This window comes from Leptonychotes weddellii, chromosome 12 (genome assembly GCF_054177405.1).
Source record: "Leptonychotes weddellii isolate Sample4059 chromosome 12, ASM5417740v2, whole genome shotgun sequence".
NCBI classification, from domain to species: Eukaryota; Metazoa; Chordata; class Mammalia; order Carnivora; family Phocidae; genus Leptonychotes; species Leptonychotes weddellii.
Window position 1 is genome coordinate 5890232 of NC_138380.1, and position 61589 is coordinate 5951820.

Below are 61589 nucleotides of genomic sequence, written 5' to 3' on the forward strand. Positions count from 1 at the left end.
GTTTTGGGGAGAGGAAGCAAGAGCCATTTCCTGCCTTCAGCAAAGACCCTCCTCGGAGGGCCTCCCCCACCGGTTGCCCAATAGTGACACTCACCTCCGCCCCTCGCCCCTCGGCTGGCTCCTATTTCACCAACTCCTGCAGTGACAGCCGGAGGGCCCAGGAGATGACGTTCCCGGCTCCCCACCCCGGTCTTCCACTCTCCACCCTCTCCCCAGAGAATCGATTGATTCCTGACGTCCCCAGGCAAGGGCACTGGGGGGTGGGGAGCACTGGTGGGCTGGGCCTGGTTCAGAGACCCGCCAGGTGAGGGTAGGGGTGCAGCTGATTTTTGGAGCTGACCAGAGCGAGCCTGCGGAAGTGGCTTCAGGGCCTTGGCCTTGGCCTTCAAAGATCTCTTGGCTTTCTGAAACCCATCTTCCCTCATTCCGCTTACCTGTACCTGGGGACATCACCTTTGGAGCTCCTGGGGATGGCTGATGGGGAGAGGTTGGGCAGAGCCAAGGCCCAGGGGGCAGCTGTCGGGAGAAGAATGTGAACAAGGATGTGTTTTCTCCTTAGGGCGTGTGGCCTGGTTCCCAGGAGGAGCTACCCTGGGTTGCCATGAGAGAGACCTTTGAGGCCCTCAGCTCTCTGGGTGAGCCAGCAGCACTCAAGGAACGTGGGTGGGCGGGAGGCAGGATTCAGCAGCACCCTAGGCCTGCCGCTTCCCTACCTGCTGTCTTCAGGAGATGGCAACCCTGAGACCCCAGAGGCGCCCCTCCCCCCTCCCCCCCCTGCCGGGTCCTGTAGGGCAGCCTCAGCTCCATCAGGGTCTATTTCCATGCCTGGCCCTGTGGAGGATGTGCCGGATTGCATGCGCACATGTGGACTCCCAGAGCACCCGGATGTTTAAATCTAGTCTATCTTTTCCTTCACCTGCCCTTGACTTAGTGCAAAGGGGCTGAGGTGGATACCTGGCCAGGCTGCTGGGGAGCCTGGCTCTCCCCTGTCATGCTGGCTAGAGACCCTTCCTTCCTGAGCCAAGTTGGAAAAAGTCCCTTAGCTGTTTTGGGGAAGGGGAAGAGCCCCTCCCTTTGATCACCTGTATTAGACGCTTTACTTGGTCCCATCCTTCCGCCTATAACAGGATTCTCTGTGGGACAGCCGGAGATGGCCCCCCAAAGTGAGCCTGGGGAAGGGTCCCATAATAACCAGGAGCGGATGTCCCCTTCCAGGGAAGACAGCATGCTGGGCACGTGCTCTGGTAAGTCGGTGGGGCCCATGAGCAGTGGCTCGGGGTGGGATCTACCTCTTCCTTCCTCATCAAGTATTTGGTGAGCACCTATTAAGTGCCAGGGTGCTATCCTCCATATTTGGAATACCTCAGTGACCAAACAGACAAAGATCCCTGCCTTCCAAGAGCTTAATCTTAGTGAGGGCAGAAAGTCAGCAAACAACAAATATAAAAACAAATGTACTTATAAACTGTGTCAGGAGGGGATATGTGCTATAGGGAGGGCCAGGGATAAGGCAGGGTGAGGAGGCCTGCATGATTAAATCGTGTGACAGTGAGAGTAGGCCCCACTGGGAGGGTAAGATTTGAGCAAGATTTGGAAGAGGTGAGGAAGGTGGCCAAGGAGCTCCCATGTCTGGCTTCTTGACATTCTGATCTTGCGCAATGATATGCCTGGAACTTGGGTCCCTCTGGTGGCTGGGAGGTGTGCAGCCCCCTCCTAGGAGTCTCATGCAAGTCCCAGGGCAGGGACCTTTCCTTGCTTCCACTACCTCCCACACATATTCCAGAAGCTCCTCGTGGCTCTTGCAACCCCACAGCCTTAGCTTGCAGCTGCTCCTGCTTGAAGGAGCCTGAGGCTGCCCAGGGGCAGCTGGGAATTCAGTCCCTGCAGGTATGATGTGGGACACAATCCTGCCAGTGGGGCTGGGACTGGGGTTGCAAAAGCCCCTGCTTGATGGCGCCAGTGGGGACCTCTGTCCGTCTAGGATGTCTTTGGAGTCCTTGAGGTAGCCTGTTCTCTGCCAGGGCACGAGGCTCCCAGACCAGAGGAAGGCGCCCACACTGAAGAAGCTCAAGCCCCCTGCAGAGGAGGCCAGGCGTGCGTGCCACAGAAGGCCGAGCCCGTGGGCTCCTGCCCAGGTAAGTCCGCCCATCTCTCCAGCCCACCGGGGGCCCAGGCAGAGGGGACAGGGGCCTTGTCAACGCCCGGCTGCTATCTGATGAGGCAGCCCCTTCAGGCACTTCCAACCTAAGATGAATCAGTCCCTGGCACCTTTCTGAGGTAGAGCTTCAGCCCCCAGAGGGAACTCCACATCACAGATGACAGGACTCAGAGAGGCTGGTCACCCAGAGAAACCCACCCTCACCTCAACGTCCTCTAGAAGTCTGAATTTCTCCCCCTACCGCCCCTGTCTATGTGTGTACTTGTTGACCACGTGAGTTACCCTTCCCATGAAGGCCTACCTTTTCACTGCCTCCCCCCTCAGACAAGCTCCCTCCCCCAAATCTCCACTGGCCTCGGTGGTCCCCAAAGTCTCCAAATCTGCGGTACTGGACTCATCTCCCCCACACCCAGGTTGATCCAACAGTTGATTTCTCTCTCCACAATGGTGCCATCACTCCCTTGCACTCCCACCACACTGAGCACCTTCTGCCTGACTGATGTCGCTTATTCCAGGGGCTTATTTAGGGCCTGCTAGGTCCAGGCTGCGTTAGGTAGAAGGGAACGACGAGGTTGCCCCTAGGCTGACACAGACCGGGTTTGAATCCTTCCTCCCCATTTCCTAGCCCAGTGACTTTAGATAGGCTCCTTCACCTCCAGGAGCTTGTTTGTTCACCTGTGAGCAAGGAGAAGAGTCACTTCATGGTTCCCGGGAAGCTTTGTGACAGTGGATGGACCATGTGTCACCTGTGGTTGGCACTCAATAAATGGTGGCAATCCTCGTTTGTATTAGACACATACAGAAATGGAACACAAGACATCTGCCTTTCAGGAGCTAAAATCTAGCTGAGATGACACTAAGATGAACTAGAATAAGGAATTAAAAGAACAAATAACAACAAAGCCACATTGCACGGCAGCATAACGATGTTAACAGTAAGTGCTCTAGGTAGGTAAGAGAGCCTCATGCATTGGATTTGTCAAAGATTTTGGTGATCTGTGCTACATTTTGAGGGAGGTGTAGACATCAGCTCTGATGGTGGGGTGGAGGATGAGAAAACATTCTAGGCTGAGAAGAGACTTTAATACAGAAACGTCAACGTGTGGTTGGGGTTAGAGCAGACCAGCTTGGCTGCGGAGGAGCATTTATGCCTGGACATAGTAAGACAGTTGGACTAGGTTGTCATGAACCTCAGATGCAGCTCGAACTTACTTTATCCTGTAAATAATAGGGAGCTGTTGATGGTTCTTGAGTAGAAGAGTGGCATAATGAAAACGAAAGCAGTGTCACAATAGGATAAATAGTTGTTTGGAACTGATGGATCAGTGAAAGAAACTGGGAGTAAATCTAACTGTGGCAGCCTGTGTGCGCATGTCCAATAGTGCTCAGGCTATTACAGACTTCCAGAGCCAGACAGGACTCAGCTCATCTGGTTCAGTGGTTCTTAAACAAGAATGACTTTGGGAGCTTTAAAGAAAGAGAACAGATTCATGCACCCTGCTCCCATAGATGCATTTGGTAAAAGTCTCCAGGAGATTATGATGTGGCACCATGTTTAGGAATCATGAACTAACACAACCCTCATACCCAAGCAAACTAACACAGTGAGCTCAGAGCGGTAACAGAGGTAAGTTAACCAAGGTCACACTACTGGCTAGTGGCAGAGGAGAACCCAAGTACACGCTCCCAGTCTGGGCCCTGAGCTCCTTTCTCTTGGCTGGACCACTGCAGTGCCCAAGAGAGGCCAAGGGCCAGTGGGACCCACCTCAAACCTGCTCCCCCAGAGGGTGCTCCCCGCTTCTCCAGAGGTTGGCACTGTTCACTGGTTCCCCAATTCCTGTAAACTCCATCCTCCTCTTCCTAAACTGGGATTTCCCACCTGGCTCCAGAGGCAAGAATGAAGGGAGTTAGGGGCAGGGGGAGCCTTGGAGAGGCAACTCCGTGACCACTAGAAGGGAGTTAGAGCTGCTCAGCTGATGGGAGACTGTGGTTCCAGAAGGGGCTGGAAGCTCTGGGGCAGCTAACTACGTGAGCAGATGAACCCAGAGTGAAGCCTGAGGACTGAACTTTGAGCAGCGTTTATATTCAGGCGGCACAAAAGTCCCCCGTGCCTTCTGCAGAGGCAGGGAAAACACTCATCAGCCCGGCGGGAGCCTAGGAGAAGGCCCCCACCCAGGAGGAACTGGGGGCTCTCACCAGCTTCCTGGGCTGCAAGGAACCCAGGAGGAGGACTGAACGGTGACCTTCGGATTTGGTCATTCCCGGGAAACTTCCAGTAGAATGGAGAGAACAAGAGCCAGACTGCGGGGCTCCAGAAGCGGTGCTCCTATTGGCCAATAAACGTGGCCTAAGTAAAAGTGGGGCTTAATTGGCTCGCCTGCTTTTGACTTTTCAGGGGATGAGTGGATGATACGGAAGGTGAAGGTGGAGGAGGAGGATCAGGAGGCGGAAGAGGAGGGCGAATGGCCCCAGCATCTACCATTACTCCCCGGCCCTTTTCCCGCGCCGGACCTGGGGCCTCTGGCCGCCGCGTACAAGCTGGAGCCCGGGGCCCCGGGGGCACTGGACGGCCTCGCGCTGGCCGGCTGGGCCCCGAGCTCGGAGAAGCCCTACGGCTGCGGCGAGTGCGAGCGGCGGTTCCGGGACCAGCTGACTTTGCGGCTGCACCAGAGGCTGCACCGCGGCGAGGGCCCCTGCGCCTGCCCGGACTGCGGCCGCAGCTTCGCGCAGCGCGCGCACATGCTGCTGCACCTGCGCAGCCACCTGGGCGAGCGGCCGTTCCCCTGCTCCGAGTGTGACAAGCGCTTCAGCAAGAAGGCGCACCTGACCCGCCACCTGCGCACGCACACCGGCGAGCGGCCCTACCCGTGCGCCGAGTGCGGCAAGCGCTTCAGCCAGAAGATACACCTGGGCTCGCACCAGAAGACGCACACGGGCGAGCGGCCCTTCCCCTGCACCGAGTGCGAGAAGCGCTTTCGCAAAAAGACGCACCTGATCCGCCACCAGCGCATCCACACCGGCGAGAGGCCCTACCAGTGCGCGCAGTGCTCACGCAGCTTCACGCACAAGCAGCACTTGGTGCGGCACCAAAGGGTGCACGAGGCGGCCGGCCGCGCCCCATCCTCTCCCGACGCGCCCGCTTCGCCGGGGTCCCCCGCCCCGTCCCCCACCCCGTCCCCTCCCGGGCCCAAGCCTTTCTCCTGCTCCGACTGCGGCCTGAGCTTCGGCTGGAAGAAGAACCTCGCCACGCACCAGCGTCTGCACCGCGGCGAGGGGCGCCCCTTTGGGTGCGACGAGTGCGCGCTGGGCACCACGGTGGAGCCCGCCGCTGCCGAGCCCTTGGCCTGCGCGCCCGGAGACAGCCCGGCGACCCAGGGCGCTGCCGCCGGCGAGCGGGCCTCCTGCGCGGACTGCGGCCGCGGCTTGGCCCACGGGCAGCACCTGGCGCGACACCGGCGGGCGCACCCGGGCGAGCGGCCCTTCGCCTGCGCGCAGTGTGGCCGCCGCTTCGGCTCGAGGCCCAATCTGGTCGCCCACTCCAGAGCCCACAGCGGCGCCAGGCCTTTCGCCTGCGCGCAGTGCGGCCGCCGCTTCAGCCGCAAGTCGCACCTGGGCCGCCACCAGGCGGTGCACACGGGCAGTCGGCCCCACGCCTGCGCCGTCTGCGCCCGCAGCTTCAGCTCCAAAACCAACCTGGTGCGCCACCAGGCCATCCACACGGGCTCCCGCCCCTTCTCCTGCCCGCAGTGCGGCAAGAGCTTCAGCCGCAAGACCCACCTGGTGCGGCATCAGCGCATCCACGGCGAAGCCGCCCACGCCGCCCACCCCGCCCCCGACGCCGACCTCTCGGCCCCAGCCTGGCCCACTCCCACAGAGGTGGCAGCGCCCCCCCTCTTCTTCTGAGCCCTCTTCTCTCCAGGCCCCTTCCTTGGCTCGCTGGTTGTAGAGACCCAGGCTGGGGATCTTCTGGGCGTTGAGCACGAGGGCCTGCGCCCCGATGGCTGTTCTTCCCTCTTGATCTTGCTGGAGAGAAAAGTCCGGAAAGGATAACCAGCTTTGACATTCTGTGACAAAGACAATGCTAAGAGTGAACCCTTGCTGGGAACAGTTCAGACGTGAGTCTGGGAAAGAATCTCACCAAGAGACCCCGTCAGAACGTTTGTTTCTTGGACCCTCCCAGCCCCACCCCCCACCCCCCACCCCCAAGGCCTGACTGGGTCAGGAGCCTTTCCAGGGGGAATGAAAGAATGGTTATGTGTGTACTTAAAGTGTCATTAAAATTAAAATCTGAAGGTTCTGGGGGCTGTTACATGAGCACAGAGGGGGGAACACCTGACTCTTCTCATCCACTACCCCACCTGAGTCCTCCCCCAAAGGACCATCCCTTCCTATCCTGGGCGAGCTAAATTTAGCCAGGCGTTGGTAATGGGCTCTACCAAATGAAAATATAATAGAGCTAATTGCTAAGCCACTGTCTTGCTCCCTGCTTCTAGCTCAGACATTTGATGGAATAAACATGAACATGCATTTCTCATAGCAGGTATTGAGGCTGAAACTGTAGGGAATACAGAGAGGGGCAGGGCGCCCTTTGGCCATTCCCATGGAGATGACGTGCAACACCGTGGGTTCTGGAACTCTCCCGAGGAGATCTCGGAACAGCAGCCCCACCTGCCTCCCTGCCTGGCAGCATGAGGAAGGACATGAACAGCAGGTGAAGGTTGCTTTCCCAACACCATTTCCCCTAAGTTCTGTCTTTATGATGGATGTTTGATCCAGACGTCTCTGTAGCTGCGTGTGCCCAGCCGGCTGGCTGGCTGGCTGGCTGGCTGGCTGCCTGGCAGTGAAGGGGAGGGGAGGATGCTGGGGAACATGCTGGACTTGGAGAAGGCTCAGGACTGACCTCTCCTGTGCCTCTCATAGGACTTGGAGCAGAGCATTCATTTTCTTGCAACTCAGCTATCTCATTACCATAGATTGTTGGTTGATGAGGGCTGAGACCGTTTCCAACTCTAGCATTACCATCACCAAAAATAACCCTAGCCAATATTTATTGGGTGCCTACTGCCTGCCAAGCACTACACTGGGCACTGAGAAAGGATAGTAAGTGAGACAGACAGACTTGCAAGAAATGTCAGAAGTCCTCGGCTAGGGCGAGCCCGGAGGGCTTTGGGGGGGTGTGGTGAGGACATCCCAAATCTAGGAAAGGTCAAGGGAGGTTTGCAGGATGAGGACATCTCTACCGTGAGGCTTGAAGAATAAGCATGAGGAGCCAGGTGAAGGGGGAGACTGGAGAAGACGGTGCATGCAGAGGTCCAAAGTCCAGCACCGCTGGCTCATAGAGTGAGCATTGAATGAGAGGCCTGAGTAGCCCGAGAAAGAGGACGACGATGCGCAGACCGGGAAAGCCTTCAGCACAGACCAGGGAGCTCAGACTTTATCCAGAGGCAGTGGAAAGCCATGGAAGGGTTTGGGCAGGGCAGGAATAGAATGATGTTGACACGGATGCATTTTAGAAAGATGACTGGCTGCTTGCAGAGGATGGGTTGGCTGGAGGGGGCGAGGCGGGACACCTGTCCATGAGCAGTCCAGGTGACAGGTGGTGGGGACTGTGGACCGTGGCGGTGCCAGAGGAGATGGAGAGAAGTAAAAGACCGAAGAGACACTTACCAGGCACGGGATGAGTTGGTCAGTGTGGAGAGGGAGAAGGAGGTTGGCGATGTGGGTGTGATTTCTGCTTGACGACTGACTACCCGACAGCAGCATTCCCCTGAGACGGAAAACACAGGAGGAGGAGCAGTATTGCCCTGGGGGAGCAGTCTTGGATCTGCTGAGCGGGTGGCAACAATGCATGCCCAGCAGGAAGCAGGCCATGTGGGTGCAGAGCTCTGGAGGGGGGTCTGGGCCAGAGAGAGGTCTGAGGCCCATCGACATGTTTGTCAAGCTATGGGGCAGTGGATGATCTGAGAGAAGCGAGTGCAGAGTGAGCAAAGAGGGGGCCTGAGACAGAACCCTCGGGACACTCCTGTTCAGGGGATGGCGTGCAGAGAAGTCTGGAAAGATTGGGGGCGTGCGGTGCCAGAGAGTGGAAAGGGAAACCCGGAGATGCACAGCGGGGCTGAAGAAAGGCAATGTTTCTGGATAGAGGAGGAAGTCCGCAGCTGAAGGGTGTCGAGAGACCACGTAATAAGAACTTCTGAATCAGGGCGCCTGGGTGGCTCAGTTGGTTAAGCGACTGCCTTCGGCTCAGGTCATGATCCTGGAGTCCCTGGATCGAGTCCCGCATCGGGCTCCCTCCTCGGCAGGGAGTCTGCTTCTCCCTCTGACCCTCCTCCCTCTCATGCTCTCTGTCTCTCATTCTCTCTGTCTCAAATAAATAAATAAAATCTTAAAAAAAAAAAGAACTTCTGAATCCTCTGGATTGTGCAGCAAGGAGATCATTGGCAGCCTTGCTGAGACCTGCTTCCGGGGCAGTGGGGACAGAATTCAGGTTGCAACGGTGAATCACAAATGCATAGTCCCCTAGAAGGTAGAAGAAAATGAGACCAAGGTGCCGGTGGATGACTGAGGTGGCTCAGGAGGCCCCTTTGACCGTGAGGCAAAGGAAGGAGGATGCGTGGGTCTGAATGCAGGGAGTTTAACTTTTGTGGCCAAGAATGAGTAGGTGATTCCAGGTGACTGTGGCCCTGAGGCCATAAGTAGGAGCCACTGAGTTTGGCCCTAGCAGCATTTTCAATACTTGGAAATTTCATTTGAAACTCTGGAATTCCAGCTTTTCTTGGGAAAAGTTGAAAGACGCAGCGACTAGTGGCTGGAGCTGAGAGGAAGTTGGCCTCTTCAGACATAGGGGAGGAGGCGCAGTGTGGTGGCCCTGGGCCGGCCCTTCGGCTGTGCTCTCTGGAGTTGCCTCCCAGGCCTCCCAGGCACTGTACTTGTGATTCCGCTAAAAAAAGTAATCTCGCAGACTCTGAAAATCAAACACATGAAAGCAACATTTATGTTGGTTATACCAATGTTTATATTTCTCTAAACATTCTGGAATTCTTGGGTAAGAACAACTTTTAGGGGCGCCTGGGTGGCTTAGTCGGTTCAAGTATCTGACTCTTGATTTCAGCTCAGGTCATGATCTCAGGGTCCTGAGATTGAGCCCCCCGATGGGCTCCATGCTGGGTGTGGAGCCTGCTTAAGATTCTTTTGCTCCTGGGGCGCGTGGGTGGCTCAGTTGAGCATCTGACTCTTGGTTTTGGCTCAGGTCATGATCTCAGGGGTCGTGAGATCCTCCTCTACACTCAGCAGGGAGTCTGCTTGGGATTCTCCTCCCTCTCCTCCCTCTCTTCCCTCTCCTTCTGCCCCACCCCCCGCCCTGTTCATGCAAGCATGCATGCTCTCTCTCTTTCTCAAGTAAATAAATAAATCTTTAAAAAAAACCTACAAGATTCTCTCGCTCCCTCTTCTTCTGCCCCTCCCCCCACGCTCGCACTCTCTCTTAAAAAAAAAAAAAAAAGAACAGCTTTCAGATCCTGCAGCATATTTGGGGAGACCTACCATGTGCCAGACATTTACAGGACTTCCCATTCTCTTGAATCTTCTTGACAAGGTGTATCTTTGAATCCTTGGAGTTTGTTGGCAAATAGTCAAGGCATTGAGTGTCGAGCCTGGTGGTCATCAAAACAGAAGATGATGCTAAAAAATGCAATGTGTCTGCAAGGGAAGACTGGGATCCCTGAGGGCTGCTTCCAGGGAGGAGTGCAGAGTGGAACAGTGGTGGTCTCACGGACAATATATACCCCCCACGCCGCCCTCCGTGGGAGCCAGCCCAGGTATGACCATCTTGGGAAAGCATCAACATTTTTATCTTAGAACCACATCCCAGCATGTGAAAATGCTCTGAGAAGTAAAGCACAAATGTACTATTTCTATATAGAAGACAAACCGTTTTATTAACTCATTAAAATTTATTTATTTCTCCCCGATCGTGTTCCAAACAAAGATTGACGGTAGCCACTGGGTGGCGAGTACCCGGTCTTCCCCCCCCCCGTCTGTACCAGGCACAGAGAAACATGGAGGTGTTTAACCACACCACATGGCCGTCAGGAGCTTACGTTGGACGTGAGAGATGAATGTCAAGGAAATGCCACATAAGCATTTCTGTGGCTCTAAAGACCAGAGAGATCAGAGCAGGAGATGAGGGCCTGAACACAGAGCTGGGCAGATGGGGTCCGGCTCCCAGGCAAGGAGGGAGGGAGAGGACAGCTCCATCCCCACCTTCTCCCCACAAACCTCTCTCCCGCGCCCCTCGAAGCCCCCATGGGGTCCTCCGATCCTGCTCTCTCACAGCCGGTGACCCTCCCCCTTCTCGCCTAACTGTTTGAGATTCCCAAACTTTTCTTTTAACGTGGTAAAATCTACATTACATGAAATTGACCATTTTAACCATTTTGAAGTATACACTTCACTGGCACTAAGTACATTCACAATGTTATGTAAACATCACTGCTATGTTTCCAGGACCTTTTCATCCCAAACAGAAACTCCGTCTCATTGTGTTTTATGTGATGGCACATGTCAATAAGGTAGCCCTTGGGGTCAGGGAGAAGGCAATACAGGCCTGCGGTGTTAGTGGGGGGTTGGGGGGGCTGCCCTACCTACTGTCCTGGTAGCTGGGAGAAGGAGCTTCACATCCCTGTAGCTGCCAACAGGTTAGAAAACTCTCCTCCACCCCACAGATCTGAGTTCTTGCATGTGAGGGAGATGGGGTCCAAATTCACTTACCACCGAAGGGGTGGATATCCAGCAGGGTTCCCTGAATTGTAATAGTTCACAGTTATGACAAACACCGTAGAGGCCTGAACCCCACCAGGCGTCCACCTAGCCTTTCCTCGTGGCCTAGACTTTATTAGAGTCCTCTGGCCTCTCTGTATCCCAGCTCCACTCCATCTCAAATGGATGGGCTGGGGACCACTATCTTATCGCTATCATTTTCCAGGATTTCTGGTGGCCATCACCACTCAGGTGATCTGTACACATAAGAGCAAGGGACTTAGTCCTGATTGACAAACTCGTCCCCCTCCTCTAGGTCTTTTCCTGGGCTCCCACCTTCCTCCTATCCCAATCTCCTAACCTCCAGCTGATCTAACTGGGAGATCTTAGATGGAATGCAGCCCCAGAGCCATTCTGGTGATGACCATCGTGCTGGAGGAGGCAGAGGACGAAGAACCGTGTTGGCCTCCCGCATCCGAGCACAGGGGTGAACAGAAGACGGTGCTTCTTACCTGCCTGGGACTTCAGGACCATCCCCAGCGGCTCCACCACTACTTCTAGCATGAACACCAATGAGCAGGGGCACCCAGCGCCCCCACGCACTCCATTCCTATGCTCTTGCTGCTTTTCATCTTGAGCAGGAGGGGAGAGGGTCAGTGAAGGAGCCAGCCCGGTGCGCTGCCGATAAACACATGGCCAGGGTACTTTGTATCGGAAGATATTCAGATGCTCAGACTGTTCCTGTTGTCCTTCAAGGTGACACCATGCTTGGGAAATTAAGTTAGTGATAAAGAGCGTGTTTGGCAGCAGTGAAATGAGCAAAATGTAGTGGGTAAATGTATGAGATACTAAATCCAGGCTTCAGTGAAGTCTGCCTAGTCCATGTTAGTAAGACAAAGAAACTTCCGTGCAGCCTGACCTCCCATTTCTTCCCCCTCTCCATCAGTAGGGCTGGACAAGGAGACCCGCTGGTCAGTGGGACCTGCCGGACATCCCTATGAATCTCAACTCAGAAAGACTCCATACGTCCCCCAGGCTTGGTCAACTCAGCAGGCAGGGACACTCTGGCGTTTGAATCCTCCACCCATTAAGATTGGCTGAGCTTTGGGCGCCTGGGTGGCTCAGTTGGTTAAGCGACTGCCTTCGGCTCAGGTCATGATCCTGGAGTCCCTGGATCGAGTCCCGCATCGGGCTCCCTGCTCGGCAGGGAGTCTGCTTCTCCCTCTGACCCTCCTCCCTCTCATGCTCTCTGTCTCTCATTCTCTCTCTCACAAATAAAAAAAAAAAAAAATTGGCTGAGCTTTAATGTCTACCCAGCCTTGTGCAAACACTGAAGAGAATTCAATGAAAGATCTTGCCCTCGTGGCATTTAGAGTCCAGAGAGAAGCCGCGGGTTGCTCTGGGACCCAGCATTCCGGCTGCTCCAGGAGACCCTGAAGAAATAAAAGCCAAAGTCCGGACTCACAAACCTAAGCCTTAGGGAGAGAAGGCTTGAGCTTCACGAAACACCCAGCCTCTCACATATGGTGGTATGGCCCAGCGATGGGCACAGGAGGGGTCCAGACAAGGGGAGGGCGCGGGCCAGAGCAGTCAGGGCCGGCTTGGTAAGTAGGAGGGTCCTCAGTGAGTCTTGAAGGATGCCAGGACCGGAGCGGACAGAGAGGAGGTGGGAGAATCCAGAACAATCCAAGATGGCGGGTAATTAAGTGCTGAGCTGTGCAGTCAGGCACGGTGCCCCCGGAGGTCAGGTATTTTGGGGTTGTCTAGCTCAGCATCAGTGCACAGCAAACCCACCTCCCCGGTTCCTCTGCTGGTGGGACATCGGATAATCGGCACTCCTTTCTTCCACAGCACTTCACAGAGCTGCCTGCCGCACCACACCTCCCTGTGTCGGCCGCTCTGAGGCAGCTACTGAGGGACGGGGCAGGTGGTAGGAGAGGGGTTTGCCATTATCACCACCAGTAATAATAGTAGCTAATATTTGACCTAATACTTGCTGTGTGCCAGGCCCCAACCTGAGTTCTTCGTGTGTGTGTGTGTGTATAAACGCAGCCCAATCTTCGCAATAACTACCAATATTATTATCCCCACTTTATAGATGAGGAAACTGAGGCACAGAGCAATTAAGTCATTGGAACGAGGTCATTCATCCATTCATTCAACAAACATGAATGGGGTACCTGCTATGTGCCTGGAACTGTGAGATGCTGGGAATAACAGTCATAAACTAAAATATCTTGAACACTTACTTTGCGCTAAGTACTCCACAGATCAAGGGTTTTGCAGGGGCTGCTCTCTTTTCCTCACTACCGCCCTATGAGTGGGCATCATTGTCCTTGGTTTAGTTTTTCTGGGGAGGTAAAAGAGGCTCAGAGAGTTTAAGTCACCTGTCCACAATCACACAGCAGTACATGATGAAAGCAATGCAGTGGTTTGGTTCTAGAGCCTGTCCTTTAAAAAAAAAAGATTGTTTTGAGTTGTAGTAAAATACACATAGCCTGAACACGTACCATCTTAACCCTTTTTAAGGGTATGGTTCAGTGGCACTCAGTGTGTTCACATCGTTGAGCGACTGTCACGACCATCCACCTCCTGAACTCTTCTCATCTTGTGTGATGGTTCATGTTATGCGCCAACTTGGCTGGGCCATGGTGCCCATCTATTAGGCCAAATATTATTCTGGATGTTTCTCGGAGGGTGTTTTGGGATGAGATTAACATTTCAATAGGTGGACTTTGAGTAAAGTTGCTTGTCCTTCATAATGTGGGTGGGCTTCACCCAACCAGCTTCAGACATGAGTAGAACCAAGACTGACCTTCTCTGGGTAACAAGCCTTCAGCCCGCAGAGGCCTTCAGCCATGATCTGCGGCACAGGCTCTTCCTTGGGTCTCCAGCCTGCTGGCTTCCCCTGCAGAGTCTGACTGGCCAGTCTCCATAATCACGTAAGCCAATTCCTTATAACAAATCTTTCTCTCTCTCTCTAAACACATCCTATGAGTTCTGTTTCTCTACAGAACTCTGACTGATACATCTTGCAAAACTGAAATCCTGTACCTATTAAACAACAGCTCCCAGTCACTCTTCACCCCCTAGTCCCTGGCAACCACCACGCTACTGTCTGTCTCTATGAATTTGACCACTCTAAGTCCCTCAGAGAAGTAGACTCACACAATATTAGTTTTTTGTGACTGGCTTATTTCATAACTCAGCGTAATGTTCTTGAGGTTCATTCATGTTGTCTCATGTGGCAGCATTTTCTTCCTTCTTTGAGGCTGAATAATATTCCATTGTAGGTACACATCACATTTTGTTTATCAATTCATCCATCAAGGGATGCTTGGGTTGCTTCTACGTCTTGGCTATTGTGAATAATACCACTAACATAGATGTGCAAATATCTCTTTGTGTCCTTGTTTTCAATTCTTTTGGGTATACACCCAGGAGTGGAATTGCTAAACCATGGGGCAGTTCTATTTTTAATTTTTTGAGGAACCACCACATGGCTTTCCACAGCAGCTGCCCCATTTTGCATCCCCCTCAACAGGGCACAACAGTTCTAATTTCTTCACATCTTAGCCAACACTTGGCTGTTTTCTGGTCTTTGATAGTAGCCATTCTAATGAGTGTAAGTTGATCTCTCATTGTGGTTTTGATTTGCATTTTCCTAGAGCCTCTACTTTTGTACACCAGACTCTGTTATTTCCTTTCAGAGAGGATGCTCACCCTCCTGGTCTTCAAGGAGCTCAAGTGGGTGGACCCAGTGGGTCAATGTATAAGGGAAGTTATGTGAACGGTCCTGGGACGAAGGGTAGGAAGCAATGAATTAGACCTGGAGGGTCGGGAGGTCCTCTCTGAGGAGGTGAGGTAACTTGCTGAGACCATGTCCCTTGGACTAGGCTCTCGGCCATGTGGTCACATTATCCCACTGCATTAGTGCATGTCTGTCTCCTGGAAGAGAAAAGGGCTCCTGCCCCAGTGGCCCAAGACAGGAAGCCACATTTCCGGGTGGCACAGACCTGAGAAAAAACACGAAGCTGCTGAATGTGGGCTTGAGCATCTGCTACAAGATGCTCTCCTTCCGGGAGCGATTGTGAGTTATGGAGTCACGCTGAGTGGTGAGAAGGATGTCTGTGTGGAAGGGCGGCCGTCAGCTGTGACCTTTAGTAGTGAGGAATTGTCACAGGATGAAGCTTAGTCTCCATAGTAAACACATATTGTAACATCCTGAGCAGAGGCAGTGGGAAGAGGGGCTGGTGTCCAGCAAGTGAATCGCAGAGGGGATGAGACAGGGTGGAGAGAGGCTCTGAGGAACACAAGGACCTCAGGATGTGTTCATGGAGCAGGTGGGTAGGAATCGGGGACAGGAGCCGACGCTACGTATCACAAATTTAGTGACGCTGCCCAGCTTGGGCCCATCTCCGGGCCCCAGGATTGAGAACCGCCTGCACGTTGCCTGCCTAGCCTGCCTGCTCTGCTTGCTCCCCCGGCACGCATGCACGCGTGCGCGCACACACGCACACACACACACACACACACACACACACACCGGAGTCGGCTACAGGGCTCCTTCACCGAAGGCACTGGATTACTTCCCAGGGCTGCTGTAACAAAGTCCCACAAACTGGGAAACTGAGAAATGTATTCTCTCACAGTTCTGGATGGTAGGAGTCCAAAATCAGCCACATGCCCCACTGAAGTTTCTGGGGGAGGATGCGTTCCAGGCCTCTCTCCCAGCTTCTGGCGTTACTGGCAATCCTTACCGGCCGTTCCCTGCCTTTGTGAAAATGAATAAGGTAACCTTATTCAAGATGGGAGTCTGAAAGCCATGAAGCGATGGCCCTCCCGCCCTACCACCTGCGGTAGCTCACAGAGTACAGCCGGAAGAAGGAAGATTTCCTCTCTATCCCGCAACCACAGCTGCTCTCACCTGCAGCCAATGAGAGGTCACCCCTTCAATCTCCTGCAGCCAATGAGAGGTCACCACTTCAATCTCCTGCAGTCAGTGAGAGGTCACTACTTCAATCTCCTGCAGCCAATGAGAGGTCAGCCCTTTAATCTCCTGCAGCCAATGAGAGGTCAGCACTTCAATCTCCTGCAGCCAATGAGAGGTCACTACCTCAATCTCCTGCAGCCAATGAGAGGTCAGCACTTCAATCTCCTGCAGCCAATGAGAGGTCACTACCTCAATCTCCTGCAGCCAATGAGAGGCTGACACCCACTCTGGACTCCCATTTTCTTGCAATGAACTTTTGTTCATAACACCCCATCTCAAATTCACCCTTTCCTCTATAAAAGGTCAGTGTCTTCCTTTGCCCTCCAGATTTGCCCATGGTTCCCCATTTTTGGTGTGTTCCAAGTTGCAATTCCTGTGCTAACTCCCAAATAAATTCATTTGCTGCTGCATACTCTTTGTTGTTTAGCTTCTGAGGTTGACAACTTGTAGATGCCTCACTCCAATCTCTGCCTCTGTTCTCACGTGGTCTTCTCTGTGTGTGTGTCTGTCTCTGTGTCTCTTCTTAGAAGGATCCAGTCACATTGGATTAGCCCACCCTAACGGCCTCATTTGAACTTGATGACATCAGCAAAGACCCCATTTCCAAATAAGGTCACCTTCACAGGGACAGAGGGTTAGGCCTTCAACATGTCTCTTTAGGGGCCAGGGTTCAACCCAGAATATAGAGCTTCACTGCAATACCGAGCCACAGCTAGACGAGGAGAGATGGAAATTCAGGGTCCTGGCATTGGGCGGGGATGGGACAGGGACTGGACGGGGACGGGATGGGGAAGGGACCAGCTCAGCCCGTCAGGGGAGGGCTGCGGGCAGCACGGTTCTGATCGGATGTGGGCAGTAGCAGCCTGGGCTCTCCAGCGGCTTGCATTCCCCCGAGCTCTTGCACTTGCACTGCAATTGGCTGGACTTTTTTTTTTAAGATTGATTGATTGATTGATTGATTGATTGATTTGACAGAGAGAGACACAGCGAGAGAGGGAACACAAGCAGGGGGAGTGGGAGAGGGAGAAGCAGGCCTCCCGCCGAGCAGGGAGCCCGATGCGGGGCTCGATCCCAGGACCCTGGGACCATGACCTTAGCCGAAGGCAGACGCTTAACGACTGAGCCACCCAGGCGTCCCTTTTGGAGATGCATCACAGCATTCAAAAAAGCTAAAAGATAATAATTTTGCTTTGTGGTCCTTTATTGTACAATTGGTTTTTAAATGTGTATTTTCTTTTTTTTTTTTTTTTAAAGATTTTATTTATTTATTTGAGACAGAGAGAATGAGAGACAGAGAGCATGAGAGGGAGGAGGGTCAGAGGGAGAAGCAGACTCCCCGCCGAGCAGGGAGCCCGATGCGGGACTCGATCCCGGGACTCCAGGATCATGACCCGAGCCGAAGGCAGTCGCTCAACCAACTGAGCCACCCAGGCGCCCTAAATGTGTATTTTCTTACTTCTCTAACAGTAAAATAGCTTTGACGACCATAAACAAACAAAAAAGCACAGCTGACTTTTAGGTGACTGTAGGAGCAACAGAGAACAGAGCAATCTTCCATCCAATATGACTGTTTTGTCGAGTGTTTCTATAAACCGTGTGTGTGTGTGTGTATGCGTGTGAGCACCTGCCTGCGCTGGGGCTTATTTGTGAAGAGATAGAGCATGGAGGAACCACACGGGGGTGACGCTTCCCTTGAGGGGTGAGCGAGTTTGAAGAGGGGCTGGCGGGGATGGTTTGGAGGGATGGTAGAGCTGGGGGCGGTGCTCCCAGCCAGCATCCTGGGGGAGAGTGTGGGCAGACTGAAGTGGGCAGGACAGGGTGGGACAGTGAGGTCAGAGGACAGGGTGGTCTCCAATAGTGGAAATTCTGTCTGGCCCTGGTTACTCAAGACCCCTCCTTGGTGTTGAGGCAGAACCTGGCCTGTGGTCACAGCATGGCAGACGTTGTCTGGGAGGAAAGTGATTCCGAGGGCCTGGGAGGGAGACAACCCCCCGCCCAGGGTGGGAGAAATGACTCTTCACTCCCTATTGATCCTTGGAATTTCTTTAACCAGAGACAAGTCTTCTACTTCACAATCGGAGGTGATCACTCTGTCGTAAAGAGGTGACGTCCTGTCTTTTCCTGAGAGCTTTTGTTGCTGTGCTGTGGCCAGACAGAATCGAAAAGCAGCAACTGGGGAGAGGGGGCACTGGGGGTCTTCCAGAAAAGGCATTGCCGATAGGGAAAGCTTTTAGGAAACAGATTTTTCAACTACCCAACAGAGGCCAGAGCTTCAGGCCAGGCTTAGGTCAGCCTCAGGGCAGGGCATTCTTGGTCGACACCAGGACGTGGATTTATGTCATGGGCTTACATAACGTCATTATGTAACATCATTAGGAGCACTGCAAATTGGATTCTCCTTCGGGCTCTCCAGAAGCCAGACCCTGGGCTCTCCTCCAGCCCAGGGAGGCAGTTCCTGCCTAGCTCAGAGCCCCCTTTCTCTCGCTGGGGTTTCTTTTCCCAAGGTTTCCATGGAGGGCTGTCAGGGGGCCCCCAGAGACCACCATTGTGCCATGGCTTCTTCCCAGAAAGGCTAAAGTTTTGGAGGATGAGGTTGACTCTCTCCGAGTAGGCTGGGCCATGGGCTCTTTTCTTCCAGAACAATAGGTCTCACCGCCGTAGCACACTTGTACCTCCCGATGCACGTTCCCGCTGCCGCACTTGATCCTCACTGGCCGTCCACACAGGTCCAGGCTTGTGGGCCACCTGGGCTATCAGTATCTTTTCCTCTCAGGTCTGGTCTTCAGCTGCTCCTGCCTTGCAATTTATCCAACAACTGGCAGGCTGGTCTTCCTTTAACTTGGTACTTATATAACCGGTATATACACTTTCATTCATTTCCTATAACTTAAATGCATCTAGAGTCAGAATATCCGAACTCCGGAGTGGTTGGCGCATCGTCTTATGTCCGCTCTGGATGCATCCGTCTCCTGCCATGGGTTGGGAGCTTCCCTGGTGCCCAGCCTGGTGCCCAGCCTGGCGCCCATCACCCAGCCAGCACTCAATACACGCTTGTGGTTTTAATCCAAAGCCCTCTGCAGTTGGCCCTGACAAACCTTTGTAACTTATTCTCCAAACTTTCTGGATACAAACCCTCCCTTACCCCCAACAGATCTTGCTCTTGTCTCCCAAGCGTGCCCAGGCCTTTCCATCTCCCCTCCTCACCTCCCTTGGTTTCCCCATCATGAAGTGCCTACCCACCCTGACTTCCTCTTTAAGCCCAGATGGAGGCCCCCTCTTCAGGGTGGCCTGTCCTGAGGGCCCAGCCACAGGGATCTCCTTTTCAAGTGTCTGGGACCTGCTGTTTGCCATTTTATCAGATATTATCTGCATGCGCTCATGTCCACACACCTCAATGTTACTACGGGCTTACTGTGACCCGGGCTCTTGGTGAATTCTCCGAAGTCCCCTTTGATGGGGAATTATCATCCTCATCCCACAGGTATGGAAGGTGAGGTTCAGAAGGGGTAAGCCATATGGGTGTGAAGGCCTTGCTTTCCCCAGCCACCCGGGAGTAGCCCAGAGCAGGTGTCATGTCTATTCATCCCGATTCCTGGGACCCGGTGCCTTCCCATGACTGCAAGCTTGTTGAACGGGGTAGGGGAAGAGGAGAGCCTTCAGAAGGCCCCCTTTCTCAAAATCTCGGCCCTGCTAGGGAGCCTTAGGGCCCAGAGTCCACCTGTTCAGAGTTAAAGCTTTGGGCTAAGTTGCAGTAACAGCCAAAGCGCAAATCCTGGAGAATTAATCAGCAACCTACTTTTTTCCCTTGGCTACCAGAATGCTGAAGCTAAGGTTACTGCTCCGACACACCGTCGGAGTTAGATGTCTGGTATGGTCCACATACATCACGTCTCTCCCACTCTAAGAGTCTTACTGTCACGTACCATCTTTATTGGGGTTCTTGGAGCCGCTCGCCACGTTGTGCTCCCAGACGAGAAGCCAGCCGCGCAGACCGAGACGAGCAGAGTGCCACAGTTGGGGAGGGTACAGAAAGGGAAAGCAAGAACATGGTGTCAGAGGGGGCTGGGAATCTTCTAGAGCAGACGTTCCTAACCCTCTGTATTGTCTAACCGAGCACTCTGTTAGTTGTTTAAAGCTCTCCTCAGAAAAGTGGCGTAGAAATAATAGTTTGCATATCAGTTCAGAGGGAACGTGGACACCCCTGCAAGCCCATCCGTGGCCCTCAAGGTCCCTGAAGCTGGCTTAAGAACCTCTGGTCCCTAACTGAGGGTTCTAGAGGGGAGGGGGGTGGGAGGATGGGTTAGCCTGGTGGTGGGTATTGAGGAGGGCACATTCTGCATGGAGCACTGGGTGTTATGCACAAACAATGAATCATGGAACACTTCATCTAAAACTAATGATGTAATGTATGGGGATTAACATAAGAATTAAAAAAATTAAAAAAAAAAAAAAAAAAAGAACCTCTGGTCTCTGACCAGTTTTAACCCCTCATCCCGCACATGTGAGAACAAAGGCCTGGAGAAGGAGAGAGGCCCCTGCTGGGACTGAAGGGTTGGGGGAGGGAAGGAGAGATGGAATCTGAGGGTCTTCCAGGGCAAGCTCTGCTACCAGATGTCTGGTTCTCCCTGTGACGCTGGGCCTGGCCTGCCCCTACCACAGGAGCAGCCTAAAGGCAATTTGGGAACCACTGTGGGGCCAGAGAAACACCCCCCGCTCTGCAACCGCCTTCCTGTTCGGCAGCCTGGGGAAGGTGGGGTATTCAAACCCACAACTCAGGGGGCCGAGAGCCTGGGACCAAATCCAGATTCATAAGTAGCCAAAGGGTCCCCATCCCCACCCCCTGCTTTGCCTCCAAACCCAGACGGAAGCCCACCCACCTGGCGAGGCCTGGGGGCCAGAGTGCACCCCTGGGAGGCCTAGCTGGGTTGGACCCAGAAAGCCCAGTAGCACGCTCGCGAGCTGCCCCCGTCTGGGAGGAACAGCCTGATCAGGGGCTCTTCACTTCACAGCTGCCCGCCATCCGGCTCCGCCCGCTGAGCTTTGTTTCAGGAAGCAAACAAAGCAGCGAGGGCTCACCCTCGCCCCCACTTGTATTCCTGGTTGGGGTCAGGACGCAGGCTTCTCCTCGCCTCCTGGGGCCGTGCGAGTCGTCTGAGCTTTCAGCAGCTCTGTGGGGTGATGCCTGGACAGCCTGAGCGGCCAGGGAAGCTGGCCAGAAACTCGAAGGATCCATTTTAAATCCGGTAGGTCCCTGGGCACCTGAGAATACCTGGGGGAAAAACACTGAGGACCTGCCCAGTATCACCATGGGGATCTGCCTTCTGCAAACACAGCTGGTTCATTAAATGCGCGGGCCTGGGTAGTTGGTGAGCAAGAGGCAAGAGAAACACTATTTTTTTCTCCCCTCATCATCCTGGAACGCGTTCTGTCGGGCTTGTCAGTCCACAGTACCGGATTTACACTGCGGTGCAACAAATCACTCCAGCACGGACCGGTTTGCTCACTGCTCTGCGGGTGAGCGCCCTGGGCTGCTCGCCCTGGGGTCCGCGCAGTTGCAGTCATCCTGTGGCTTTGGGGCTCGTCAGGGCCCGGATGGTCTCAGTGGGCCCCATCACCTGGGCCGTGTGCTCAGTGGCTCACGTGTCTGGGGGTTGGCGCTGCTACCGACTGGGCCCCGCCTGCTCCAGGACGCTGCCCGGGGCTCCCTAACGTGGCGACTCTGTATTTCGAGAGGTGGGAGCAGAGTCTGTAAGGACTTGGCTCCAGAACGTGCACAATGTCACTTCTGGTGCATTCTTTCGATCAAATCGAGTCACAAGGCCAGCCCCGGTTCGAGAGGCAGGAAATCGGGAGACCGCGGCAGTCCCGTGGCAGAGCAGGGAGGGCTGCGGCCATCTTCGTGACAAGCCCCACTCCCGGCCGGGTAGCAGGTGCATCCCCCTAGCCTCATTTTCAGTCAGGTTTGACTGGCCGTGCCTCTGGTAGACGGGCGAGGAAAGAGCCCTAGGTCTGTCTCTCCACCTCGACCTTCCCTCCTCCTCCTCACTCTCCGTGCCTCAGTTGGCCCCCCAGGGGGATGGCGGGGTGCAGAGGAGGAAGAAAGGTCTCCTTAGGCTGGCAGTGCTGTCATCTGGTACAGTGGCCTCTGAGGGGCAGGAGGCTGCTAGAATCCTGACTTTTTCTCTCACAGGTGCTTGCTGGGCCCCTCCAAGTCGCTGGCTCCCCCAGGGGACGCTGTCAGTCTGCACTGTTCCCCAGCAAAGGCAGTGCACCCTCGGGACGGCCACTTTCTGCCGGGGTGACTCACCAGACAGGTGGTTCTCTCCCCCCTGCTCCTCTGCATCTGTTCACTCTCTCTTCTCCACGGACCAGCTTTCCTGCCTCTTTATGCCCGTGGCATGGCGAAAGTGGCCTCCCACGGCTTCCATGTTTACCTGTTACCCTTGTGGTCAAACGACTGACTGACCTCAGTTCCAAATTCCTGGAAGAGAACAGTGGCTAGGCTAAGGTCACGTTTACCCCTGCTCCGATCAGCTGTGACCGGGGGACGGCACCACATGGTCTTAATATGGGTGCTCAGTGCCTGCCACATGGGAAGCACGTAAGAAGGGAGAGATATTGTGGGCTATTTGCATTGCTTCTCCATACTCTTGCCTTTCCCGTACCTTCTGTAGACAACACACATTATCTGACGGTGTCTGTGGGTCAGAAGTCCAGGCACAGCCCAGCTGGGTCATCTGCTCAGGGTCCCCAGGGTCCAATCAGGGTGTCAGCCCAGCTGCTTTCTTATACGAGGCTCAGCTGGGAGGAATCTGCTCTGGACTCACTCGGCCTGGCAGATGCATTTCCTGTGGCTGCAGGACTGGGGGCTGCGGCCGCCTGCTGGGTGTTGGTTGGAGGCCACCCCAGACCCGAGGTCGCCTGCAGTTCTTCTGAAGGTGGCTATGTTCATGTGAGCTTCCCAACACAGTGCTTACTTCATCGGACCAGCCAAGAGAGTGTCTGCTGGTAAGACGGAGACTCATCAAACCCCCTTACCCCGAGGCCCAGTCAGGTTTGAGAACCGCAGACGAATGATCCCTGAGACGATGTGGAACACCGAGTCCCATCTTTCACTGCACAGTGATTCCTGTTATCTGTCTAAAAGAGGGCGCCTGGGTGGCTCAGTCGGTTACATCTCGGCTCGTGATTTCAGGGTCCTGGGATGGAGCCCCACGTCGGGCTCTCTGCTCAGCGGGGAATCTGCTTCTCCCTCTTCTTCTGTGCTCTCTCTCTCTCTCTCAAATAAATAAAATCTTTTTAAAAATTTGTCTAAAACACCCCTTTTCCAGTTGCACAGCGGGCATGAGAGTGGGGGCGAGGGGTGGCCCCTCCCAAAGGATAACACCCACCACTCGCTGAGGGCTTGGCCTCGGGATTATCCTGTGACGGCAGGGGCGTCTCGGGGTGATATGCCGCTGCTCCGACAGAGGAGGAAACCCGGACCCACAGAGGTCGGACAACTTGCCGGGGTAAGCAGGGACTGCAGGAGGTCTGCCCATCGCACCTCCCGACTCCAAACCTGCCTGGGTCTACACCCTGGCTCCACCGCGAACTAGTCCCCTCACCCTGTCTCCGTCTGCAAAACGGAGGAAGTGCAGGTACCAAAGCAGCCACCTGGTGGGCTGGCGGCCGCCTGTGAGAGCCCAAAGGGAGCCGGGCAAGAGCCTACCAGCGCCCGCCGCGTGGCCTGCGCTCTGCGGGCGGTTCCGGGAGCGCTCCCTTCTCCCATCTGGGGAGCGGCACGCGAGGCCTTGCTCGTGTTGTCCCCTCTTACAAATTTAAATTCCACCTCCTCTTAGTCAGCTTGGGCTGCCATACAGAACGCCGTCGACTGGGTGCTCAGACAGCTAGACATTTCTTTCTCCCAGTTTGGGAGTCCGAGATCAAGGCGCCGGCTGGCTGGATTCCTGTGAGGCCTCGCTACCTGGCTCGCAGGCTCCCCGTGTTCTCACGGAGGGAGCAAGCTCTCTGGTGCCTCTTTTCTATAAGGGCACAAATCCCATCGGCCCAGGGCCCCACCCTCATGACCTCCTGTCACCCTAATTACTTATTTCAGATATAGTCCCACTGGGGGCTACGGCTTCCTTCAACACGTGAATGGGGTGGGGGCGGGGGGAAACACGGGTTCAGCCCACAGCAGACCTTTTTAGGCTTTCCCCAGCAGAATGTGAGACTTCTCCCTTTATTATTTATTATTTATTTATTTGGGTGGGGAGGGCAAAGGGAGAGAGAGAACATCCAGCAGACTCCCGGCTGAGCACTGAGCCCCTTGCGGGGCCCCATCTCATGACCCTGAGATCACGACCTGAGACCCCACCAAGAGTCAGATGCTCAACCGACTGAGCCCCCCAGGTGCCCCCGACTTCTCTCTTCAAACCTGGTTCCTCACCTTCCCAAAGGTGTCCTCCCTCGCAGACTACTCCCGTGAATAAACACTCGATTCCCTGACTTGAGTAAAAAGTGCTCAAAGGTGTTATTTGAGGCTCCCCTCCTGCCCGGAGGCTGGCCTGGGGCACAGAGGCCAGCCCACACGCCCAGCCCACCCCAACGCGGCTGCGCAAGGCTGCCTGACGGTGCCAGGTGGGGTCAGGAAAGAGTGCGCGTCTTACGTGGTGTTGCGTGGCGTCTGGGTCAGTAGCCTGAGGGCCGGTAGCGAAGCCGCCAGTATCTCCAGCGGTGGTCCACGGCCACCTCTGCTTTAAGGCCACCGCAGGGCCCACCGTGAGGGTTGCACCTGGTGGGGGGCGCCTCTCTCCCCAGCTGCACCCTTCTCCCCCTTCCTGGGGGCCGGGCCTTGGCTGAAGGCTCAGGACTCCTCACTGGCCCCTCTGCTTGGCTCTCCATCCCTTTCCCCAGGGCCAGGGAGGAGACTCCGTGTCCCACGTCGTGACGGGCTCCTCTGCCCTGTTCCCTCAGCCAGTAGGCAGAGGAGTGCTTTGCTTTGCAAGCTGGAAATCATCCTCCTTGGCAGATGCCTCTCCTCCCTCATGTCTTGCCCACACCTGGACAGCCCGACTGCCTGTGACGTCGCTGAGGCTTGTGCGTTGGGTAGATGCGCCGTGAAGGATGAGAGCAGGGCAAACAGGAAGCTCGGCTGCAGGAACGGAGAGAAGAGGCAGAGTGGGCAGGCCAGGGGGGTTCTCTCTCTCTCCAAATATTTACAGATCTTAGGACAAAATTTCAACATTGTACACAGATCTTTCAGGCACACATTAATAATAAGGTATCTTCAAGGTACAAATTCATCTCCTAACACACCTGAAAGGTATACAAAGTCTCAAAGAATCACCTCACCAATAGCCAATTAATTACACGTGACCCCTGAATAATGTGGGGGTTGAGGTCAAAAGTCCACCTATAACTTGACTCCCCCCAAACTTAACTTATAGCCTACTGCTGACCAGAAGCCTCACTGATAACATAAAGGCAATTAACATATATTCTGTATGTTACATTATTATTTACTGTATTCTTGCAATAAAGTCAGCAAGAGGAAAATGTTATTAAGGAAATCATAAGGAAGAGAAAATATATTTATATTATTGTACCATATTTATCGAAAACAACCCACATGTAACTGGACCACACAGTTCAAACCCGTGTTGTTTGAGGGTCAACTATACAAAGGGAAGAGGTATCCTCACAGGGAAGAGATCTAGTGGATTTCATTGTAATCAAGCGATCACATTTATCATCATGGAACAGGTTGACAATATATACTTCCTGACATGAAACAATGGAAAGCACTCAATGTCACTGATGTCGTTGACTCACTCAAAATGTTGAACTTGAATCCAACCATGAGGAAACAATTAGGCAAATCCAGGTAATGGGATGTTGTGCAAGGCAAATTCTCTGACCTATTAAGAAATGTCAATGTCACAGAAGAAAAAAGAGTAAGGGAAGTTCTAGATTAAAAGAGACGAAAGAGACACATGGCAATCATATGCAATGCATGATTCTTAGTTGAATCATGGACAAAAAAATTGTAAAATCATTCAGGGGACAATTGAAAATTTCTGAATATAGACTATGCATTGTGCAGCGATCTTTTTTAAGGTTTATTTATTTTAGAGAAAGAGAGTGCACATGGGGGGAGGGGCAGAGGGAGGAGAGAGAAAATCTCAAGCAGACTCTACACTGAGCACGGAGCCTGACGTGGGGCTCAATCTCACGATCAGGACCTGAGCTGAAATCAAGAGTCAGATGCTTAACCAACTGAGCCACCCAGGTGTCCCTGTGCAGTGATGTTATTATATCAATGTTCAATCTTTTGCGGGGTGTTAGTAATAGTATGATTATATAGGAGATTTTTCCTCTTAAGATATATGAAATATTTTGTAGTGAAATACCCTGATGTCTGAAATATACCTACAAATGGTTGAGCAAAAAAGAAAAAAATATCTACATATATATGGAAAGAGAAAGGGAAAGAGAGAGACACAGAGACACAGAGAGAGACCCAGATAATGCAACTGTGGCTAAATATTAACATCTGGTGAATTCTGGATGAAGTGTATATGGATGTTCATTGTACCATTCTTTCACATTTTCTGCAGGGTTGAAATTAAAGGGAAAAACATCAATCCCACTCCATGATATATATTTGTAAAACTGACACAGCTAGCTACTGCTAATGTCAACGAAATTATGCATTTGGAAACAATAGACTTTCCCTGTCCAGATCCCTAAAATGCACATATTCAGTGATCCTATTTCTGGAGATTTGAAAACAGGAAAAAAACCACGAGCACAAAGCTGTTCACTGCAAGGCAAACAGTAGAAAGATGTCTAAATAACTGATGGGCCTCAGTTGCCTGGAATATTGTTCAGCGATACAATTATAATGTGAAACGACAGGGTCACGTGGGAACGCTGAGGCTGCACTAATGGAAGGGGGCAGCAGAGAGCAGCCCCCAATAACAGGCAGAGTCAGGCCCCACTACCTCTGAGATTTGTGACTTAGGACAAGCTACTGAACTCAGTACCCATGAAGCTCAGTGCTTGAACCCGTAAAACGGAGATAACAAACTTTACCTTTTAAGATTGCTCTGAGGATTAAATACCTTGCAAGCCCTTAGCACCATTCCTGGACAGAGGAGAGTGCTTACAGAGTACGAGCCGTCACTGCTGTGACTATCCCTTCCCAGTGCAGGAATCTCAGTGGAGGCACCCACTTTGGACTTTGCTAATAAAGTGGACTTAGTCAAACAAAACGTGACCACCAAGGAAGGGTACTGAGGGCGGGGAGCAGCAAGGCACCTGAGCAGGCTGACTCAGCTTGCACAGGGAGTGGCGAGAAGCCCAGCCCGGCTCCGACAGAAGTCCCACTGACGTGGCCACTCACGGAAGGCTCTGGATGCCAGCCCACTGCCTAGGACTCGGTTCCGTGCCTTCTGGGGGGGGGGTGTCACTGGAGGACCTGCCCCACACCGCCCCCCAGCAAGGCAGCTGCAGGAGCCGGAAACACCCAGGATGGCCTCCTGTAGTCCTATGGTTCAGTGTTCTGTATATTCATCCATCAAGCCAATTTTATTAGTTGACTTGTTCAAATCTGTATCTTTCCTGCTTTGTTCTATCAATTTCTAAAAAAGATGTGCTAAAAACTTCCAAACATGATTGTAAATTTGGATGTTTTTCCTCCTAGTTCTTTAAATGTTGAGGCTAGGGATGCCTAGGTGGCTCAGTCGTTAAGCGTTGGCCTTCAGCTCAGGTCATGATCCCAGGGTCCTGGGATCGAGCCCCACATCAGGCTCCCTGCTCGGCAGGAAGCCTGCTTCTCCCTCTCCTCCCCCTGCTTGTGTTCCCTCTCTTGCTGTGTCTCTCTCTGTCATATAAATAAAATCTTAAAAAAAATAAAAATAAATGTTGAAGCTAGTAGAGGGAAGACGAAATGACCAAACAGACAAAATCCACAACACTGTCAATTAAAAAGAAAGCAGGAGGGGCGCCTGGGTGGCTCAGTCAGTTAAGCATGATTTGATTTGGGCTCTGGTCATCATCTTGGGGTCATGGGATAGAGCCCCAGGTCGGGCTCTGTGCTCAGCGGGGAGTCTGCTTGTCCCTCTGCTCCTCCCTTGCTCACTCTCTCTCTCTCAAATAAACAAGTAAAACCTTAAAAAAAATAAAAAGAAGGCAGGAACGAAGGGAAAAAACCCAGAACAAGTGAGACAAACATAAGCATAAAATAAGACTGTATATTCAAATCTAAATCTATCATAATTACACATAAATGGATTAAGGGCTCTAAATAAAGAACAGAACTTGTCCAGCTGGATTAAAAAATAAAGTCCCACTGTAGGCTCTTTCCAGAAGCCACATCTGAAACAGAAAGACACAAAAAAGTGGAGTCAAGTCAGTCTGCCAGTGTGTTAAGCTCCTCCGGGAGGGAGTGGTGACATCAGGGGATGCATCAGGCAGCAAACTGTGGTCCGTGCACCCCCCCACTCCCCTGGCAGCCCCCCTCCCACTGGACCCCTCCACCGGCCTGGAGGCTGTGGGGAGCCCGCTCAGACTGACAGGTTAAGCCCCTTCTCCCTTTCCTGCTTTACAGGCTGGAAGGCAGAGGGCAGACTTCAAGGGCCCCTGAAATGAGCTCAGGGTGGGGGAGGTTTGTACCTTGGTCAGTCCGCAGCCATTCGCTGAAGATTCCGCACAATGGGGGCAGGCAGAGCTTCAGCCTTCTCTGCTCTCCCCCCGCCCCCCCCCCCCCGCCGGCCCCTGGAATTCCTGAGTTCAAAAAGGCCCCTCTGTTCCTCTCACCAAAGACCACATTTCCTTGTGAAGTAGGTGAAGGAGATGCACACGGACTAAACTGCACACAGATTTTCCACCAAATGAGTGATTCGAGATTTCCCAGTTAACACCCATAAAAGCTTTTTGTGCTTGTGCGGCAGCGGACCTGTGAGGCGAACACGCAGATCAGGAAGCTTCTTACCATTCATTTTATTATTTGTTTTCCACAATCTTAACAACAACAAAAAAAAGATTTGAGCTTCCTATATGGTCGGATTGGATGTGGACCACCGAGACTGGGCTCGCCCCGAGCATCCTTGTCTGCAGCGCAGGTGAAGGCTGGAAGGAGGGTCACCCAGCGGGTGAGGGCCCAAGCCCGGCTGCCAAGCACCAACAGGGGTGCAGTGCTCCTGCAGGCTCTGCCAAGGACAGGCTCTGCAAATTCAAGGTCACCTCTGCCCTCTGAGCTCATTTGCTCCTTCACTCCTGCTGCACAGGGTCTGTGTGATGCCCGATATTCATGAAGTCCACCAAACAAAACCTTAAAATGCCATTCAAAGGTAGGTGTTGACCACCTCCATGACCGCTGCTGACTAGGGGGAGAAGGGACAGGAGGCCAGTGGGCAGGACCGAGGGACGGCTGAGCAGGGGTGCCCAGAACCCTCCTCCTACTGACAGCACCCTCCGCCCCTCCCCGCAGCCCTGTCCTCCCCTCTCCACGGGCTCTGACACGTGCCCAGCCCTCGCTCACTGAAGCCCGAAAAAGAACTCACTCATCTTCCTGAGGTCTTTGAGTGGAAAGTCTAGAAGTTTTTTGTTCCTTATGCTCTTATCAAGTATGGCTACATGTGAAGACACTGCCTCTTTTAAACATCCAGTGACATGATCTTCTAGACATTAGCTTCCGAGACAGTCCTCTTGGGACTCAGTCCTGAACACACGGCAACCACCCCGCCGCTCACGGCGGGCAGCCCAGCCCCTCCCCCTTCCCTCCGGAGGGGCAGCCAGGAGCGCAGGCCAGCCCTGCATGTGTCCCGGGATCTGCAGCGGGCACGACAGCCGCAAGCCTATAGCCCCTTTTGGGGCCCGAGTTGGCCTGGGCCTCAGCACTGGCACCTGGGTTCCCTGACTGCCGAGCTGACCATGCCAGCCCGGCCGGGTGGCCCCTCCCGGACAACGTGCGCACAGTTCCTGAAGATTCTTCACATCCAGTAAGGACGAAAGTGGGAACATTAGGCTAGGGGAAAAGATCTGAGCCTGGGGAAGGACATGAGGCAGGTAAGCCACAGGCAGGACTCCCAATATACGACCGAGTGGGGTGGGGCCCAGAGCAGGTCCTTCTGGCCTGGAGACACCTTAGTAGTCATGCCTCTCCTCCCAAGACGAACTCAAGAAGACCAACCTAGTCCCTTACACGTGTTATGGTTTGAAATCCATGTTGAAGTCCTAACTCCCAGTACCTAAGAACATGACCTTACTTGGAGACAGGGTTTTAAAGAGGTGATCAAGTCACAGTGAGGGCACTGGGGCGGGCCCAGTCCGACGCTGTCCCTACACAAAGGGGGAATCTGGATGCACGCGTTCGGGGAGAAAGCCATGTGGCCATGAAGATGACCAGTGAGAAGCCAGGAGGGAGCCCTGGGGCAGACTCTCCCTCATTGCGTCAGTAGGAACCCGCCTAGCCACCACCCTGACCCCAGACTCTGGCCTCCAGGCTGTGAGAGTGTGTGTTGTTCACGCCGCCCAGTCTGTGGTCTGCGGTCTGTGCTCACAGTATAACGTGTGGGGCTCTTCCAAGGACCCATCTGGGAATTCTGTTCCGCAGCTGATCTTCCCAGCCTTCCAGGACACTGCGGAGTTCTCTCGAGGGTGTGGAGAGGCAGGCAGCTGAGCCGACTAGGTACTTGTCCTGCTAAGAGAACCAACGGCGGCCCTGGTCCGGCCCCGCGGGGCCCCTTCCTAGGAGCCGAGGGCCTTTCCCTCAGGCCCCCACTTCTCCTGTACACGGGCAAATCCAGCTTCAGCCGAGGGGCAGGGTCCTCTCCAAGTGAAACCCATGCCCCCGATTTACCAGGAAAGCAAGGGCCAAGCCCTCCTCAGTGTTGAGATCAGGAAGCGCAGATGCTAGGAAGCGGGTGCTCGTGGTCCCTCTGCAGCTGCTGGAGTGCCCAGGCGAACGTGGCGCACACACGCGTGCGGGCACTCCAGTCACCTGCAAGCTAGGACAGTTCCAGGGGAAAGGACAGGACGGGGAAGCAGCATCTGAATGAACCTGAGCCAAGAAGACCAGAGGCGTGGCTGAGAAATGCACCCCAAACAGCGGCCTCCCTGAGCGAAAAGCGTCCTGGAGTCGGGGTGCTCAGGCCAAGGCGGAACTCCCAGCCCCTTCACGGCCCGGAAGTGGGGAAGTTTCGGCTGGAGCAGGGTAAGGGTGCAGGACAGCCCCTAGGAGAAGTGGCCAGGCTCGGGACAGCTTCAGCAGGACTGAGCTGATGAAGAAGGTGGTTAGGGGCCCCCCACCTCGGCGCGCTGTGTTCCCCGCCCCACAGCTGCTCCTCAAGGGCTCTCTGGCCCCCCGCCATCAGGCTGTTTGGATCCTTGGGCTGGCTGCCGGCCCCAGGCGGCACCGCGGCTGCAAACTGCGGCTCTGCATCTACCCTGGCCGCAGAAGCCATCTGCGGGGGTAAAGCAGTAGGCACTGAAGGGGTGGGGGGACTCCGGTGACCCCCGGTGTGTCCAAGGGAAGCATGCACAGGCACCACGGCACGGCAGCTGCGTGCTGAGAGCGGCTGCTGGGAAGGGCTGGAGTTGGGCCCAGAAGGTTCTGCCGTGGGGGCATCTGGAGGCAGCTGAGATACCGGGCGGAACCTTCGGCAGGAGAGGCCTAAGACGTCACCAGCCCTGCCGCCTTCCGCCTGACCACGCAGGATCTTTGGTTTCGGCCTGGTGGGGCCCTTCTGTCTCCAGTAGGGGAGGTGTCTGTGAGCAGGGCCATTGGCCCAGCGAGGTCCCCGGGAGGGGGCCCACGGCCAGGAAGCCTGGCACTTTGGCCCAGGGCCCCGAGGGCGCCTCCCTAACCGATCCACCTGGGTCCTCATGGTGGCTACTTCCTGAGACAGGCCTGCCAGGGCCGCGGCGAGCCGATCCAGCTTCTCCGAGAGGGCGGTGCCAAGGCTGCGGAGCTCGGGCTGCACAGAGCTTCCGCAGGGGCACGGCTGGGGGGGCGCCTGCGGCAAAGCCGGACGGATGGCAGCTGCAGGGGGCGGCTCAGGCAGGCCTCTGGGAAGTGGCTTCCCAGGGGTCCCGGCTACAACCAAAGCAGGGACACAGGATGAGAGTTCACGGGCTGTCCGAACCTTTCTCTCCCGCCAGGGGACCCCTTCAGCATCCTCCCCACCCACTAAGGCCTGGCTTTAGATGGGACAGAAGTGACTCAGGCTTGAGAATATGGATGCCAGTGTTCACGACATCAAAGGTGGCACATCTCTTGGCTGCTCCCCAAATTCATGGACAGGATAAGCCACGGGCTGGTCTCAAGCTTTCCTAGGACAGTCAGTGGCCTTCCCACCTTCTGGGAGAAGGACCACTTTCCAGAGCAAATGGCATCCCAGACCACCTAACGCTGCCCTGCTGCATCAGTAGGCAGGGTCTGGAGAAAGCTCAGCAGACAGTGAGATGCCAAGGCCGTGGACGGCATCCGGGAGAGGGGCCCAAGAGGGCCAGAGCAGCGAGGGGCAGGGATGCTTCTAGTGATGCAGGGGCCTCATCAGCACATCCATCCTGACCTCTACCCTCCCTATTCTGAGGTCAGAGTCATAGGATCTTAGATCTTAAATTACTTTTTTAAAAAATCACCTAATCCTTCACCATAAAGCCCCGTGGAACTCGCCTCCACGCCAGACAAACCTCACAAGAAAGCCCGGTTACCGCCCCAGACTGGTGGGGCCGACCTGCTTTCCCCCAGTCCTCTGCACCCCAGCCCAGCTCTGCCCCCTCTTCAACACCTCCAGGTTCCAGACAGAAAGAAGTGACTTGTGGAGCACTGTGGGAACCCCCGATGGGCTAGAACGCTGCCTGGTCAGCTTCTTCAGGAAGGATCTAAGCTAAGGCCTGGCAACCTCTGGCCAGCTTGGTGCTCTCGTACAACAGCTGTGCCTGCAGAGCGGCGGAAGGGGCGAGCCAGTGACGGGGCCCCAGCCAAGTGCTCGGGGGAGGGTCTCGGCACAGGCCCTATGGGGAGCCAGGAAACCCAGCCCCACGCGCTCCCTCAGCACGCCTCTGATAGGTACAGGAGGAGCTTGCTCATGGTCGGGTGTGAGGCAGAACCCCGTCTCTCCGGATGCCCTTGGCCAGGTCGCTCAACACTACTGGGCCCGTTTCCTCATCTCTCTGGAAAGACTCCTCAAACCCCAGACTTTGAATCTGGGTGTTATCTACACTGGTAGGCTCACCTCTAGAAAGTACTTTTATGAAAAAAACAGCTATTTCTGTGAGAAAACAATGAAATAGCAATCTGGAGTTCGAGGGGAGACCCTTCCCGCCTATGACCCTATGAAGGCTGCTAGGTACAAGCCTCCCCCAGGCTTCCGGCCAGCCTGCCCCACAGGAAGGAGCTGAGCAGAAGGGAAGGCAGGTGGGGGGCCACCGCAGGCACTTATCCCCTGCCCACCCCATGCCCACAGGGCTCCTGATGACTTGAGGGGACAGGGAAGCCCCGTGTTCACCTGCAACACTTGGTCTTCCATTTCCAGACCCTGGACCCCTGGATTCTTCACTGACCCTGGGCTTCCAGGACAGGGGCCCAGGGGCTGATCCAAGAGGCTGGCAGGGCCCCGGACCAGGCCTCTTCTCTGGCTGAGGCGCAGGGCAGGGGTTCCCAGCTGCCCCTGCAGAAAGAGCACAGAGCACCTGGGGCACGGATACCCCTTCTGACATGCGGATATTTGGACATGGCCTAAAAAAATTGAACTTTCAAACAATGGTTAAATGGGATGCAAGACAGATACACTTGGCCTGTCAGGGAGCCCAACCCTGGCTGAATGGCCCGCTGGGGCATGTGTGAGGAGGGCAGACTGGATTCGTTCTGGAGTCCTCTACAGCCAGGGCTGAAGCCTCTGGCTCACCCACAAGGTGAAGGCCGGAGGAAGCAGATGGAGAGGACCATGGTCTGCAGGCCCCACCCTGGTGAGGGGGGCGCCCTATGGGCCATGGGAAACTGGCCCGTGCCCAGCCCGCTCTGCCGTGCCCCATGGGAGGAACACGGGTACGGCCCGGCCAGTGCAGGGGCCAAGGACTGAGTTGGGAGGGAGCTCCCTTCCCCAACTGCTCACCACACCCCTACCTCCTCCAGCACTGCCCAGGGGGCCTTGCCGGCCCGGAGTTTCTGAGTACACGTCTCTCCAGGGCAACTGGGACCTGCCCCCTGTCTTCTCTTCTGCTTTTCCTGTGGGGAGAAACGCCGGGTCAGGCCTGGACTGAGGAGCGAGGCTGCCGGGGGGGGGGGGGGGGGGCAGGCATTTCTTGACAGGATGACCTGGAAGTTCTCAGAAGACATCCATCTTGGGTAAACATACCGTCGGCTGCCCGACACAGCGATGAGCAAACCCTCCAGACATGGAACCAGGCTGCCCTGCCTGAGCCATGAAAGCCCCTTACTCAGAAGGCCCAGTGTCACGGAGATTTAGATAACTAGCCACTTGAGCGACCCCGCTCCCCGCTCCCTGTGCCATAACTCCCGCTCGGATGCTTTAAATTCCCCAGTGAAGAGTGAACCCGCCGAACCCGGACACCCCCCCTGGAGCCAAGTAAAGGCAGAGTCCCGGGCGCATGCATTACTCTTGCTGTACCTCTCTACCGGGGACCCCACGGTGTGCCCCGCAGGGTCTGGGGTCATAGATCCTGTCCCTCCAGGGTCCCTGATGGCTTTTGCTGACATGCGTCCTATGATTCTAAGAACCACAGGATTTACCCCAAGGGGGGGTAAATGTCCACGGGGCTCCCTACGAGTAACATGGGCTGAGCGCCCCAGGCATCCCTCGCTGAGAGCATCACCTCTGATAGGCTGGGGACCAACACAACACTATATATGTGTACAGACGTTATTAGCGCATACAACGTGTACGTGTTCGAGAGAGAGAGCATGTATACGTATTAGGTTCATTGCCCGGCTTTCTAATTCAACACACTTGTTGAACAATGCTGAGGCCCTGTGCCCTACCTTCTCTCTCAGACCCGGCTCAACCTGCAGGGAACTCAAGCATGACGAAAGCAGAGAACTTCCAGCAAGAGTCAGGCAAAGTGAGAATCCAGGCCCCCTCCGAGGAGTCCCCGGGCTCACCTGCACTGAGCCTGCAGTGGTCCGCGGGCTCTGCTCTCCCTGGGCCTTCACCAGGGCTGCTGCCGGTGGGGGCGCTGCCCGGGCGCGGGGACAGAGGGCCAGGAGCCTTGCAGCCAGGAAGACGGTCCCTCTCTGGCAACACAAAGCTGGTGTCAGGGCAGCAGCTGCACCCCGGGACGAGGGAGGGAATGGCTCCCTGGCCTCCTCTGTCCCCTGCAAACTCACCCTGAGGGAGCAGCTGCCAGAGCTCGTCTCCTTCTGAGCTGCTGAAGCTGGAGCTGGGGCTGGGGCTGGGGCTGGGGCTGGGGCCTGCCAAGCAGGCGAAGCGCAGGGGCCTCCCAGGCAAGATCCCCTTCAGAGAGTTCTCCAGACAGTGGAGTGGGGAGGGCTTTGTGGCTGCGCCTGCGCAAATGACAACAGAAGAACACCTCGTCCATCAGCCTGATGGCAGGCAGGAGGACCCTCTACCTTAGTACACAGGCACGCAGAGCTGGTCCCCCTGCAGGTCCGCCAACGGCCCCACACAGGCCCTGGGAGACCCTACAGCTCCCACTCTGGCCAAGGAAGGTGAGGAGAAGCAAAGCCAGCGGGGAACTTTCCTGAAGTCTCAAGTCCCTGGTACCAGCCGCCAGCAGTCTGGCTCCAGACAGGCCCCGGGTGTTAGAGCCAGGCGGCCCCTACTTGCTTCACTCGGGACCAGCGGTCCAAGAGTAGAGACTCAGTCCTGTCCACAGGAAGTCCCCCAGAGCCAGTTCTCTTCTGCTGGGAATATTTAGAAATACCACATTTATCCAAATAAGCCAGACCCTTCCAGCCCACTCCGGCAGGGCTAGGAAGGAACACCGCTGTAAGCACAAATGAGCAGTGGCAAGAGCAGAGGGAGATCCCCCCATTCCCGTTACCCACCCCCACTGTGACCCCAGGCAACTACTACAATAAAGGAAATAACCAGTCATCTCCCAGAGAAACCCCAAGGCCGCTGAAAACCGTCCCCCACCCTTCCTTTCAGCGACCCATTTACGGTCTTCTTCCAGCACACCTCGGAGCACTGCAGCCAGGAGTCTGGGGAACGCTCACCCGCCCCAGCACGCGTCCCAGCCCGCAGCCCGAGGCGTGGGGCAGCCAGCACACTGCCCCAGCCGCCCGCCGGGTGCTGCGCTGGGGTGGAGGGAGCAGAGGAGAGGGAAGCGGGGATCTAGTCCCTCGTCGAAGGTTTTATTGGGAGGGAAGACATGCCATGGAACACCAGGACAGATGTCAGCTCACCATCTTGGAGCCACCTCCACGGCCCCGGCCTGGTGGCCCCATGGTCTTTGAGCCCTCGCTGGTAGCAGATGGGGACGCTGCTGGAGGTGAGCGCCTGGGGGCTGGCCAGCCGGAAGCTCCTGGTGGGTGCTTCCCCCGGACTCTGTCCCAGATGAGCTGGCTCACAGGCCTCGCCTCTCAGTCCTGTTTCCATGAGAAGCCAAGAGGCCTGTCACCCCTGTGGGGCACTGAGACAAGGAAGTCAATGGACAGAGCACAGCTTCTGCCACTGTTGGCTTCTTGGGCACGTGAGCTCCAGGTGTGGGACACACGCTAGGCCTACGGATGTTCCCGGGAGCCGCCCAAATCTTCCAGGACCTCTTTATCCCCAGACCCGGCCACCTGGAGTCCTGGGGGCCCCACAGCTCAGAGAATGTGCCGGACACCAAGGTACTCGAAGCCGACACAGAGGATTGAAATATACTGTGCTGCTAAGGCCCTGGCTCAGGCCTGGACTCGGAGCAGCAGACGGCGGGGCTCGCAATCCACCTGCTTGGCACGTCCCAGCCCCCCAGCCCCGGCTCCAGCCCTGGCCCCGATGCAGCCCTGGGTATCCTGCCCTGACTCCACCCACCACTCAGAGGCTGGCGGCACTGTTTGGCTTCCTGGCCTCACACAAGCTTCTGCCCAGGCCATTTCCACAGCGTCTTCTCCCCTCAGGGCTGGAGGTGGGCCTGCCAACTGCGTGGGGGGACAGGGCCGGGGCTGGCCGTGTGAAAGTCGCCCTTCCCTGCTCTCTGACGCCGGGGCAGCCGTACTTTACCTTCCTTGTCTGCAGTCCAATTCTTGGGCTCCGCTCTCTGGGACCCCCTGTCCCCTGCTGAGGACCAGGACGAGGCTGACTGCGGCCTGAGCACAGGTATCTCTCTGAGACAGTTCTCCAGGCCCTGGAGCGGGGAGCTTCCCACTGGGCTTCCTGTGAAAACCCAACATTTGCAATCTTGGATGGTCAGAGCTCAGTCTCTGCAAAGCCTGGGAGCCTCGCCTCCACCCCTGTGGCCAGGGCAGCTGGGGCCACGGAGGAGGCTCAGAGGACCTGTCATGCCAGGCACCTGGTCCCCAACACGTGTCAGTCCCGGCTCTGGGCAGGCCCACTTGGGCTGGCGCTGGAAGAAGCCAGCCTGTCTGAGCCATCTACACAGAACTGGTCAGTGGGCTGTGACAAGGGCGATCAGCCACAGGCATGACACCCTGCTCCACCCCTGGGAGGGAGGCCACCATGCTGCCTCGCCCGCAGACAGCCCTGAGGCTCCCTCCGCTAGGCAGAGGGAAACGCTAAAGGCGCCTTCACCTCCAGATATGATGTAGCAGGTTGAGAAGGCCAACACTAGTGTCGCAACTTGGGGAAAAAAGACAAGCCGCAAATACTGCATTTCTAGTGACAGAGCTGTGGAAGCAGCAGGAAGTAAAGGAGCCAAAAGTCCAAAAAGGAAAGGCCCTTCCTGCGTGAGCTGACTTCGTGGCCATGCTCTTTCCGGAAGGCATTTGCTGACGCCAGGCCAGGCAGGGCACGAAGAGAGAGTATCAGAGCTTTGGGCTGCCGCGTGGGGCTGGAACAGCAAAGTGCAACTACAAGAACCCCAAATGCAGTTTCCCTGAGTTCTACAGCAACAGAGGGAGCTGGGGAGCTGGGCTGGAAGCTTCTAAAAGGCAGCACCAACTCTCCTGTGGTTTGGGTTCCTTAGAAAGCTAAGTGCACCCACAGAGGCCGCCCAAACAAGCCATGTGCTAACCCCTATGGACGGGTACTGCGCAGCGGTTAGGAGGGACGGGGTGCTGCTAGGCTCCAAGAAACACGCAGACAAAATTCAGGAAGATGCCAGAGGTAGATGGTAAAACAAAAGGCAAGGTGGAAAGCTGCGTACAGAATGCTGCCGCCTGTGTGAGGGAACCAGCAGCTGGGCCGCGCAGAGAATGCCTTTGAAAGGTGAGAGAACGCACGTGGGGACTCAGGGAGGGCGGGGGCTTGGGGGGGGTGGAGGGAGACATCATCTCTCCTCCGCAACCTTTTATAGCTTTTGAACAAAACCCTGTGATTGCCTATTAAAAACTAAAACTTAAAAAGAAAAGTTGGCTGCACTGGGGGAGGAAAGGGCCCCCACAGCCTGGCAGGAATCCAGGCTGCCATGGGCACTGGGAGGCCCCAGAGCCCCACGGGCTCCAGCTAGCCGGGGGCAGAGTGCTGGGGCAGCTCTAGGCCTTCAGCTGACAAGAGGATACAAAGGCGAGCCAACGGGGAACCCAGTGTCTGTGGATAAGGCAGACCAAGAGCGCCTGGATGATTCAAGTGGGGACAAAGGTCAAGAGGGGACACTACAGAGTCCTGCAAAATTCCAAAGAGGTGTGACAGCTCACCGTGGCCGCCTCTGCACAGGGCGGGGGGGCGCGGCGGGTGCTTGGAGAGACATAGGTCACCAAAGACACTCCTTAAGGTGCTTTTACATGAACCTCGGGACATTTTTTCTTAAGTCAGAGGTCAGTTTGATATTATAGGCGTTTCTTTGTGGCTGGGATAAGGAAAAAGTTGACACTAAAGGAGACCTCCTTCTATCTTGTAAGGGGTCTTAGCTGTTATCCTGCCCCTTCGGAGCTAGGTACCCCCCCACCCCCCGCCCCGCCCCACCGCCACCCTGCAACAAGTCCCGTGTCTGCTCCTGCCTCAACATCCCCAGCTCTGTTCCAGACAGTTCCATGGCAGCCTGCCCCGGTTGGGTCAGACATGACGGTAGGCAGGGTGCCTCTCATCCTTCCCCAGGACTGAGCCCCAGCCTCAGGCCTGCCAGCTCACCTTTTCCAGGCGGACGCCCCTGGCTGCCCCCAGGGCTCTGGAAATCCAGGTCCCCATCGGTGCTGCTGGATGAGGAGAAGCTGGGAGGGGTGCTGTGGGGACCTGAGGGGAGGGCAGGGCTGCCTCTCACACAGCCCTGCAGACTCAGAGCCAGAAAAGGCCCCCCAGTCACCTCTGCAGGAAACAGCACAGCTGACATCATGAGAAAGCCACCGGACAAGAGGTCCCCTGGGCCCTGGGCTGGGGGTGGGCAACCAGGACACCTACCCTGAAGGATCTCCCACAAGGGTCTCCCCTTAGGTTAGGGGCTCAAGCACTGGTTAAAAAACCCACGTGAACCCAACTGTTGGTCTCATGGGGCTGGAAAGTAAGTAAGAGCCCTCAGAGGGGGCAGTGGGCAGGAAGAGTCGGGCTTCCACCACATTCGGGAACTCTTCAGGGGGAGGCATCAATAAGGGGGCTACAGAAGGGCCTGCACCTCCAGAGGCCCAGGATGAGGAGCGGGGCACCTAACTATGGGCTCAGCACCCCTGAGCCCAGGGCCCCGTCTACCTTCACTGTGTGATCTGCAGGGCTGCAGCTCGGGCCTCTGAGACCCGGGGTCTCCTGGCTGAGGGCTCTGGAATCCAGAGGTGGCCGGCGGCTGGGGAGGTAACGACCCACTCAGGGGAATGCCCTTCAGACAGGCCTCCAGGGCTTCCAGGGGTGAGCTCGAGGCACTGCCGGCTGGGACAGGGGAGATGGCCCTATCACCATCTCAGGCACGTTCCCCTGGCCCGGCCCTAGGCTGGCTGCCCCAACCTGCCTTCTGCAGGGGCGACAAGTCCTGCATCAGGCGTGGAGGCCTGCCAGGCAGGACACCCTGTGGGGGACTTTGATTCACTCTCTGTTCCTACAGCGCAATGACAAATCTGTACCCCAGCCCAGGGGTGGGGTGGAGAGACCCACATGTATGTAGTGACCAGCTTCCTGACAGGCAGGAAATCTCTGTAAACTAAAATCCTTACGATGGAAAGCTCCCAGGCCCTTGGATTAAGGAGGACGTAGGTGAAGAGAGGGGAGTCACTGCCTGAGAAGGACGGCCAGGGCCTCCCCCTGTGGGCTGGACCTGCTCCCTCCCCTGTGGGCTGGCAGAACCTTGTTGGTGGGGCTGAGAATCCCACTGGAGGACTTGAGAGATGCCCCCAGGCCTCACCTTGAGCTATGGGACCCCAGCTGGGCACTCGGGCCCCTCTGGTCTCTCCATCGCTCCCCTGGCTGCTGGCGGCAGAGGGGCTGTGGGTCCACTTGCGGAGCTGACAGGACACAGGCACGGGGGGGCTCTGGGCCCAGCCGTCCTCCATCTTCACCACAGAGGGCACGCTGCCAGCTCCTGGACCAGGCCCGGGAGGAGGGGTCTGCAGGGGTCTGGGCCCTGTGGGAAGCCCCCATGAGCCCGTTATAGGGTCAGGACAGGGCTCCCAAGACCCCTGGCCTCCACAGCAGTCTCTGGCTCCAAGGCGGTCACTGCTCAAACACTAGCACATGGAGCAGCTCACACTCCCATCTTGCCCCAAGCCCTCTGGGGCGCCTCCAGAGGTTTCTACTGAGGGACGCCACATCAGGCTCCTCGGGGGGCACCAAATCAGGGTCTTTCCTCCAAGGCCAGCAAGTCTGTGTCAATTCGACTTTCTCAGCAGTCTGAGAAGCTACCAAGTATTGGTGAGCTACAGTGTGTGGAAACACTACCCAAGCCCACATGAACATGATGCGAGCACCCAATTCAAAATTATGCCCCAGGTGTCCACGGGCCATCTTCTGTTCTCGGGCCTCCCCCTCCCTACGCTCCATTCCTCCCTTCTGGAACTTTCAGCGCTACTCTAACAGCCAACCTGGATAGTGATCATGGACTGATGAAGCACCTCCTACAGGCCTAACTCCATTTACAGGGATGGTCCCTAACATGTGGCAACTCCGACCTACACACAGAGGCGAGGGCCTAAGGGCCTGATGTGGAGGCCTGCTTGGAGCTGGAAAAGGAAATGGATATTGTCCTGGGGCCCTCCCTGCCCAGTCAGTGGCTTTTACCTCCAGAATTCCTTTGGCAGGCCCCTGGGTCCTCCTGTAGTGGTGGGTCCCCTACTCCTGAGGGGCTAGGATGCCTGTGCTGGGCCTCTGGGATCTCCTTCAGACAGTTCAGCAGACCCTGGAGGGGACAAGCCCCGGAAGCTGCCTCTGTCTTCACTATACAAAAGAGGAACGCATTTGCACCCTGAGACCAGTCATGACAAACAACAAAAAGCAGACAGTCCAGATAAGGGCCAGAAATCTGGAAATGTGGGTCTTCTTGCAGTTCATTTAGACCCCCACAGGCCACTGTCTCCTTGGGCTTAGTTTACAAATGCCTGTCTTTGGCACCTGGGTGGCGCAGCTGTTGTGGGATGGAGCCCATGTTGGGTGCCGTGCGCAGCACAGAGTCTGCTTAAGACTCTCTCTCCTCCTCCCTCTGCCCCTTCCCCCCCACCTCTCTCTCCCCCCCACCTCTCTAAAATAAATAAATAAATCAAAAAAAAAAAAAAAAAACCTGTCTTCACACCTCCCTGAAGCAGACGGCTGGAAGGAGGGAGATGAGAAGGTGCAGCATCAAGGTGGGGCACGTCCAGGGGGAAAGAAGCGAGCGGACAGGTTCCTACCTGCCCGTGGTTCCCTGGGCCCCAAGCAAAGCTTCTAAGGACCAAGCTTTTCACAAACACACACACACAAGTACGTTACTGTATCTGAGACTCACTGTACCTGAAGATGGGAACAATGATCCCCTTTCACAGATGGGGAAACCAAGGCTCAAAGGCTTCAGGAGGCTCTCACAGTCTTCACAGCTCCTGCCCCCAGCACGCCGCCCCCACCCACCGCCCCCCCACCGCCTACTCTAAGCGCCCACTTAAGAGTCAACACAGTGATAACTTGGCAGCTCCTCCTCAAGGTCCCGTATTAGGATGAGTAAAAAACAAAAGGATCCAGGCCAAGTCTGTTTTTGAGTTTCCTTCTACCAGCTGACCAAATGTCATTCTCCTAAAAAAGCCACCCGGCTCCAGCAACAGGCCACCAATGACAGGAGGGCAGCCGTGTTGGGAATGGTCCTTTGGGAAGACATTGTATTTGCAGAGAAACAGCTACAGAAAGGCAGTTTGAGCTTTCCTGGGGCTTCAGAAACCTTGGCCTGAGGAGACAGGTCCGCAGGGGACTCACCTGCCCAGGGTGGGCTCTCGGGCCCCAGCTCTGCTCCGGTTAGCTGAGAGGTGCCCTGGCCGGGGACAGGAGGCAGCAAGCCTCGGGACACCTCAGGATGCTGGGGTCCAGGCACAAGGATTTCCTTCAGGCAGTTGATAAGGCCTTGCAAGGGGCTGCTCCCAGGAGAGATTCCTACAGCACCTGCAAGACCAGCCAAGGTCAGGGCCGCCCTGATGATGGCGGCTATGGGACTCTCAGAAGGTCTGAGATTCCCACCTGTGTGAACAGGGACACCTGCCATGTAGGGCTGTCAGGGGGCCAAGATGAGAGAGCCACCTGACAGGCTTGTGTGAACCGAGCATGCCTCCATTTCCCTCCCCCGCTCAGCTCCAGGGCACACCCCGCTCTCAGCAGAGCCAGCCTCTCACCTGTCCCCAGGGTCCCTCTCTCCTGTCTTCCGTGGCCCTTCTTCCTGCTGGGGCTATAGGTAGGAGGGTTGGGCTCCCCACCTGGGGCTTCTGGGCCTTCCTTCTCTGTAGGTCTTGGTTTGTCAGGAGTTTCTGTTATAGGAGAGACAGAAAGGTCTTTCTAGCCCTGGCTCCTGGCCCTGAGGAACTGCCCCAGATTGGTCCCCATAGAGGACAGGCCCCTCAGCCCCCCACACATCCCTGGGGGGCAGCCAAGTCCTGGAAACTTGGATTTGTGGCAGAGTCAGCTCCTGCAGGCTTGTCCTAGGAATCCGTCCTGGCAAAGGCAGGGCTCCTTTCCCTGTTTCCTTCTGGTGTCATTGTAAACACCAAGACTGCTTGCTCTGAATAACACGGAACCCCCCAACTCCAGCCTCTGACTTTGGCTCAATAAGTGAGTCCGGCAGCCTTGACACGCAGGGCCCAATCTTGTACTCATGCTTCTCAAATCTGAGCATGTGGACCCCCAAAGCAAATCTGCCAGGTGATACCTAAAATGGGGTCTGTTTTTCAGGAGAGCCAATTTTAGTCCACATTCATTTAAAATATTTTAAATGAAAGATATTCCAACAAATGCAAAATTTGCAAGAGTTTTTAGAAATACAATGAGACCCCAGAGAAATTCTAGTTGCCCTCCTCCACTCTTAGGGCTGCCTTGGTGAGAAGGTCTGAGACTCAGGTCAGGCGCACACAGGGGTGTCCCCTGCCAACAGGCCGGCATGTTGGAAACTGCCTTCCACTCCCTGTGCATGATCACACAGGACTCTGCAAGCAGGGCTGGGAGAGAGCTGCTCAGGGACCGAGTATCATACTTCCTCTCTGCTCTACAGACAGAGGCCCTTGTCCTGCTCTCTGGGGAGCGAGCCTGCTTTAGCAATAAGAGAAACTGAGTCCTAGAGATAATGAAGAGGGCACAGAGTCCAGTCCCCCTGCCTCCAGGGTCAGAGCCCTGCCCCTGCTGGGTCGCACTCACTGATGGTGACGGGGCTCCCCTGGCTCCCGGCTCCAGGCAGGCTGCTGGACGATGAGCCGCTGCTAGATGTGGTGGCCAGGTGGGGCCAGCCAGTAGGCGTGTTTGGAAGGCAGCCGAGCAGGCCTTGGAGAGGGCAAGTCTCCACAGTCACAGCTGCTATTGGGGAGGAGGGAGAGGACACTCAAAACTAGACTTAAGCCCAGCAGTGGGTAAAATGCCCCCACCATTGTCCCATCCGGGCCCTTCCTTGCCCTGTGCCATTGACAACGACCCGGATGTCAGTATCCTCTGCATTGTCATTCCCGGGCTCTGAAACATACATCCATAGCCCCAGTCTCGTTCTGATAAGATCCTGCCCACCCCACTTTCTGTGTCATTTGCCACTTAGAAGGCTCAAAGGCCAGGGCTGATGGGGACAGACTTCTTGAGGAAGTATGGTCTGAGCTGAAAGCACCCGGAGAGCAGAGCAGGGGGAAGGACCAAGAGTCTGGGGATGTGGGCAGAGCACAGGCTGGGGGACTGGGCCCCACTGGCCATGCAGACTGGGCACGGCTTCCTTCTCATCTCCAGAACAGGACCTGGCCTCACCCACCACACAGGGCACGATGCGACAGGTAGAAACCAGCATGAGAAAGGCCGGGAGCCCCGTCTCCACACTACCCATGCCTTCTCGAGGGCAGACGTGCTACCAGGGAATTCGTGACCCAGACCACTCCACCTAGGGTCTAGCAGGGGCTGGGCAGGCCCACGGCACCCAGCTTGAACTTGATATTGTCCGACTTACCCTCGGGGCTCCCCCGCTCCCCATCCAGGCTGACTGCCCCGCTCCCACTCTCACTCTCCGGGCTGACCTCCCCAAACAGGAACTCCGGAATCTCCTTGACCAGCTGCACCAGGGCAGTGAGGTGCAGGCTGTGCGGGGGTGCGCCTCCTGCCGAAGAGGCCGCAGTGAACCCCCACACCCTCAGCTCAGCACTCACGCTTCTGCACACAACTGCTAACCAGAGTTTCATGTCATCCTCCTACCACGTGGGTAGCAGCCCAGGGGAGACTGACGTCCGGGAAGTAAAAAGGATCTGCCCCAGGCACAGCCGGGACTAGGGGCTGGGGACTCTAGGTAGTGTCCCTCATTACCTGGTACTTCCCCAGGGGAACGCACGGAGGGCAGCCTCCCCACCCCTCCCACCGGCCGGGCCCTCTGCCCTTCCTGGCACCCCTGCCCTTGCGGCCCCACCCAGGCTGGGCCCGTGGGCCATATCCAGCGTCTGAGGTCAGCCCTGTGGCAGCGCCCTCGGCAGCTGCAGGCTGGCCCTGCACATTAGTGGCAGGAAGGAGGCTTGAATAGGGGGTGCTCTCCACGGGTGACCCCAGGTTTCTTCCTAGCATGGCATACAACGGGCAACAGTGCGCCAGGTTCACAGCCGAGGGGGGCAAAGGGTGAAAGGTCACAGAGAGATTTGGGTACAGAGTGGGGCAAGGGCTGAGGGCACAGTGTTCCCTGAGGAGTAAAGCCAGGGGCTGAGGACCGCATAGTGGAAGGGACTAGAGTGAGTCCACCTGGGCCCCGGACACCCAACGGGGCCTGACCCTCAACTATCAAAATTACTCACCCAGGGGGCCTCCTCCCCTAGGAGGCTCCTGCCCCTCACCAGCGTAGTTCCTGCCTTCCATGGCTCCTCCAGGCTCCGTAGGAGACAGGAAGGCAGAGAGGGGGAGCAGCTCATCTGTCCCTGGGAAAGAAAAGAGGGAGGGACAGCCCCTGGGAATGGAAGCTGGCCTCCACCTACCACAATCACACATGCACCTGTTTACATGTGTGTTCACATGATCACCCAAACCCCAAGAACTGCGGGGCCACCGGAGGCTCAGAGACCAGGCTGCTCAGTGTTTCGCCCGTTCTGGGGTGCCCCAACCGAATCTTACTCATAACCCTGGTGCAGACTATGGAAACAACAATGGCATAAAAGATCTGCGAGGCCCTCAGCTCAGCCTGAGGCTCTAGGAACACCACCTCAAACGGTGTTCATTTTGTAGTTAAGACTCAGGCCTGGCGGGCTCAGGGTGACTCAGGACCTACCTGGTCCTGGATCCCACCTCCCTTCACTTTTCCTCAGGGCTGGGGCGGGCTCCTTACCCAGGGAGCGCAGCGTCTCGTAGTTCTCCCGCATCACGTCGCGGTAGAGCGTCCTCTGCCCTTCCCCCAGCAGCTGCCACTCCTCCTCGGAGAACCTCACGGCCAGGTCCTGGAAGGCCACGGACACCTGTGGGCACAATCTCCGGGGAGTTGGTGGCTCCCTCCCAGCGCTGCCAGCTTCACTGTGTCTCCAGGGGTACACCAGGGAGTGGGGAGCAGTGAGAGTGTGGCGGGGGCCTGACACGTGGGAGCAGGTGAAGGAGTGGCAGGAATCTGCTCACGGGACAGAGATGGGGTTTGGACTGTGTCCACAAAAAGGTATGCTGAAGTCCCTACCCTCGTCCCCCATGAACGTGGCCCTATTTGGAAATAGGGTCCTTGCAGATGTAGTTAGGGTGAGGTCAGACTGGAGTAGGGTGGGCCCCTAACCCGGTATGACCAGTGTCCTCATAAGAAGAGAAGACACACAGTCACACGGGGAGGAGAAGGCCCAGTGACAATGGAGGCAGAGAATGAAGTGACACAGCCACAAGCCAAGGAAACGTGGGACCACCGGAGGCTGGAGGAGAGGAGTAGAGGAGTAGAGCACCCTCTGCCCCTCCCCTAGAGCCTTCAGAGGGGGCATAGCCCCCTACCGCCCTGGTTGGGGTTCCCTCGCCTCCAGCACAGTGAGAGGATCCACCTGCTGGTGAAGCCTGCCAGTTTGTGGTACTTCGTTACAGGCACCCCCCCCTCCCCCAGAAGCCCTCACAGTCCGTGGCCCTCAGCCTGGGCCTAAGAAAAGGCCAACTCCAGGGGGAAGCCCAGCCAGCTCTAAATTCACCATGGGAGAGTCACTGGAGTTAATAAGCAAACTTCGCCTCGACCGTGCAAGGACCTGAGGTCCTATCGCTACGGCATTTAAACAAGATCATAGATAAAACGGATAGTAAGTACGACAAAGAACAAAACACTCCATACTTTTTAGTGGGGATGACCCAACAGTCAGGAATCAAGCAAGCAAAATGCTTATGTGGCTCCTCCCAGCCCCACCCCAAGAAAGAGAGCAAGAGAGAACACCTCAAACAGCCTGGGATGTCTCAAGGAGGCCAGGCCTCCCATACCAGGGCAGATGACCGTGCGACCGGGAATGAAGAACAGCAGTCGATGCACCCGTGCTCACTGGTGGCCCTTGATCTTCAGACCCCAAATCCTACGGCCACAGTGCTTCTACAGACCCTCTGGCCCAGCTGCTCTGCCAGACTCCAGGCCCGTGCTGGGCTGAGCCTGCCCTCACTTTCCCAGTCTCACTTGACCTTCAGGGCCCCGGCCTGCCACCGTGATCCCCATGGCCGTGACCCATGGCATTTACCACCAAGCCCGTGCAGCACGTGGGTACTATGCTCTGCAGGAGCCCTTCCAGGCCACCAGGTAGGCCTCCTTCCCCTGTCCCCACTCCCCCACCCCAGCCCCCTCCTGGACCTCTCCACTCTGCACCCCTGTGGGCTTGCAGCCTGGTACGTTGTGGCCTACTCTGCAGGGAAGGGCTTGGAAGAGACGTGGAATCACCCTTGGACGGCATCCCCTGCTTTGTAAGATACACGAAACATTCTGTCCTAACTTCTTTAAAAATCCTCACTAAGTGGGCTTTAAAATGGCCATCAGACCCCAGAAGATTACCAGCATCTGATAGGCATGTATTTAAAATTACAGCAAAAATTAACTTTGTGCAAATTAAGCAAACAGAACGTAAAATATGGGAAGGGTCCTTCTGATGTAGAAACAGATGCTAAACTATTTGTAAGAAAAATGACTGAATAAAATGAAAACACTCCTAATAAAGAAGTTAATCTACTGCCTTGTTTTGTCAACTCAAGTCAGTGACTTTAAAAACCATCACTGCTACCAACTATCAGCATTGTCACCAACGGCATCTGCCCCCCACTCTGCCCGTCCCCCTGACAGCCGGCACCGTATGGTCACGACTGCCCTCCACTGTGCTGCTGAACTGGTCGAGACCCCGTCCACACAGCCGGCTGGAGGCAGCCTCTCCGCGGCCTACTGCCTTTGGTCCAGAGGTTCTCAAGCTCTCTCGGCCAGCCAGCAGACCTTCTGGAAGTCCTCCCCACCCCTCTTAGCCCAAGTACGGTGGCTCCCTTTCAGGAACACGCTCAGACACCCTCAAAAACATCTCTCAAAGAGCCATCCCCATTTCTTGCTGGATTCTGGACAGACACAACACAGCCAACAGTAGGGTCTAGCCGCTGACCCTCTCCCCGTGCCCTCTCTATGGGACGAAGGTCATGTCAACTGCAGCCAGCCTGAGCATCTCCCACCTGACAGCCACCGCCGGAGATCAGGGCACGTGGCCGCTCCTCTGCAGGCCAGGTTTCCCCGACACAAGCTACCCTGCGCGTGCACCAGGTACGCGAGACACTCAGCCTACCTCGGCCCCATGGGCCTCTCCCCGGCTCGGCTCACCTGAACACTCGCATGTTACGGGCACCCTGCTGGATGCCAAGTGAGCTGTGTCCCGTGCAGGCTCTATTCTCAAGGGACCCAGACATCAGAAGCGGGATCCTTTGTTTCGGAGCATTTCAGAGCTCTCATCGATTAACAAAACAGATCTCTGCAGGCAGCTGGTCAGACACTGTTATCCCACATGTGGGGTGAGGGTTCACACAGTGCCAAGTGGGGAAGCAGTGAGCAGAGTTGGTAGACCACCACAGCGCCAAGTTTAGGACGGGGACCTCTGAGCTGAGATTTGGGTGCTTTTTCTGCTGTGCTTAATTATGACTGTAATAACCAATGACCTTGGTAAACCTTAAGAAAACAAGCATCAAACATCTCATTTTTCAAAATTATTATTTCCCAGGCAAGTTTGTAGTGGCAGATCTTGAGTACAAAGAAATGTTCCTGTAGACACTGCGGAATGGCAGAGTCCAAATGGCATTGCTCTGGCTGAGGCAGGGAACGTGGGAGAAGGGCCCAGCAGAGCCACGTGACACTGTGGGGTGGGGGGGCTAGTTTATCCCGAGATGTCAGCAGACAAGTTCTCTGTTTAACAAATTGAGTGAAAAATACTGTCTCTTCAGCTTCTCCCATCAGAAGCTTTTTCCAGGGGCGCCTGGGTGGCTTAGTCGTTAAGCGTCTGCCTTCAGTTCAGGTCATGATCCCGGGGTCCTGGGATTGAGCCCTGCGTCGGGCTCCCTGCTCGGCAGGAAGCCTACTTCTCCCTCTCCTGCTCCCCCTGCTTGTGTTCCCTCTCTCGCTGTGTCTCTCTCTGTCATATAAATAAATAAAATCTTTAAAAAAAAAAAAAAAGCTTTTTCCAACATAATGACTGAAAAAACAAAAGCGCTTTTAGGTTCAAACGATTTACTTCAGGTTCCTTTTAATTAGGGCTGATTTCCCTGCCTTGTCCTTGATTTACTAAATCAGGAGTAAGCCCAGAAATCTACGTTTTCAAGCCTCCCGTGATTCTGACACATTCTCAGTTTAGAGCCACAGGGCAGGGGATAGTCATAGGCTGGAGTCCTGCCCAACCCTGCTGGAAATGAAAAGTATGCTGGGGAACGGACCCCTGAAAACAGACTCAGCCCTCTTTCTTCCCAGGAGCCAGCTCTCAAATGTCATGCGTTTGTGAACCAGAAATCAGACAATTGCCTAGACCTTTAAGGAGCAAGGATCATTTAATGCCAATTTCCACCCAAAATGGGATGTCTCTTCAATTTCTCCTTGAATGCCTTCAGTAATGGGTGGCTCACCACATTCCCAGCAGCTGGTCCTATTACTGGCCCAATCTGGCATTCAAGAAGTCCTGGACACAGGGGCGCCTGGGTGGCTTGTCAGTTAACTGTCGGCCTTTGGCTCAGGTCATGATCCCAAGGTCCTGGGATGGACTCCCGCATCGGGGCTCCTTGCTCAGTGGGGAGCCTGCTTCTCCCTCTCCCTGTGCCCCTCCCCCCTGCTCGTGCATTCTCTCTCTCTCAAATAAATAAATAAAATCTTAAAAAAAAAAAGCAGCAGCCGTCCTGGGCACACAGATGAGGCACCACGTGGGAGTTAGGGCTGGCCCTCAGGAGCCAGGAGCCAGGCTGCCAGAATTCCAATCCCTGTTTTGCTTCATATCAGCTATGGGACCTTGCCAAACTACTTAACCTACATGGGCCTTGGTGAACTCATTTATAAAATCAGGATCATAACGACCTGCAGCATGGGGATGTTGTGAAGAGTAAATGAATTAATACAGGAAAAGTGCCTGGAACAAAGGCTGGGATGTCGTAAGCGCTGTGATTAGTGTTAGAGGCCCCCGCACCTGTTTGGTCCACCTGCAGGTCAGAGCCCGGAAGCCCCAGCTACACAGAATGGGCTCTTCCTCACATATTACTTCTGACTTCCAGTGCCTCTTTATCTCCTCGCTAAATATACCCAACTCTTTCAGACATCTGGAAGAGATGGTTTCCAGGTCTTTCACCATCTCGGCCTCAAGACACATTCTTCAAGACAAAGTTCTTATAAAATGGAAATGGGACCTGACTGTGGCCAGTACAGAGAGTTCAATCAATGGCCTCCCTTTGCCCAGAAAAAGTGGAGGAAAAGTGAGGAGTGCGTGTGTGAGTGAGCAAGCATGAGTGTGGAAACACGTAAGGCACCAATGCTTGCCTCAGGGGAGGGAAATACACTGCTGGCTTGCATCTGGACCGACTGTCTCCTTGGGCCCTGCTTCACCTCCTCTGTGGCTCAGGCCTCGCTCCCTCAACCAACAGGAGAAAAGCTTTCTGGATCGACCCAGGACTATTGTAACTGTGCAGCCTCCTAACTCGCTGCTGCCATGCCGGTCCTCCTAAAACACTCCTTCTACCCTGTCATTAGCCCAACATGAAAACCCCAGCTTCTGTGCCCACGGGACCCGACCATCTTTCCACAGTCCTTCCCAGCCTAGACCCATTCTCCCAGCATGCCTCAGCCTTGGGTTCCCAGTTTGGACCCTGCACCCTGCTGCCCCCCACTTATGGGCTGTGCTCACACATCCCTGGGCTTTTGGGAATCACAAGGGACAGAAGGACAAGAGGCGTTCCCTGTAACTATCCATCTGACTGTTATCTACTGCCCCCCAAAGCCACTCCTAGCCACCTTCTCTGGGAAGCTACACAATGTGAGGATGCATCCTTCTTGGAACATCAGACCTGAAAGACTGGTGGTCCAAACCCCTCATTTTGTAGAAGAGGAACTGCAGCCTGAGGAGAGCCTAGCACAGGACCAGCGGGCATACCCGAGCAAGGGTGTCCTTGGGCTCCTTCATTGCGCAGCCAGAGCCGCAAGGAAGGCTGCCCCTGCTCCCACAACAACCACTTTTCCTGGCTTCTCCCAAGAGCTTGTGGGCCATGAATGACTGGAGGTTCTGGTTCCGGTTGGCTAGATCTGGCCACAAAATGCCCAGGCCGCTATCCCAACACCCACCCACCTTCAAACCACGGAGTCTACAATTGACTGAGGTTGGCCCAAGTTCACCGCCACGAAAACGACAGAACTGGCTCCCTGCACCCACCCTGAGGAACCGCAACAACTCCCCATTGGTATCATCATATTTTTCTGGCATCTTTCCAGCCCCGCACACTACTCGCCCGAATTGCCCAGGCTGCGACAGATGGCGGCTCTTCCTCCAGCTCTAGAATCTACACACCCTACCAGGTAGATAAAACCTGGGGCCTTGATTCATGCCCCCTCCCCCAAGGGTCCAGGATCCTACCAAGAATAAAAGCATCAGATTTACTCATTCCCCTGAGGCCTTCATTCATGCCCACGACTCCCAGGATAACTAATAATTAAAAGAGGCCACGCCGAGGGAGGGCGATGCGTAACCCAAAGGAACGAGAGTTTCCGAAGGTGGAGGCAGGCTCCACGTACAGGGTACTGGGGAACGAAGCTCGGGGAGGGGGTCCGGGGTCGTCCAGGGACCTCGACTTCTCCGCACGAAATCCTGCGCGCCAGGCCCGCCCGATACCAAAGTTGGCGGACCCCCGGGTCTTTGTCCCTCTACCACGAGACCGCACCACGCCGCGCCTAGTTGACCGGCCGAGGCGTCCGTCGGTCCGTCTGTCCTCCCGGTTCGCCTCACCTGGCGCGCCATCCCGGGACTCAGCCTCCGCTCTCAGCTTCCGGCGCGGCCCGCGGCGCCCGCAACCCGGCCGCAGACTGTGCCGCGACCCTCGGCGACAGCGGCGACCGAGGTCGGCGCGGGAGAAAGCGGGGCTGGGGCCGCGGGCGGTGGGGGAAAGGCGAGGCCGAGCACGCCCCGGCCTCCCGGCGCCCCCCACTCCAAGAGGGGTGGTCGGGCTTCCGCCCGGAGACCCTCAGCCTCTGCGGCCCGCTGGGCGCAGGCGCGTACTACACGTCCCAGAGGGCGCCGCGGCGCGGGCCGGGGGGCGGTGCCGCGGGCCGCCTCCTTGAAGCCCCCTCCCCACCTGCTTCGCTGAAGACCTCAGGAAGCTGCCGCGAGGGGTGCCGCGAGGGGTTCCGCGCGGGGTCCCGCCTGGCGGCCAGCTTGCAGATGTGTTTTCCCGAGGTACGCGTCCATCCGTCATCACCCATCCATCATCTATTCTTGCATCCAACATTTACTGAGCACATCCTCTGTGCCAGGTGGAGATGCTCGGATGAAACGGGACCCGCCTCTCCTAGAGGTCACATCCCGTAAACCGACCGTTTCCGAGGCCGCGGGGAGGTGTATGTGTTGGGGGGCGGGGGGGGCGGGAGCGGCCGCCGGGGTGGGGAGGGGTCTGCAGGCCAGACTGCGCGGGCCGCGGTCGGGGGTGGGTCTGAGTGGCTGCCAAACCCCCGCGCATCCTCAGATCTGCCACCCCGTCCCCTCGCTCAGCAGAGCATCGAGCCGGGTCATGACATCTCGTGTGACCAATTGCTGGTCTATTTGGTTGATTTAGGTGACCCCAGAAGCTCCTGGAACGTAGGACGCCCTTAAATAAATGTGTGATGAGTGAAAGAAGCGTGGGCCCCACCATTGTCCTGGTCTGGACACGGCCGGCTGGGGGTGGGGGGAGGGGTCTCGGCTGAGGACTAGGAGCCTCATTCCCGCTCTGGAGGACCACCCCCCGTTAGAACAGTTCAGGGAAGGTGGGCGTGTGGAGCCAAACCGGCTCTGCGAGACAGAAGCAGGGGTCCAGCGAAGCGGAGAGGCCCGCCGCCGGGGGAGCCCGCTTCCCCCGCTTCCCTCCGCGGTAGGTTCTCTTCCTCTGGAATATTTGGGGGAAGAGAATTTCTCGCCCAGCAGTCCCAGTGTTGGTCCCTGAAGCAGCTCTGGCCTGCCATGGGTCTCCGCTGGCCTTGCTGCTGGTCGCCTCCCAGAACTCTGGGGTACCGTGTTGACATCCTTGGCCCGGCCTCCAAGGAAAGGCGTGGGGGGAGACCACTCTCAGTCACTGCCCAGCTTCATCACCCGGGCCAAGCCCCCTCCTTCAGACCTAAAGAATCAATGACACAGGACCAGTGTGTGTCTGTGTAGCCGGCTGTGGGAGGATTTAAAGATACCACAAGCGTTTCAGGGCACGGTAAAGGAAAGCTTCAAGCTTAGCATCTGATCTCGGGATCCCTAAAGGCCGTAGAGCCTTGTAGTGAGCCCCTTGCCTGTGCTGTGACCCACATTCTTGCTGAAGTGGACTTCCTCCCACTAGCCAGCGTGTACCTGCTCCCACACCCGCCCTCGGTCTCAGGATTCCTAAACTTTAAAATCCCTTAATTTAGAAAAAAGTAGTATCTCCACCCAAGACACACCTTTATTGTAGCCTATACAGAGTCTTGGCACCCCTTCGACTCAACCTCTCCCTACGTGACCAGGCTTAGACCCCATTTGTAGACTCTGGGTCAGCGGTGGCTAAGGTTAATTCACCAACAGCCAATTTGCTGAATGTCCAGTTTGCCAAAACTCAGTTTGCTGAATGCCCAGTTCTCCCAGTGATTGAGAAACCTTCCCACCCCTCTACCCCCAAAGTTTTATTTGTACCTCTGACCCCATTCCTGCATCCCCCCTGCCTCTGTATCTGCAGTGCAAGATGATTGTGGAGAACTGTCTTAAATTCCATTTAAAGTGTTTATTTGGCAGTTCTGGACAGGGACAAAGGCAGGAGTGCAGATGGAACAGACTTTTTTAAATGCTCAGTAATTCAGATGGGTTTGCAGCAAATCAATATCCAGTGGTTTACTTTTCATCATATTTGGCTTTTGGCTACCTGGCCATTCTGTGAATTGGCTTTTGGTGAATTAGCCAGCTATAGTTTTCCCAAGCAAATTGGCTAGCTTTCTCTTAAAGATAAATGGTGCTGTCCACTCCTCCATGTGAAAATGGCTCAATTTAAAAATATTTTCTAGTTTTCATTATTTCTTTTTCTATCCATGAGGTTATTTAAAAGTGCTTTTTAGTTTCAAAATGTATGAGTCCTTTTTAAAGTTATCTTTTTGTTATTGAGTTTTACTTCATACAAGAGAATATAGTATATGATGTTGCTTTTTGTTAAGGATTTTCTGAGACTTGCTTTGTAATCAAGTATGTAATAAATGTTTGAAACTTTTCCATGTTTTCTTTGAAAGAGCATGTATATTCTAATGTTGGTTGTAGGGATCTAGTTAAGTCTATTAAATCAAGATTATTGATTGTGTTGTGTCCTCTCCATCTTACCATTTTTTGCCTTTTGATGTATCAGTTACTAAGAAGGATGTATTAAAATCTATTAATGTGCATTTGTCAATTTCTCCCTGTATTTCCGACAATTTTTGCTTTATATATCTTGACACTGTGTATACAAGTATAGAATTGTATTTTTCTGGGAAAGTTCATTTTATTATTATGAAGTAACACTCTTTGCCCTAATAATACTTTTAATCTATAATTCATTTTATCTGATATTGATATAGCGAAACTAACTTTATTTTGGTTAGTATTTGTTTGGTATATCTTTTCCCATCCTTTCACTTTCAAGCCTTCTGAGTATTTATGTTTCAGGAGTGTGTTTTATAAGAGCATATAGCTAGAGTTTGTTGTTGAATCCAGTATGACAATCTCTATCTCAATTGGCAAATAGTCCATTTGCATTTATTGTGATTAGTAACATATTTTTATTCATTTCTACCATCTTTTTTGTGCTTTCTATTTATTTTGATTTTTTCTATGCCTTTCTTTCCATTCTTCTATTGGATCGGTCACTTTTTCTTTACTCACCTTTGAGGAATTCACCTTGATTCACCTCTTTCTACTAATTTGAAAATGAATTAGTCTTCCTTTTCTATACTTTTAGGGGTTACTCTTTAAATTTTTACACACACATCTGATTTGATATGGTCTAACAATAATTAGTATTTCTACCCTTCTGCCACACAAAAGAAGAACTTTAAACTTTAATGTATTAGTTCAACCACATCATTGTCCTTGTCTTCTGTGTAATTGTTCTCTTTGGTTAAATCTTATTTTTAAGCCCTCCCCAACTCATTTTTTTTTTTTGTCTTGTATAATCAGTGCTGTTTAGATTTACCAGTATGCTCACTAGTATTTTTGTTCACCATTTTTTCTTTTGTCTTTCTCCTTCCTTCTGGGTTCAGTGTTCTTCTTTCAAAATTACATGTTTTAAAAGTTCTTTCAGCAAGGATATCTTAGAAGTAAATGCTTTCAGTTATATTTCTGTCACTTCTGAATGATAGTTGAACTGAGTAGAGAATTCTAACGTATGTTACTGTCTTTCACTCAGAATACTTTATTCCATTGTCTTCCACCCATCACTGCTCCTGTTGAAAAGTCTGCTGTCATTCTAATTATTATTCCTTTGTACATGATTTGTCTTTTCTGTTTGGCTGCTTTTAAGATCATCCCTTTGTCTGTGGTATTAAAGCTCTGCCATGTGCCTAGGTGTGGATTTATCTTTTTTGAAACTCATTCCTAATCTGAGGTCATTGTACAAGTCAGGAAATTTCTCAGGTATTATATCATTATATTCCATACTTGTACAATTCATATTTGACATTTATCAGAACTCTATTCTATCCTGCACCTCTCTTAGCCACTCTTTTTTGTTTTGCATTTTTTTAGACCTTTGTGCTTCATTCTTGGTAGTTTTTAAAGATTTATATTCTATTTCATTCACAAATCTCTCCTCTTTCTGTCTAATCTGCTATTATACTATTAATTTCAATTATTGTATTTTTCATTTTAGATGAGGTTGCTTCCTCTTTTTGAAAGTCATATATTCTCATACATTCGATTTCCTATGTCTTTAATAATTTTCACCACACTTACTTCATAGTATCTATATGACATTCCTCCTATCTGACATTCTTTATTTTGTCTGATGGTTTTCATTCATGGTTGGCTGATTCCTTGTTAATTTTATTATTTTGAATTGTGAACCCATTTTAAGCCAGGTTTCATCCATAGGAATTCTGTATGGCCTGGCTTGCAGATGTGCCCTTCAGTGTTTGTGTCTGCTTCTTCTGGGTACTCCACAATCATTAGCCTAGGCACTTTTTATGTCAACTTTTAGCTTGGGGAATTTCTGAACCATGCAAGTAGTATAAATTCTAAGTTCTAACAAGTGTGAAGATCTGTGGTTATGAATTTTCAGGGGAGATACCCCCCGCCCAAGAGAAAGACCTCTTGTCTGCTTGTGCTGATGTCTCATTAGCCCACCCTTTTACTAATGGTGTGGCTCTCTGGGAGTCTGACTTTACATGCGGGAAGGGCATTTCAAGCCTAGACCTAATCTCCTGGATCCACATGGCTGTTAAAACTCAACACCTCAGCTGTCTCACCATAACCACAGGCATTCTTGGGGTCATCCCCCACCCCACCCCCAAGATAATCCTTTATTGTCATGCAAGATCAGCTGTACCTGTGATTGGATATTTGTTTGATATCATTTGATAAAATGATATTTTATGTTTCAATTCTGGGTGTTTTGAGGTAGAAGGAGTTTTAGATGATCTAGTCTACCATATTTCTGGTAACAGAAATCCTTTTATTTTAAAATAGCCCTCTCTTTTGTCTAGCTGTCCTTATCACTCACATGACCATTTCTTCGTTTGACTGTTTGCCCACCACAGACAGTTCTTGCTCAGCTCTGTCTTTCCTAAGTCTGGTATCAAGTGGGAATCAAATATGTCTTGAGTGAATGGATGATTCCGTGGATGAACAGATGAATGTCAGCCATTGCTCTGATGTCAGACAGTATTGTTAGGATGGAGTAGGGGTCAAAAAGCCCATCCATGCCTCTTTGGGGAAGATGGATTAGGGACAGTGGTGTGCTAGAGCTGGCTCGCACCAGAGAGTCACTTGTTAGCATATCTTCCCCATTCCATGTTCGGTGATTTTATGTTTGTAGCTTGAAGTTGACCACGGTGAGATTATTTACACCATGGAACTGGGAAACACTAAAAATCAGTAATGCCCTTCCCCCAAGAGCTGGTTGTTAAATCTTTAGCAGCACACCACTGATGTGGAGCAATGAAAATGTGTAGAAAAAGTAAGCCTAAGCCTATGTAGAACAAGACCTGTGGTAAGTGAAATATGAAGTCAGAGTTGCAAGAACCTATCACTCTGGGGCTGTGGTGCCCAGTGACAGGGTGTTAAGTTACCCATGACTTTTTTCCCCCCAGATTTGGGAAGTCTCAATATCCTGAGGCTCAGTATTAGGGAAAGGAGCTGAATCTTTAGTGAACAAAAGTGAGAGACAGGAGGGGGCACCTGGACTTGAACCAGGGACCTCTTGATCTGCAGTCAAATGCTCTACCCCTGAGCTATACCCCCAGATGTAGGTGTGGGCCTAAGTAATACCTTTACCTGTGCACCCAACACCCCTATAAGTTTTTATACCAAATATTCATTGGCTGGGCCTCCCGGAAGCTGCCAAGCCTACCTCACTACAATTTTCTCTCTCTGATGCAAAACAAGCAACAGATTCCCCTCCCTGTAGCTGGAAGAGCACTGACACCAACATTTAAAGCTGGAAGGGCCTTCAGAGTCACTAGTCTGTGCCGTTCACAGTGGGCATCTGAATACAGACATTCAAGATTACTAGTCTTCCACCACACAAAGCCCTTTACTAAAGGGATCAGAACCTGAATCCACTCTTCCTGATCCTTGGGTTTAGAACCCTGTTACTGAACCAATGACTCTCTTATCTTCCTCTTGTCCCTATCTTCCATCTGTCAAAAAATGTAAAGGCCACATAATTGGAGCCATCTGAATAGATTTATACAGACCTGAGACCATCACGGGGACTAGAATGCAGGCTTCATAGAGCATGAATGTGCCACACAGCTCAAAGACCACAAAGGGAAAGCTAATGGGGGACACCAGGATTTGATGTGGTGCATGAACTGCAACCCTTGGGCCAGTCTCAGATTTTTGTACTTAGGAATCATCTCGGGAGCTTGTCAAACATGCAGATACGATCTGGGGTTAGGAACAAGCTCCTTATGGAAAGTCAGGAGACCGACCCACTTTGAGAAACACCTGCCACAGGTCTCTCTCAGCTTCCTTTTGCACCACCTTCAGGAAGACTCGGGTACTGCAACACCTAAAAAAAGGAATGGGTTTGAATTCCAGCACCCGCTGGGATCAGCCAGGATTAAAACCAAAGACGATGGTCAAACTGCTCATCTTCTGAATTCTGCTCTAGACAGTGATTCTTAATTTTGGGGTGCCTCAGAATCATCTGGAGGGCTTGTTAAAACAAAGATGGCTGGGCCCCCACGCCAAAGGTTTGTGATGACGAGTTCTCAGGTAATGCTGATGTTGCTGGTCTGGGGCCACACCTTGAGAAGCACTGCTCTAGGCCTCCACACATCTGTGACCAGGCCCTTGTCATACTTGCAGCCACACCCAAGACACCTGTCCACCGTTACCTCTTCTGCATGTTCACTAGGCACTGGTGCCTTCACTCCCCCAAAGACAGTGTCCTGAGGTCCCTCCCCTTTCCTCCCAATGCTTGCCTGGGACCGACTGGGGTGCTCATAGTTGTCAGCTAGCCCTCTTCCCATTTTCCCATTTAGCAAACTAACACCCAAAAAGGCTTCTACCCCTCCCCAATATGGGGAGACCTTGTTCAAGCAAGTAAAGGCAGACATGCACCTGTTCTCTCTGGAGCAGCCCAGGATGAGTTCAAAAGCCTAGTTTGTCTCAGCAAACTCAGGCTTGAGGGGGTTGCAAAATTATTCCTGTCTACAAATGAAGCAGAAGACGAGAAGGTATCTTTGGACCCGCAAAGGAAAGTATCCAGGTTAGAACGTGGAAATATGGCGTTCTCCTCCAGAGATGCAGCCGAACTTTCTTGTCTGGAGATTTCCTTCATAGAAATGTACTTCTTTCTTAATTTGCTATGAGTCATTTTTTTAAGCCATGAGTAGTGAGAAAGACAGATAATTAACAAAAATCTATCTTACTATAATGCAGACTGTGAGGAAAACAAAAACAGAGCAAGGGGATAAAAATGATGGGGTACAATTTAGACAGAACCACCAGAGACAGAACTCACCAGGCCTTGCTGATGAGCTGATGGTGGGCAGAGCCCTGAGCGAAGAGAAGGAGCACTGGGAGGTTCTGGAGGGGCGCCCTTGGAAGAACAGCAAAGACCAGTGTGGCTGGAGGCAAAAAGGGAAGGAGTTAGGGGAGGAAGCAGCCAGGGCCAGCTCCTGCAGGTCCATAGGCTGCAGCATGGACTTAGATTTTGTTCTCAGGGGAGTGGAAAGCTACTGAACAGAGCGGGAAACATGATCTGACTCCCCTCTGAAACGGTCGTCTCAGTGGAAATAGAAGTAGGGGCAAAAGGCAGGGGGAGACCTGCCAAGAGAGTATGACGATGGGTCAGGTGGGCCTGGACCGCAGGTCATGGCCACGAGAACTGCTGAGATGCAAATACGTCTCACAGCAGAGTCAACAGGACTTGCTGCGGGCTTCGGATGCCAAAGAAAGAAGTGACCCAACAGTGGCTGGCAGGGGTTTGGCCCGAGTCACCGGGAGAATCATACCACATAGGTGGGCAACACGGAGTGCGGCGGGGAGCTGGCTAGGGATGAGAAGTAATAATTCTCTTCCTCCCATCTTTGGTTTGAGGGGCCTATTATATCTTGAATGAGGATGTCCAGTATGAGGCGCTGGCTCCAAAAGGAGGCTGCAGGTCCCAATGGAGGGCCCATCATCCCTGTTTCTCCCCAGGGTTCATCTCTGTTCTCCGTCGGCTGTGGATTCAGTGAGATTCTGCTCTAATAAATGCTTTCAGATCTTGTTCATCTGAAATGTCCTTCCTTTGCCTTCATGCTTAAATATTAGTTTACCTGGGTCCAGAATGCAGGCTTGGAGGTTATTTTTCTTCATATGTAAAAAATACTTATTTTATAATAGTATAAAATATCAATAAAGACAACTTTATTATTCAATTATTCATCTCACCAAAGCATCAAAATTTTTTTAATTTCAAAATGCCATGGTTCAAGATCTACACAGCTAAAAGGTCATGTATATCAGTGCTTAATACTTTGGATTATAATTCTCAACTACAACTTATTTTTTTAAATAACATGCACAGTAAATGAAGGAATTACATGATTTAGAAAATATGCATTTTAAACAACCCTTAATAATTATGACCATCCTGGGTTTAATGTGAGCATATTTATGTCAACAAACAGTGCAAACTCTACATTTGAGGCTGTGGCGATTTGAGTTATGGTTTGAATTTTTTACTTTGGGGGAAAATGTGGGGGGTGGAGGGGGTTCCTACTAAAATATAGATTTGCCTGTTAGATCTATTTAATTTTACTTTATTTATGTATATATTTTCATTTAAATATACAATTTTTAAAAATAAGAATGTTTTCCTGATTATAATAAAGCAATAAAGACGGTATAGACCCACGGGACAAAATGGATGACTGCTAACTAGTTTCTCAGAGACGAAAAAAAAAATCAGTGCTGCTGAAATATAGTCTGTAGAGAAGTTTGTAGGGGAGGTTGATGGCCAGAGGGATGCGGTTCCGCAGGCTCATTGAGAATGAATGACAGCATACCGGAGAATAGCCGGCTATTGCAACATAGTAAAAAGGTGCTAGTTAGGACCGTATAGCGTGTGTGGGGGTATAGCTCAGGGGTAGAGCATTTGACTGCAGATCAAGAGGTCCCCGGTTCAAATCCGGGTGCCCCCTGTTGGTTTTCTTTCCACCGAGGGCTCTACTGACAGATAGTGGAAGGCGTGGGAAAGGCCATCTTCTGCTTCAGGAGATGGAAAAATTGCTCGTCCAGAATCGGAGGTTTTGTCCTGACCCTCTGACCTACGTGTATGTTTGGTGGTCTCTCCTAAGTCCACAGGAGGCTGGGGGCGCACCCAGAAGCAGCAGCGGCGAGACCTCATAGGTTCAGCCGCGGGGGGGCGCTGTTCGTGCGCATGTGCCCTGGAACCTCAGCCCCGGGGACCCGGATGCAGGAGGCCGGGGAGGGCGCTTTTATTGTAAAAACGGCGCATACCTCTACCCTTCCTCCTTACCCCCTCCACCCCGATGCGCACTAGATCCGACAGGCGCATTTGGGGGAGGACTACGCTGGGTGATTCGGAAGGGCGCTTGGCCTAAACGTGTTTGGTTCTCAAAGCGGGTGCCCTCGGCAGGGGCCCGAGAAGCTGCCAGGTGCGGAAGAAGGCCTGGTAGCAAAGGGGTCCGTCC

General features: G+C 54.0%; 3 protein-coding genes and 2 non-coding genes across 8 annotated transcripts in view; 2 read left to right on the forward strand and 3 right to left on the reverse strand.

Moving 5' to 3' along the window:
- LOC102743568 (SCO-spondin) overlaps positions 1 to 425 on the reverse strand; it is a 48844-nt gene extending 48419 nt beyond the window's left edge. Inside the window, 1 exon segment of the mRNA XM_081800884.1 lies at positions 341 to 425. Coding sequence (XP_081657010.1) covers positions 341 to 425 — 85 coding nt within the window.
- Positions 7 to 6450, forward strand: ZNF467 (zinc finger protein 467). Of its 2 annotated transcripts, XM_081799889.1 has the most exons (5): positions 7 to 244; positions 560 to 635; positions 1128 to 1244; positions 2022 to 2135; positions 4554 to 6450. In XM_081799889.1, exons 2-5 carry the CDS (start codon positions 602 to 604, stop codon positions 6059 to 6061), a joined length of 1773 nt encoding a protein of 590 aa, XP_081656015.1. In that variant the 5' UTR covers positions 7 to 244; positions 560 to 601; the 3' UTR covers positions 6062 to 6450. The 2 variants fall into 2 exon arrangements, with proteins under 2 accessions (XP_081656015.1, XP_081656017.1); XM_081799891.1 differs by lacking the exon at positions 7 to 244 and having other exon boundaries at positions 280 to 635; positions 1145 to 1244.
- Positions 6451 to 28880: 22430 nt separating this feature from the next.
- KRABD3 (KRAB domain containing 3) lies at positions 28881 to 52094 on the reverse strand. Of its 3 annotated transcripts, XM_031025460.2 has the most exons (18): positions 51997 to 52094; positions 45897 to 46023; positions 45373 to 45492; positions 44547 to 44693; positions 43763 to 43918; positions 42751 to 42882; positions 42341 to 42523; positions 41183 to 41338; positions 40311 to 40529; positions 39668 to 39841; positions 39116 to 39289; positions 37091 to 37243; positions 36289 to 36471; positions 35248 to 35424; positions 35023 to 35154; positions 34027 to 34128; positions 33410 to 33571; positions 28881 to 31992 (listed from the first exon to the last, which is right to left on the reverse strand). In XM_031025460.2, exons 1-18 carry the CDS (start codon positions 52006 to 52008, stop codon positions 31073 to 31075), a joined length of 3429 nt encoding a protein of 1142 aa, XP_030881320.2. In that variant the 5' UTR covers positions 52009 to 52094; the 3' UTR covers positions 28881 to 31072. The 3 variants fall into 3 exon arrangements, with proteins under 3 accessions (XP_030881320.2, XP_030881315.2, XP_081656018.1); XM_031025455.2 differs by having other exon boundaries at positions 35023 to 35424; XM_081799892.1 differs by lacking the exon at positions 44547 to 44693 and having other exon boundaries at positions 35023 to 35424.
- A 5515-nt stretch (positions 52095 to 57609) lies between these two features.
- Positions 57610 to 57681, reverse strand: TRNAC-GCA (transfer RNA cysteine (anticodon GCA)). Its single transcript has one exon. It is a non-coding gene; the product is annotated as a tRNA-Cys (tRNA).
- Positions 57682 to 61004: 3323 nt separating this feature from the next.
- On the forward strand, positions 61005 to 61076 carry TRNAC-GCA (transfer RNA cysteine (anticodon GCA)). The gene has a single exon. It is a non-coding gene; the product is annotated as a tRNA-Cys (tRNA).
- The last annotated feature ends 513 nt before the right edge of the window (positions 61077 to 61589 follow it).

Excerpts from the sequence above, each read along its gene's own strand:
- KRABD3 (XM_031025455.2), bottom strand. Across the intron at positions 40,530-41,182 it reads CTGCCAAAGGAATTCTGGAG|GGCCCAGACCCCTGCAGACC; the intron begins GTAAAAGCCACT and ends GGCTTCCCACAG. Across the intron at positions 31,993-33,409 it reads TGGAAGACCAAGTGTTGCAG|CCGGGACCCCTGGGAAGCCA; the intron begins GTGAACACGGGG and ends CTTTGGTTGTAG.
- ZNF467 (XM_081799889.1), top strand. The coding sequence starts at position 602 with ATGAGAGAGACCTTTGAGGCCCTCAGCTCTCTGG. Across the intron at positions 1,245-2,021 it reads CATGCTGGGCACGTGCTCTG|GGCACGAGGCTCCCAGACCA; the intron begins GTAAGTCGGTGG and ends GTTCTCTGCCAG. Across the intron at positions 2,136-4,553 it reads GCCCGTGGGCTCCTGCCCAG|GGGATGAGTGGATGATACGG; the intron begins GTAAGTCCGCCC and ends TTGACTTTTCAG.